Source organism: Trichomycterus rosablanca, chromosome 10 (genome assembly GCF_030014385.1).
Source record: "Trichomycterus rosablanca isolate fTriRos1 chromosome 10, fTriRos1.hap1, whole genome shotgun sequence".
Lineage (NCBI taxonomy): Eukaryota > Metazoa > Chordata > Actinopteri > Siluriformes > Trichomycteridae > Trichomycterus > Trichomycterus rosablanca.
Window position 1 is genome coordinate 36,445,502 of NC_085997.1, and position 71,283 is coordinate 36,516,784.

Genomic DNA, 71,283 nt, shown 5'->3' on the forward strand with positions numbered 1-71,283 from the left:
CAGGGGCAGGGGACTAGGGGTAAGCCGGACCAGGGGCAGAGGATCAGAAGCAAGCTGAACCAGGGGTAAGGAACCAGGGCCAAGCTGAAACAGGGACAAGCTGGACCAGGGGTAGGGGACCAGAGGCAAGCTAGACCAGGGGCAGGAAACCAGGGGCAGGAAACCAGGGGCAAGCTGCAGCCTAGTGGTTACAGTACTGGACTAGTAATCCGAAGGTTGCTGGTTGAAGCCCCACCACTGCCAGGCTGCTGTTGGGCCCTTGAGCAAGGCCCTAAACCCTCAATTGCTCAGACTGTATACTGTAACTGTACTGTAAGTCACTTTGAATAAAGGCGTCTGCTAAATGCCTTCAATATAAATGTAAATCTGGAGTTGCTGGTGTGGCACCGTCTGGCCTCTAGCTGTTTCAGCACCCACGCAGCCTTGAAATCCTTTTAAAAAGTAAATAAACGTCAGAACACGTTTGTACACCAGGATGAGAAATGAACACACAACCGGGAAAACACAGGAAAAGTCAAGATTTTTAATATCAATGCCTACAAGGGTTGTTTAAATCATAATAAAAAAAGATAAATTATATAATGCGCTAACGATGATGAAGGCTCGAGTGAAACATGCACGTTAAATCCAGCAGGCACTCGAGCGTCACAATCTTACTGTTCAACACAAGAGCCCATTACATTCTGTCTGATGCAACACTATCAACACTAAAGTCTCTACACTCGTGGATGAGACTGGTGTCATGAGCTTTACAGAAAACGTGCTCGAGACGGTGTGTGTGTGTGTGTGTGTGTGGAACTGAGAGTCAGCAGGGTGGAGATGAACATCAGTCCAGAGTTAATAATGAAATAAGGTAAGCTATAGTATATTAACGGTATGTATTTGTGGGTGTGCTGAGGAGCGGGTCCGGTTTTGTCCCATTTTTTTGGTTTCTTTAAACCCCTAAACCTCATCTGAGTGCTCAGTCTGGGTTCCATTCGTCTCTCCTAATGGAACTGAAGATCTCTCCTCCTCCGTTCGTGTTCTTCGTGCGTTTATTGCACCGACTGCTCGTTGGTCGTGCTGCCCGAATCCTGAGGCTTCATCACATCGGGAAGTTCGGGAGGATTCGAGAACGCCTCCACATGCAAAGGCTCGAATGCGTCGTCTGTGGGAAACAAACAACACACACACACACACACACACACAAAACAGAGAGAATACAAAGTATAAAAATGCAGCAATTTTAAAATCTTGGTTAAATAATATAAAACACACATGGAAAGAAGGTTCCAGAAAAGATCTCAAGACAAAGGCTGCATCCGAAATCGCATACATCGGGACAGGAAACCAGAGGCAATGGACCAGGGGCAAGCTAGGCCAGGGGCAGGGGACCAGGGGCAAGATGGACAAGGGGCAGGGGACCAGAAGCAAGCTAGACCAGGGGCAAGGGGACCAGGGGCAAGGGGACCAGGGGCAAGATAGACCAGGGGCAAGGGGACCAGGGAACCAGGGGCAAGTTGGACCAAGGGCAGGGGACCAGAAGCAAGCTGGACCAGGGGCAGGGGACCACGGGCAAGATAGACCAGGAGCAAGACCAGGGGCAAGGGGACCAGGGGCAAGATAGACCAGGGGCAAGGGGACCAGGGAACCAGGGGCAAGTTGGACCAGGGGCAGGGTACCAGAAGCAAGCTGGACCAGGGGCAGGGGACTAGGGGCAAGATAGACCAGGAGCAAGACCAGGGGCAAGCTAGACCAGGGGCAAGCTAGACCAGGGGCAAGCTAGACCAGGGGCAAGCTAGACCAGGGGCAGGTAACAAGGGGCAAGGAACCAGGGGCAAGGAACCAGGGGCAGGGAACAAGGGGCAAAGAACCAGGGGCAAGCTGGACCAGGGGCAGGGGACAAGGGGTAAGCCGGACCAGGGGCAGGGGATGGGGGGCCAGGGGCAAGCTGGACCAGGGGCAGGGGACAAGGGGTAAGCCGGACCAGGGGCAGGGGATGGGGGGCCAGGGGCAAGCTGTAGCCTAGTGGTTACAGTACTGGACTGGTAATCCGAAGCTTGCTGGTTGTAGCCCCACCACTGCCAGGCTGCTAAAAATGCAGCGATTTTAAAATCTTGGTTAAATAATATAAAACAAGAAGGTTCCAGAAAAGATCTCAACACAAAGGCTGCGTCCGAAATCGCATACTTAAACAGCACGCACTAGATTCGAGGCAGTGCGCACTGCTCGGTCGGTAAAGCAGTGCGCTCTTTCAGTACGCAAACCTGTCTGTGAGGAGTTTGGCATGTTATTTTCCAGTCTGCATGGGTACTCGGGGGTTTCTTCCTACCTTTTAAAAACATTTGGCGGAACATTGGCGGAAGGATCTAATTATCCTGCTCACAAATTATGTAAAATGAGCTTTTTTCGCTGCAATGAGATGCTGCTCCCACCTGGGGGTGATATGAAACAACACCACCCAAAATACACTGCCTGGCCAAAAAAAAAAAAGGTCACACACACTGTTATATTTGGTTGTAGCGCCTTTAGCTTTGATTACGGCACGCATTCGCTGAGGCATCGTTTCCACGAGCTTCTGCAACGTCACAACATTTATTTCTGTCCAGAGTTGCATTAATTTCTCCCCCAAGATCTTGTATTGATGATGGGAGATTTGGACCACTGTGCAAAGTCTTCTCCAGCACATCCCAAAGATTCTCAATGGGGTTCAGGTCTGGACTCTGCGGTGGCCAATCCATGTGTGAAAATGATGCCTCACGCTCCCTGAACCTCTTTCACAATCTGAGCCTGATGAATCCTGGCATTGTCATCTTGGAATATGCCCGTGCCATCAGGGAAGAAAAAATCCATCGATGGAATAACCTGGTGGTTCAGTATATTCAGGTGGTCAGCTGACCTCATTCTTTGGGCACATAACGTTGCTGAACCTAGACCCTGACCGACTGCAGCGACCCCAGATCATGGCACCGCCTCCACAGGCTTGTACGGTAGGCACTAGGCATGATGGGTGCATCACTTCAGCCGCCTCTCTTCTTACCCTGATGCGCCCATCGCTCTGGAACAGGGTAAATCTGGACTCATCAGACCACATGACCTTCTTCCATTGCTCCAGAGTCCAATCTTTATGCTCCCTAGCAAGTTGAAGCCGTTTTTGCCGGTTAGCCTCACTGACAAGTGGTTTTCTTAAGGCTACACAGCTGTTTAGTCCCAATCCCTTGAGTTCCCTTCACATTGTGCGTGTGGAAATGCTCTTACTGTCACTATTAAACATCCCTGAGTTCTACTGGAGTTTTTCTATGATTTGATTTCACCAAACGTTTAAGTGATCGCCGATCACCATCATTCAAGATTTGTTTCCGACCACATTCCTTCCTGGAAGATGATGCAAACCCCCCCCCGTTGGACAGTTCTTAACCCCATATTAGTAGTTTCAGCTTCTCCTTAGATGTTTTCTCTGCTTGATGCCAATAATTTTATCCTTCTGAAACAGATGAACATCTTTTCCACGACCACTGGACGTGTCTTTCCACATGGTTGTTTAACAAATGAGAAGCTACTCACTGCATCAGTTAGGGTTAAATAACTTGTTGCCAGCTGAAACAATCCCCCATGCAGTAATTATCCAATGGGAGGCTCTTACCTATTTGTGTAGTTAAATCCAGGTGGTGACCTTTTTTTTGGCCAGGCAGTGTATAAGCACTGAAAACTGCTTTTCTTGCGACCTCTAATTATTTATTCTTTTTGTGCGGCCTGGTGATAAATGACCCACGGACCGGTGGTTGGGGACCACTGTTCTAAATGCTGAAACCCAAAATGGGACAAATAAAAATAATATATACATTTTAAGGGACCAATTTAGAAGGCGGCAATTTTATTTTTTACTCCAATTCAATCTTAGACAACAGACTGGAAGAAAAAGTTTACAGGTCATGAATAAAAGCTTAAACACAATGTTGGTCAGCGCTGTATTAGGTAAAATTGTAAAAATAAGAGCTATTTGTGAGCACAGCTTTAATGGTGACGTACCACTAAGTCTGAAGGCGAGGCCGACTGTACCGGGAGCCTGCGGTCTGGCTGTCTGATTGGTGAAGCCACAGTCACCCAGTGTTTTCCCATCGTCTAGCAGCTGATCATCCTGAAACAAAACACACACCAGCTACAATTTAACTCACACTTAAACACCAAGCCCAGAAGTGAGATAGCAAGATATCATGCCTGCAACCAGGGCCGGCGCTAGGGGGGGGGCTGAGGGGGGCATTGCCCCCCCAAATTGTGTCTTTGCCCCCCCAAGCACAATGCAAGCAACGGCTATTTTTAAAATTATCTCTGAACCAATCACAAAAATGCATTTTGTTTTACAGTGTGAAGATATTTCCTTGCTTATTCCTGATTGGCTCTTTGAGTCATATAAAAATCGGCAGACTGCCCCAAACAGTTCAGTTCGGCAGTATATGTTCTGTTAGTGTGAGCGAGAGGCAGGTATACTGGTAAACACTTTTTTTTTACAGAATTAGTATTCTTTTGTTTTCTTTATATTTTAATTTCCCAATAATATAAATATTCTCACTCATTCCTATTTCCACGTTTGAATATTCTCAGTCTGTGTGTAGGTACATTTGTCAGCTTTGACTTAAATTTGTATTAAAGCCTTTCAAGAAATAGAGTTGTTCTATTAGTAATGGCAATTTAATTAAGGGGGCGTATTAAAATGAAATACAATTAGATAATCTTTTTTCTCCATTTACATAATCAACATGTATTTTTTAATCATTGGGTTTTAAGTTTAAGTTCGAAAACATGCATTTTTATTTCTTTACCTCATACATCACTTTAAGCCAGTATCAATAGCTTGGCTGTCATCATTCATGCACAAATCAAGCCTTGAATATATTTCTGGCTTCAAAAACATGACTATCAACATGCCCCCTCATTAGGTTTTACTGCCCCCCCAAGCAAAGCAGTCCAGAACCGGGGCTGCCTTACATCAATCCAAAAATTCAGTGGGGCTAAACAAACAGCTGACTAAATAAGCCTAAATAAGAAACAGCTGACCTTGTAAAGCCTCTGATCTTCAGGTGGTCTCTTCAGAATGCCCTCGACGATACGCTTCAGCTCATAAACCGTCGTGGACTCCTTGGCGTCGGTGAAGATGGTCGTCTTGTGACGCCGGATCATTAAAAACACGTCCTGGGGATAAAAAAAATTATAAATAATAAAACATTTGTGTGTTTGTCATTATATGGTCAAAATAAATGTGGACACACACCCCCCTTCCTGGCAGCTATAAGAGCCTCTAATCTTCTGGGAAGACTTTTTACAGGAACAAGCACTCATGGTCAGTGGGGTTGAGATCAGGGCTTTGTGAAGAGTACTGGAATTCCTTAACACCAGATTTGCTCAAGTGGAAAATAAGAGGGCCTATCACAAACTGTTCCTGTAAAGCTGGAAGCATGTTGTTTATTGTAGAGAATGGCTTTTATACACACATTAGGATGGATGTCCACATACAGTGGATTCAGAAAACATTCAGACCCCTTGACTTTTTGCACACTTTATTTTTACCATTAACCTACACTTAACCACTCAGAATTATAAGAAAAACACAAAAGTATACTTGCATACTTTCAAACTGCGGGTCTGTTTGCTTTAATCGTTCTTAAGATGTGACTGTAATTTAATTGGAGGCACCTGCTGTAATCTGAATAGTTTGGAGATACTTTGGAAAGGGACACCTGGGACTATAAGAGCCCACAATTACATTTTGTGTGGATCTCTGCGATCAAATTGTGGCGAGGCAGAAATTAGGGCATGGTACAACCTCAAACCTTCCTAGAATTGGCTGTAAATTGTGCATCTAGGCAGGAAGGACTTTGGTCAGGGAGGTAAGAAATAGAAACAACCCAACTGTCACTCTGAAAGAGCTTGATGGACAACCATCTCTGCAGTCTTCACAAATCAGGCCTTTATTACATTATGGCAAGAGAGAATGTAATAAAAGGAATATGCTGCTAAGCGGCATGTGAAAGCCTCTGGGAACATGTTCTGTTTTGTTGAGAAATAAAACAGTTTATTTGTCTGTTTATTAGGATTTTAACGTCATGTTTTACACTTTGGTTATATTCATGACAGGAACGGTAGTTACTCATTACACAAGGTTCATCAGTTCACAAGGTTATATCGAACAGTCATGGACAATTTAGTGTCTCCAGTTCACCTCAATTGCACGTCTTTGGACTGTGGGAGGAAACCGGAGCTCCCGGAGAAAACCCACGCAGACATGGGGAGAACATGCACACTCCACACAGAAAGGACCCGGACCGCTACCTGGGGATCGAACCCAAAACCTTCTTGCTGTGAGGTGACAGTGCTACCCACTTAGCCACCCTGCCGCCCAAATAAAAGACAGAAAGCACTACATCTGGTCAAAAGTAGGCACTGCAGATCACCCGGCTAAACCATCCTATGGTGTGCTTCTCAAGGACAAGGAGGCTAGTAAGAATCAAGGGTCGGATGAATGCAGCCAAATGTAGAAAACGTCTTAAAGAAAACCTCCCAACTCATGACTGGGGCAACTGTTTAACATGACATTGACCTGAAGCATACAGCCAAAACAACATTGAAGTTGCTTTGGGGCAATTCTTTGCATTTCCCTCCCAATTTTTCCTCCCAATCTAGTCGTATCCGATCACCCGTTTGCATTACGCTTCCTCTCTACTGATGCTGATCCCCACTGCTGATTGAGGAGAGCGAGACTGACACACGGCCCCTCCGACACGTGCGCAGTAGCCGACTACATCTCGTCACCTGCACAAGGCAAGTTCATATGCGGATCAGCTTTGTGTACGGAGAGCCACACACTGATCAGCGGATTATTCCTCGACTCTGTGCAGGCGCCATCAACCAGCCAGCAGAGGTCATAATCGCATCAGTTATGAGGTCCCTATACGGCTCCCCACCCTGTATGAACAACAGCCAATCGTTGTTCATGTAGCCCCCCAGCCCAGACGGACATGTGTGGAAAGACCTGAAGATGACAGTTTACAGACGCTCCACCAGTCTAACCAAGCTTAAGAGGATCTGCCATGAAAAATGGGATAAACTGCACAAATCCACATGCAGCTGCAATTACTAATAAAGAACACAAATTCAAGGGGTCTAAGAACATTCTAAATTCACTGTAAATGTCTGAGGGATGGAAAAAAAAAAAACACTAATGTTGTTGTATTTTGTCATTTGTTGTGTCTTAATACCCTCTTCTTATGAATGTTTATGCTTTTAAATAGATAATAGATTGTTTTTCGTATTTATTAGGACTAAAAAATACATTACGCGTATAAATTTAGACTGGACCATATTACATGACCTATAATGAATAATAAAGTGTACTTTATATAATAAACCTCCTGACTTAATGTGGTGGATGGAAACTTGACCACTCTTAGCTTGATGCTAAAACAGCTCCTGCAGTGCGGTCATTTCATTTTCAAGACACAAAACGAGATAACAAAAATACAAAACAACACAAAATAAACTAAATATAGTTCTAGTGAAACATGTCAGATGTTGGAACACGTTCTGATGAGAAAAAGAAACCAAAACTAAACAGCTTTGTAGCAGAACATCTGCTGCTAAAGCTTTTAGCCTGTGAGCTAAGCGTATATGTGAGCTGTATCCCAAATACGTTTAAAGTACTTGCAAATTGCACTAAGTAGGCTGCAAACAAGCCCACTGTAGTGCACCTATATAGTGAGTAAGGACGCTATTTGGGACAAAGCCTATGCAGTAATATGCAGAAACGGCTATTCTTACGCGTGAGACAACATTATACAAGAGATTCTCCTGAAAAACGTACACAAAAGTCTAATCGCGAGAAATAAAGCATTTAAATGTCAATGTTGACGTTTTAAAAATGAATACGCATTCTTTCATTGACGTTTACTCACCATGTCTAAAGTTGTGTTGCACCATTCACCGCCCCACTCCTCCGTTATCCCACAATGCACTGCGCGCAAATCGCGTCATTTGCGCCCAGCCGGGTGGTTACGACATTCTGTTGTCCAAACAATCTTCCATCATTAGTTTCCTCTTCTGCGCGATCAGGGTCGCTGTGGGTACCTGGACACACTGGGTGCTAATCCTCAACAGGGCAACACACATTCACATCCAGGGGTGATTTAGAGTGGCCAATCCACCTACAGGCATGTCTTCGACAATAGATGAAACATGACAACTACTCAGAGACAAAACAACCTAAAAGTTTAGTTAGTTTGTTTATTAGGATATTAACGTCATGTTGTTGGTTACATTCATGACAGGAACGGTAGTTACTCGTTACACAAGATTCATCAGTTCACAAGTTTATATCGGACACAGTCATGGACAATTTTGTATCTCCAATTCACCTCACTTGCACGTCTTTGGACTGTGGGAGGAAACCGGAGCACCCGGAGGAAACCCACACAGGCACACATGCAAACTCCACACAGAAAAGGACCCGGACCGCCCCACCTGGGATCAAACCCGGGACCTTCTTGCTGTCAGGCGACAGTGCTACCCACTCTAAACGTACGATATGAAGCGGGTTTCCAGGACCCGCACTACCAGCTGCGCCTCCTTATTGCAGCAATACCAGCCTCCTCTTTTCTCCGATTTCCACTAGATTTTGGAACACAACTGCAGAGATTCACCTCCCTTCAGCCACAAGAGTTTTTCAAATCAAGGTTTATTTGTCACATACATAGTCATACACAGTACAACTGGCAGTGAAATGCTTTTGTGACTGCTCGAACACATTAGTAATTACAAAATAGACAAAAATATATATGTAAAATTCAAAAAGTTAGAACATTTTTAATTGAAATTGAAAATACAAAATGAACAAAATATAATAAAAAAATAGAAGCAATTTAAAATGAATTAAGTGTGCAAGAAGTGAACATAATACTGAACATATTGTGCAACACAATGCTATGAGAGTTGTGATTATTATATACAAATACATTATACATATACACTGATCAGCCATAACATTAAAACCACCTCCTTGTTTCTACACTCACTGTTCATTTTATCAGCTCCACTTACCATATAGAAGCACTTTGTAGTTCTACAATTACTGACTGTAGTCCATCTGTTTCTCTACATGCTTTGTTAGCCTGCTTTCACCCTGTTCTTCAATGGTCAGGACCACCACAGAACCACCACAGAGCAGATATTATTTAGGTGGTGGATCATTCTCAGCACTGCAGTGACAATGACATGGTGGTGGTGTGTTAGTGTGTGTTGTGCTGGTATGAGTGGATCAGCCACAGCAGCACTGCTGGAGTTTTTAAACACCTCACTGTCACTGCTGGACTGAGAATAGTCCACCAACCAAAAATATCCAGCCAACAGCGCCCCGTGGGCAGCATCCTGTGACCACTGATGAAGGTCTAGAAGATGACCGACTCAAACAGCAGCAATAGATGAGCGATCGTCTCTGACTTTACATCTACAAGGTGGACCAACTAGGTAGGAGTGTCTAATAGAGTGGACAGTGAGTGGACACGGTATTTAAAAACTCCAGCAGCGCTGCTGTGTCTGATCCACTCATACCAGCACAACACACACTAACACACCACCACCATGTCAGTGTCACTGCAGTGCTGAGAATGATCCGCCACCTAAATAATACCTGCTCTGTGGGGGTGCTGATCATTGAAGAACAGGGTGAAAGCAGGCTAAAAAGGTATGTAGAGAAATAAATGGACTACAGTCAGTAATTGTAGAACTACAAAGTGCTTCGATGAGATTTGGCTGGGACAATCAAGAACATTCTCTCACTGACAAACCACCCTTTTCCTTGCACTGACTCTACATCTCATACTACACACATATGTATATATTTATATATAGTGTAGATTGTGTTTTTTATACACCGATCAGGCATAACATTATGACATAATATTGTGTTGGTCCCCCTTTTGCTGCCAAAACAGCCCTGCAACTGTGATGCTCTGTGTATTCTGACACCTTTCTATCACAACCAGCATGAACTTCTTCAGCAGTTTGAGCTACAGCAGCTCGTCTGTTGGATCGGACCACACGAACCAGCCTTCCCTCACCATGTGCATCAGTGAGCCTTGGCCGCCCATGACCCGGTCGCCGGTTTACCACTGTTTCTTTCCTTGGACCACTTTTGACACACTTTTTGGACACACTCCACAAGAGCTGCAGTTTTGGAGATGCTCTGACCCCTCGTCAAACTCGATCAAATCCTCAGGCTCGCCCATTTTTCCTGCTTCTAACATCAACTTTGAGGATCAAATGTTCACCTGCTGCCTAATATAATATATCCCCCCCCCCCCCCCCACTAACAGGTGCCGTGATAAAGAGATAATCAGTGTTATTCACTTCACCTGATAGTGGTCATAATGTTATGCCTCGTCGGCTTATAGTTGTATTTGTCATACTGCTGTATAATAGTAAATGCATTTAATAGACAATATTTTATTCTCTATTTTTTTGTATCTCTATTTACTGTACGTACACTGTACTAGAGTTCGTGTGCACTCAGGAGAAGGTTTTCTTTAAACATGTATTAAAATATTTGGCTGCATTAATCTGACCCTTCTCATTCTTATATTAATTGTTATCTGCATCCCTGTCTCCACCACTGAGAAGTTTCATTGTTTGTTTATTAGAATTTTAATGCCATGTTTTACACTTTGGTTCCATTCATGACAGGACAGGAAGTTACTGGTTACATATTATTTATCAGTTCAAGTTTAATATCAAACACAGTCATGGCAAATTCTGTATCCTATTCACCTCACTTGCATGTCTTTAGACTGTGGGATGAAAACGGAGCTCCCGGAGGAAACCCAAGCAGACACGGGGAGAACGTGCAAACTCTACACAGAAAGGACCCGGACTGATCCATCTGTGAATCGAACCCAGGACCTTTACAAGCTCATTAGCAAACTCCAAGTGGGGAGACTGCAGACATAGTTCGTCCAACTATCGTCGATTTTTGATGCCCTTTTAGCGTGCCGTTTGGTTCCTTCTTACCCCCAGAACCAAGGCCCTTCCTGCCCTGGATGCTAAATGTACCTGGACGGCCAACATGCGCGTTGGTTAAGAGAAAAATCTGTGCGTAAAAATGTGGGTTAATTGTAAATCTGGCAACAACCCCTCCGGGCTCTGCTTACGTCATCAGCTGTTTTGGCGCGTGGGAGAGAGTTTTGAATCTTGTTAGCGGCGCGAGCGGAGAGGAACCGGTGAGTTTAACCGTTATAACGGTGTTAGTTCATAATAAACTCATTAACTCTCATTTATAACGTTATTAATATTCGTATATGATCATTTACTCTGTAAATAATGTCATATAGACGGTTTACTGGTGTGAGGACACGGTGTAGGGTGTCAGTAACGTACTTTGTTGACAGCAGCTGTGTGTGTGTGTGTGCGCGTTTATACATATTTGTGTGTGTGTGTGTGTGTGTGTGTGTGTGTGTGTGTGTGTTTACGTTTACATATTGGTGTGTGTGTGTGTGTTTACATATTGGTGTGTGTGTGTGTGTGTGTGTGTGTGTGTGTGTGTGTGTGTGTGTTTATACATATTGGTGTGTATGTGTGTGTGTGTGTGTGTGTGTGTATGTGTTTGTTTATACATATTGGTGTGTGTGTGTGTGTGTTTACATATTGGTGTGTGTGTGTGTGTGTGTTTATACATATTGGTGTGTGTGTGTGTGTGTGTGTGTGTATGTGTTTGTTTATACATATTGGTGTGTGTGTGTGTGTGTGTGTGTGTTTGTTTATACATATTGGTGTGTGTGTGTGTGTGTGTGTGTGTGTGTTTGTTTATACATATTGGTGTGTGTGTGTGTATGTGTGTGTGTTTACATATTGGTGTGTGTGTGTGTGTGTGTGTTTGTTTATACATATTGGTGTGTGTGTGTGTGTTTGTTTATACATATTGGTGTGTGTGTGTGTGTGTGTGTTTACATATTGGTGTGTGTGTGTGTGTTTATACATATTGGTGTGTATGTGTGTGTGTGTGTATGTGTTTGTTTATACATATGTGTGTGTGTGTGTGTGTGTGTGTGTGTGTTTACATATTGGTGTGTGTGTGATAGCTGATAGGGCCAGTGATAGCTCAATGGTTAAGGTACTGGACTAGTAAACAGAAGGTTGCCGGTTCAAGCCCCGCCACCACCAAGTTGCCACTGTTGGGTCCCTGAGCAAGGCCCTTAACCCTCAATTGCTCATTGTGTTCCACTCACTGTGTAAGTCGCTTTGGATAAAAAAGCGTCTGCTAAATGCTGAAAATGTAAATGTAAATGTGTGTGTTTATACATATTGGTGTGTATGTGTGTGTGTGTGTATGTGTTGGTAGTGTATGTGTACATATTAGTAGTGTTAGTAGGTGTGAATGGGAGTGTGTGTTAGTGTACATTTGTTTGTTCATATTGGTGTGTGTGTGTGTGTGTGTGTGTAGGTAGTGTATGTGTATGTGTACATATTAGTTACATATGTTTGTGTGTGTTAGTGTACATTTGTGTGTTTATACATATTGGTGTGTGTGTGTATGAGTAAGTGTTAGTGTATGTGTACATATTAGTGTGAGTTAGTAGGTGTAGATGGGAGTGTGTGTTAGTGTACATTTATGTGTTTATACATGTTGGTGTGTGTTCATGTATGTGTTGGTATGAGTAAGTGTTAGTGTGTGTGTACATATTAGTGTGAGTTAGTAGGTGTGGGTGGGAGTGTGTGTTAGTGTACATGTTTGAACGTGTATATTGGTGTACTTGTGTGTTTGTGTACACGAATGATTTGTACATATGAGTGTTTGTGTGTGTGTTTATGATTGCCTGTTAGTGTACATAGTTGAATTTGTACATATTTGTATCTGTGTGTGTATGTGTAGTGTTTGTGTGTATCTCTCTGTGTGTGTATGTGTAGTGTTTGTGTGTATCTCTCTGTGTGTGTATGTGTAGTGTTTGTGTGTATCTCTCTGTGTGTGTGTGTGTATGTTTGATTGTTAGTGTACAAAGATGAATTTGTACATATTTGTGTGTATGTGTAGTGTTTGTGTGTGTATGTGTAGTGTTTGTGTGTATGTGTAGTGTTTGTGTGTATCTGTGTGTGTATGTGTAGTGTTTGTGTGTATCTGTGTGTGTATGTGTAGTGTTTGTGTGTATCTGTGTGTGTATGTGTAGTGTTTGTGTGTATCTGTGTGTGTATGTGTAGTGTTTGTGTGTATCTGTGTGTGTGTGTGTATGTTTGTGATTGTGTTAGTGTACATAGGTGAATTTGTACGTGTGTATGTGTAGTGTACGTGTGTATGTGTAGTGTGTGTGTTTGTAATTGTGTGTTAGTGTACATAGGTGAATCTGTACATCTTGGTGAGTGTGTGTGTAGTGTTTGTATGTATCTGTGTGTGTGTGTATGTTTGTGATTGTGTTAGTGTACATAGGTGAATTTGTACGTGTGTATGTGTAGTGTACGTGTGTATGTGTAGTGTGTGTGTTTGTAATTGTGTGTTAGTGTACATAGGTGAATCTGTACATCTTGGTGAGTGTGTTTGTGTGTATCTGTGTGTGTGTGTGTATGTTTGTGATTGTGTTAGTGTACATAGGTGAATTTGTACGTGTGTATGTGTAGTGTACGTGTGTATGTGTAGTGTGTGTGTTTGTAATTGTGTGTTCGTGTACATAGGTGAATCTGTACATCTTGGTGTGTGTATGTGTAGTGTTTGTGTGTATCTGTGTGTGTATGTGTAGTGTTTGTGTGTATCTGTGTGTGTGTGTGTATGTTTGTGATTGTGTTAGTGTACATAGGTGAATTTGTACGTGTGTATGTGTAGTGTACGTGTGTATGTGTAGTGTGTGTGTTTGTAATTGTGTGTTCGTGTACATAGGTGAATCTGTACATCTTGGTGAGTGTGTGTGTAGTGTTTGTATGTATCTGTGTGTGTGTGTGTGTGTGTGTGTATGTTTGTGATTGTGTTAGTGTACATAGGTGAATTTGTACGTGTGTATGTGTAGTGTGTGTGTGTGCTTGTAATTGGTGAATCTGTACATCTTGGTGAGTGTGTGTGTAGTGTTTGTATGTGTGTGTGTGTGTGTTTGTAATTGTGTGTTAGTGTACATAGCTGAATCTGTACATCTTGGTGAGTGTGTGTGTAGTGTTTGTATGTATGTATCTGTGTGTGTGTGTGTGTGTGTGTGTGTGTTTGTAATTGTGTGTTAGTGTACATAGCTGAATCTGTACATCTTGGTGAGTGTGTGTGTGTGTAGTGTTTGTATGTATGTATCTGTGTGTGTGTGTGTGTGTGTGTGTGTGTTTGTAATTGTGTGTTAGTGTACATAGCTGAATCTGTACATCTTGGTGAGTGTGTGTGTGTAGTGTTTGTATGTATCTGTGTGTGATTGTGTGTAATGTTAGTCGTGTTCCTAGAATACCGAGCTTTGGATTCATCTATAACAAAACTGAACCAATTAGAAGACACGGTTTGTGGTTGAAATAAATACTCAACCCGTGTAAAAATGACTATAAAATGTTAAAATGAAGATCAGCATCGAACATCAGGAGCTTACAGCACTTCATGGAACGTTGTGAACTGTGACACCATTGTATGGAACCAAAAGTTAAAAAAAGTAAGAATCTGGAACAAGGACGCAGTGTTCTTTTTTTTTATAATTTTACGTAGTTCTTGTGGTTCCACAAACTCACACAGGATCTGGACCAAAGGTCTCCTTGGCTGGGAGAAGGATTGAGCTTACGTTTTCAAGTGTTTCAGTCCCGTCAGCTGTGTTTGATGTCTGAGAGGCAACGGTGCATTTTGTGCTATTCTTGTGTTTCCTCTAAGTTTTATTTCACTTGTTTGCATTAGTAGTTTTGCACAGTGTTTAAGCTATTAAATTATAAAAAAAAAAAAATTGTTTTTTATTGAAATGACACAAAATGTTGTAGTGTCTAAATGTAAGCAACCAACAATGTGCTGTATTTTATTGTCAGGGGTAAATTTGACCCCTTTCCTCCCAATCGAATCGTTTCCAATTCCCGATTGATTGTTTTAAGGTGCAAATATGCATAGCAGCAGTCATTGGATATACAGTTGTAAATTAAACTTCATAATACAATGCACAACTGTATATCCAATGACTGCTGCTATGCATATTTGCACCTTAAAACAACTTAAACAACTTAAAAGTTACTTAAAATAACTTAAAATGCTGCTATATTCTTAAACATTGCACATTTTTTCTGCACCTTAAACAATTGCTGCTATGTGCCTTTTTTACTACCTTAGTTTACTTTTATTTCTATTTTTACTCATTGGTTATAAAAGTTTTCATAGTTTAGGTTTATATTTAAAAAGTTTTTATACTAAGTTTTTTATTGTGTTAGTTTAATTTTAGTTTTTATGTGTAATACTTTGACGTTTGGAGGATGAACAAAGTAAGAATTTCATTGTACAGTGTAACTGCTGGTTTTTCTGTGCACATGACAATAAAACTCTTGAATCTTGAATCTACTTTCCAACCCGGTGCTGACAGGGGAGAGCCATGGACTAGTAGGTGCAGTTACTGGCCTTTTTTTTCACCTGTTAGTGGTGGACACTTGTGTAAAGTGCCTTGACCAAACAGAAGGAGTTGCAATTGTAAAGGCAATGGGCAGTGGTAGCACAGTGGTTAAGGTACAGGACTAGTAATCAGAAGGTTGCTGGTTCGAGCCCCGCATCAACCAGGTTGCCACTGTTGGGCCCTTGAGCAAGGCCCTTAACCCTTAATTGCTTATGATGTATACTGTCTCAATTGTAAGTCGCTTTGAATAAATTAAAATGTAAATGCAGTGAGAAAACCCCCCCCTTCAGGCACAGCCAGTTGTGATAATCAGCACCAGTGAGATTTGAACTCGAGCTTTTGCCCCAGCAACATCATTTAATTAATCTAAACATAAAAAATACTTATATATTATGTTCACTTCCCTGCTAGTGCACAGTACATAAAATAGAACACAAAGGTGCTTTTTATTTAGATAATGGTCTATAAATCACAACTTGTTTCATTTCAGATCTTGCGTCCATGTCTGTGGTTGGGGAAACCAAAACAGTGGGCACTCCCCTTCCTCTTCCTGTCCACTTCTCCCACGCCGAGCAGTCCTTCTCTCTGAAGAAGAGGCGTCTCCCGTTCTCGTCCTCCTCGCACTCCTCGTCTCACTCTCCTCCACGGCTGCTGTCCCGTTCCCTTCCTCCTCGACCGCAGTCTAAAGGCTGCCCACCTCTGAGCCGCGTCTTTTCACACCGCCGTTCCCCTTGGACGCCGCTGTCACAGGCGCTGATCGAAAGCCCACCGCCGAATTCCATCTATGACCCCGATAAGCCGGAGTCCTTCTTCAGCCAGTGCTTCACCAACCTTGGGCTCATCGGGCGGGGCTCCTTTGGAGAAGTGTTCAAGGTGAGCATTTCATCAGCTGCTTTTAAGATAATCTCATATCTGTGTTTAAACGTTGTGTCATGTGTGAGGTCCATATATACTATATGGCCAAAAGTATGTGAACCCCTCCTCAAATATTAAGTTTAGGTGTTTTAGCTAGTCTGGCATGCTCGTGGTCAGGTGTTCACAAACGTTCGGCCGTACGGTTTGGTCATGAATCGGTAAGAGAAATCAGATGTACAGTGTATCACAAAAGTGAGTACACCCCTCACATTTCTGCAGATATTTAAGTATATCTTTTCATGGGACAACACTGACAAAATGACACTTTGACACAATGAAAAGTAGTCTGTGTGCAGCTTATATAACAGTGTAAATTTATTCTTCCCTCAAAATAACTCAATATACAGCCATTAATGTCTAAACCACCGGCAACAAAAGTGAGTACACCCCTAAGAGACTACACCCCTAAATGTCCAAATTGAGCACTGCTTGTCATTTTCCCTCCAAAATGTCATGTGATTTGTTAGTGTTACTACATCTCAGGTGTGCATAGGGAGCAGGTGTGTTCAATTTAGTAGTACAGCTCTCACACTCTCTCATACTGGTCATTGAAAGTTCCAACATGGCACCTCATGGCAAAGAACTCTCTGAGGATCCTAAAAGACGAATTGTTGCGCTACATGAAGATGGCCAAGGCTACAAGAAGATTGCCAACACCCTGAAACTGGGCTGCAGCACAGTGGTTAAGATCATCCAGCGTTTTAAAAGAGCAGGGTCCACTCAGAACAGACCTCGAGTTGGTCGTCCAAAGAAGCTGAGTGCACGTGCTCAGCGTCACATCCAACTGCTGTCTTTGAAAGATAGGCGCAGGAGTGCTGTCAGCATTGCTGCAGAGATTGAAAAGGTGGGGGGTCAGCCTGTCAGTGCTCAGACCATACGCCGCACACTACATCAAATTGGTCTGCATGGCTGTCACCCCAGAAGGAAGCCTCTTCTGAAGTCTCTACACAAGAAAGCCCGCAAACAGTTTGCTGAAGACATGTCAACAAAGGACATGGATTACTGGAACCATGTCCTATGGTCTGATGAGACCAAGATTAATTTGTTTGGTTCAGATGGTCTCAAGCATGTGTGGCGGCAATCAGGTGAGGAGTACAAAGATAAGTGTGTCATGCCTACAGTCAAGCATGGTGGTGGGAATGCCATGGTCTGGGGCTGCATGAGTGCAGCAGGTGTTGGGGAGTTACATTTTATTGAGGGACACATGAACTCCAATATGTACTGTGAAATACTGAAGCAGAGCATGATCCCCTCCCTCCGGAAACTGGGTCGCAGGGCAGTGTTCCAGCATGATAATGACCCCAAACACACCTCTAAGACGACCACTGCTTTATTGAAGAGGCTGAGGGTAAAGGTGATGGACTGGCCAAGCATGTCTCCAGACCTAAACCCAATAGAACATCTTTGGGGCATCCTCAAGCGGAAGGTGGAGGAGCGCAAAGTCTCGAATATCCGCCAGCTCCGTGATGTCGTCATGGAGGAGTGGAAAAGCATTCCAGTGGCAACCTGTGAAGCTCTGGTAAACTCAATGCCCAGGAGAGTTAAGGCAGTTCTGGGAAATAATGATGGCCACACAAAATATTGACACTTCAGGAACTTTCACTAAGGGGTGTACTCACTTTTGTTGCCGGTGGTTTAGACATTAATGGCTGTATATTGAGTTATTTTGAGGGAAGAATAAATTTACACTGTTATATAAGCTGCACACAGACTACTTTTCATTGTGTCAAAGTGTCATTTTGTCAGTGTTGTCCCATGAAAAGATATACTTAAATATCTGCAGAAATGTGAGGGGTGTACTCACTTTTGTGATACACTGTAAGTACTCCCTTGTTTCTTGTTCCCCGCTCCAGGTGCGTAGTCTCCTGGATGGGCGCGTGTACGCCGTGAAGCGTTCGGTTCAGCGTTTCCGTGGCGATGCAGAGCGAGCACGCTGCGTCCGCGAGCCTCTGAATCACGAGCGTCTGCACCCTCACCCCTACGTACTGGGCTTCTGCGCCGCGTGGGAGGAGGCCGAGCGGCTCTACATCCAGACAGAGCTGTGCTGCACGAGCCTGCTGCTGCACGCCGAGAGCCAGCCAGCTGCTCTAGGTGGAACACTGCTTACTTCCACACCTCACTTATTTACTCAATTCACTGGTAGAACAATGGTTCTCAACATCTGGTCCTACAGTACCTCATTCCTGCGCAGGTGGTTGTTTATTTAAAGATAAAATGCCTTATTTTAAATTGTTAGGTGGTTGTTGGGTGTGGTGTAAAATGCAAAGGTCCAGGGTTGTGGAGCAGCAGTCTTACACTCTAGTTCTGACCTGGTTGGAGGTTGAACAGACCTAATTTTTCATGTCTGAGGATTGAGGAAGTGCTGGAGGTTGCTGCTGCTGCTTCAAGTGCTCCTGCACGAGCAGCAGAGGAATACAGAGGGCATAGTGGTCCTCCATATATGTGTTAGGACTGTTTTTAAGAATTCACTGCTGGTCGGTGTAAAGAAGCAGCTCCACACACGTTAGAAACTCTCTTTAGCCAACAAGGATGTTGTGAAGGCAGCAGAGGTCACCCTAGGCATTGGCATGGGTGGCAGAGGAATACAGAGGGCATAGTGTGGTCCTCCATATGTGTTAGGACCAAGGAGGTTTTGCAGGCAGCAGGGTCGCCCTAGGAAACAATGTATAGGATTTGGATATATCCAAATTGGGTCAATGTAATATGAAAGAATGCAAGTTGCCAATTCCAAAATATAAAGTATTATAATGTTCAATCTTCCTATAATTCCCTCTGTATATCTATATATCATTGTGATTTTCATGTTTTACCACTGCTTTATTCTGGTCAGGGTTGCGGTGCATCTAGCTAATTGAATGAACTAATCCATATCAGACATTTATATATGAAATGATACATTATTATTATTATAATTATTATTGTTAATATATTTGCTGGTTTCTTTAGGTGAGCAGTGTGCGTGGGATTACCTGTGCGACCTTTTGTCTGCTCTGAGCCACCTGCATTCGCGAGGCTTCGCCCACCTCGACCTCAAACCAGCCAACGTGTTCCTCACTCGCTCCGGTCGCCTGAAACTCGGGGACTTCGGCCTGCTCCTCGAACTGGACCGAGGAACCGTTGGGGAACAGGGAACGGACAGGGTGAAGAGGGTGAACAGCGAGGCACAGGAGGGAGACCCGCGCTATATGGCTCCCGAACTGCTCAGGGGAGAATATGGAGCTGCAGCAGACATCTTCAGGTCTCTTGTCAATTGAAATATTATAATTATTAGTTCATTTTAGTAATGATATTGTTAAAGCGTGTTCAAAAAGTGAAACAAACTACAATTGAAAGGAAAGAAGCACCTTGAAATGGACAATTTAGAATAGTGTGAGTTAGTGTAGTGATGGAGAACAAAGGTAAATAAAGGTCCTGGTATGGAAAAGGCATTGCTTTATTGGCTGCGTGTACTGTATATCAATGCATTGTCCTGGTTTGGTTGCTTAATCTGATAAAGGGCATCGACGGGTCCTGAGATTTTTTCTTCAGACTTATACTGTAGCATCCAGTCCATTATTCATGATCAGCAGCTGACAGGATCATTACTTCTCTTTAAAAATCAGCTACTTGATACAGATAGGGTGAAAAGCATGTGCTGTTATCAGATCTGGTATTCCAGTGCAGTTCAACAGCTTGAGGTAGAATTTAATTTTTTTAAACTTACAAGATTGTGTTTGCCCTCGCAAGCATAGCATCACAAAGTGTCAGCCGTTTAGCACAGGATTCTGCCATGTTTTTATTTTTAATCAGTAAACATCATGGTGAAGGAAAGGGCTTTTGTCTAGACAAGAAGGAGGAATGCAAAAACACACCAATCTAGAACTGTGTTTTGATTTGACCACTTTTTTTTCTTCCCTCGCTAGCTTGGGGGTGTCCATTCTGGAGCTGGCGTGCAACATGGAGGTTCCTAAAGGAGGGGAGGGCTGGCAGCAGCTCAGAAGAGGCTGCTTACCCTCAGAGTTCACAAATGGTACCTACATCTCTCCATTCAAAGTATAATGACTTTAATTAAACAAGCTTTATTTTCCGGTGAGCATTTGGGCTGATTGACAGGTTTCCATCATGCTAGCGTCTGAGCTAAGGCTGGGCGATTTTTACGATTAATTCGGTTAATTCGAACGAACGTTTTCACCCGATGTTAGAAATGTGACAATCGCGATTGTTTACATACTTTATATTTTAATTAAAATACCAACACGTCATGAGGCAGAAACTGAGCAGACGCTCGCGGAATATAAATCAGGGAAAGTTTCATATCAAAAAGGCAAAAACAGTGTACGAAACCAGCGAAAACTAAAACAGTAAACGGAAAACAACAAGAGTCATACACGGTAACGGTTAGATTCAGTAATAAGAACCGCAAACACGATCGGCAAAACGAGACACACGAACGGAAGAGTTTAATTAAGATTCACTGAATCGAACACAGCCGAACTGAATCAAAACTCCAGAGCCGATGAGCGCGATCAGGATCGGCTGACCGGGGACATGTGATAGTCACGTGACAGTCCGTGGGAGCATGGGAATTGTAGTCCATATTGTTAGACGCAGATCTTAAGACCTCCCAGTCACAAGAGGACAAAATCAAAGCTGAGCTGAGTGCTTACTTGATGACCCCCCCCCCCCCCCCCCCCCAGTGTAGATACTGATACAGACTCACTCAGTGGTTGAAACAGTAAACAGGCTCGTGTTCCTTTTAAGAAACCTGTAAAGAACTTATATGGTTTTGCACTTTTCTTAATGTAAGGAGGTTTTGCTGCACATTATTTAAAGTGAGTTGTTTGTGAGTTATTCTTATAAAGGATATAGCTAATTAAGATTCCTATTTTGTTTTAATTATTGTTAATTATTGTTATATAGTTATTGTTATAAAGTTTGAGTTCCTTTTCATTATCGGTGGTGCTGTTACTATTTTTGCACTTCTGCAGTCTTTTAAATTAAAATGTAAAAAAAAAAAAAAATTTAAGTCTTTTTTCAATTGCATTATACAAGAACAAATCGTAATCGACAATCGGTAATAATTTAGGAATAATCGCCCAGCCCTAGTCTGAGCTACTGTTTTAAAATAAACTGTGATTGTACTATGCCAGTAAAATATTCAGCTTTCCAATAATTGCCGTGGTAGCTCAGGAGTTAAGGTACTGGACTAGTAATTAGAAGGTTTCCGGTTCAAGCTCCATCACTGCTAAGTTGCCACTGTTGATTCCCTGAGCAAAGCCCTTAACCTTAACCCCTAGTTGCTCAAGTGTTCAGTCATAATTGTAAGTAGCTTTGGATAAAAGCTTCTGCTAAATAATGTAAATGTTAATAAATAACCCTTTGTTCAGACTAGCAGACGACAAGTCACTGATATTGCTTCTGGTTTGTCTAGGTTAAGTACGGAAAAAGCTGCTGCTGTTGTCACTTAGCGGCAGATACTGACCCTAAAAAGTATACGGTCTATAGTATGACGATGTATAATGTTTATGTATCATATTTAAAATGCATTTTAAATCAAAAGTAATATTAATGTCCAAATAAAACCCAAAAGTGCTCTGGAATTGGCACTAGAGCACTTCAGCAACTCCTACTGTTCGGTCAAGGCACCACTGCACGTGGTGGAGGGATAGAGACATTGCGTGTCCCTCCATATGTGATAGGATTTCTGTATGAACCCCCACAGGCTGGTGTGAAATCGTGATTGCTGGCTTTATACGCATCTGTGTTCAAATGCCAGTGGTGCCACCAGGCCTGGCTGGCACTTAGCAGATACAGCTGGACCGATACGGATTCATTTCCTTGCCACTGCAACAGTGACTCCTAGTGTCTGGTTGTTTTGCCGTACAGGAGCTGAACTGACGTCAGACACCGACACGTATAAATGTGCTATACATGTTGGTTGCCTGTCACTTTGTCGATGTAGTGCTGAAGTGAAATGCTTAAACCTTAACAGATGTTGATGTACGTATGTGTCTGTGTATTAAAGCACTTTCTCCAGAGCTTCAGCGAGTCCTGAGGTTGATGTTAGCTCCAGCACCCAGAGACAGAGCTACAGTAGAGCAGCTTCTGTCTCTGCCCTCTGTCCAAAAACACAGGTGGAGACGCCAACTCTTCCTTCACCTCAGAGAGAGCTGGCTGTCTGTACTTGGCGTCGGCCAGGTAAACCAGTCCTCTGTCTGTCTGTCTGTGTGTGGTGTGAATTTATGTGAATTTAAACTGTGATAAATGCACACATGGCCAAAAGTATGTAGACACCTCTCCTAATTATTGAGCACACATGTACAGCCACGTCCATCCACATCCAGCTGTATAAATCTAATTACATCAAAGTCAAAGTGAACTTTATTGTCATTCAGACTATACAGCTAGGAGTGCACAGCTGAACGAGACTGCGTTTCTCAAGCTCCAATGTGCAGAATATGAAAAAAGGAGCATATACAAGACAAAATATATATTAAGTTTAAAAAAAGATATACATTAAGTAAAAAAATATATATATTGCACAGACATTGTAGACAGACATAAAATACACGTTAAATAAAGTAAAAAATATTTACACACTAAGTACGAAATATTGCACATAATGACATTTATTTATTTATTTATTTATTTTTTTACCCCTTTTTCTCCCCTTTTAGCGCATCCAATTGTTCAATTAGCATCGTGCTTCCTCTCTGTCTATGCCGAACCCTGCCCTGACAGAGGTGATTGAAGCTAACCCGTATCCCCTCCGAAACACGAGCAGCAGCCAGATGCATCTTTGCCACCCACACATCGACGAGTTTGGCGCCACCTAGCGTTGCATGCGGAGAGACACACCCTAAGGGCACCCTCTCCCATCTCTGTGTAAGCGCCTCCAATCAGCCGGCAGAGAACGCATTCGCATTCTGACAGAGAGAGACCCACATCCGGTTCCTTGTCCCACCCCCCACATGAGCAACCGGCCAATCGTTGCTCATATAGCCACTCGGCTTCGAACCGGTAAAGCAAGGCTGGATTCGATACCACGCTCTCAGAATCCAGCCCTGGTTGCAGCGCGTTTCTTTTTACCGCTGCGCCACCTGAGCGGCCTCATAATGACATTTATGTCTTATATGACATAATGTCTTTATATGAACTAATTTGTATGCTTTTAACTTTGGGGCATTAGTTTGAGGAAGGCCCTTTCCTGTTTCAGTATGATTGTGCCCTTGTGCTCAAAGCAAGCTCCATAAAGACATGTTTTGACCAGAATTCCAGTGGCCTGCAAACAGCCCTGAGATGAATTGGGGACCTTCTCATCAAGCATCATTGAGCTGACCTTACAAATGGGCACACATTCCCACAGACAATAAATCCTAGTGTAAGGCCTCATGTTCAGGTGTTCATACACAGTTGTACCATCGTTGTCATGTATCATCACATATAGATACGACTGTACATTTTTCTTTCACTGTGTTACATGTGCTGCCTTGTTTTTTCAGTCTGTCCTGTCTGCAGTCTGGACCTTTCTCTCCTTCTTGAACATTCCCTTCGTTCCCCGTTACACCCCCCCCGCACTTGGCACCGGCACCCCTCCCAGGGAGCTGTGTGAGATGGATGGTGACCTCAGTTTCCTGCAGCACAGTAGCATTCTGTCCGATTCGGCCAGTGATGACCCGGTGTTTCTGCAAGCACCACTGGGTCTGGAAAACTCACCTACATTTACACACAGGTAGCACGAACAAACGTACCTTTTTTATTATATAGATATACTCTATACAGTGGGGCCAAAAAGTATTTAGTCAGCCACTGATTGTGCAGGTTCTCCTACTTAGAAAGATGAGAGAGGTCTGTAATTTTCATCATAGCTACACTTCAACTATGAGAGACAAAATGAGAATCCAGGAAATCACATTGTAGGATTTTTAAAGAATTTATTTGTAAATTATGGTGGAAAATAAGTATTTGGTCAATAACAAAAGTTCAACTCAATACTTTGTAACATAACCTTTGTTGGCAATGACAGAGGTCAGAATCAGAATCAGAATCGGGCTTTATTGGCCAAGTATGCTCACACATACAAGGAATTTGCTTTTGGTTACACAGATGCTTGCAGTGCACGAAAAATACAATACAGACAATCTTATTCACACAGCTCACTCTCTCTAACACACACATTCATACCTGTAAACATAGAAAACATTGTAAACATTTAGCATGTGCAATTTACATTGTAATTTTAAAAAGGTGCAGTTTTGTGCAATATAAAAACTATAGAAAATATAAAAATATATAAATATGAAATGCAAGTAAAGGTGAAAATCCTGTGTATGCCATTACATAAATGAAATAGGTAGTTTTTGATGTGCAAGTGTCCCGAGTATTAACAGTACAGTAGTGTTCAATTGTTCATGAGCGTAATGGAGTTTGGATAAAAGCTTCTCTGTAGCCTGGTCGTTGGGGTCTTCATGTGGCTGAAGCGTCGGCCTGATGGAAGGCACCGAAACAGGTGATGACCAGGGTGAGACGGGTCAGTGATGATTTTCTCTGCACGCTTCCTGGTTCTGGAGGCATGCAGGTCCAGCAGTGTGGGCAGCTTTACACCGATGGTCCTCTCTGCAGACTTGATGATGCGCTGCAGTCTCTTGGTGTCATGTTTTGTGACAGCGCTGCCCCACACTGTGATGGATGTGGTGACGATGGACTCTATGATGGCTGTGTAGAACTGCACCATCAGCTCTTGGGGTAGGTTGAACTTCCTCAGCTGGTACAGAAAGTACATCCTCTGTTGAGCCCTCTTGATGATGGAGTTGATGTTGCTGTCCCACTTCAGGTCCTTGGAGATCGTTGTGCCCAGGAACTTGTAGGACTCCACAGCCATCACAGTCCTGTCTAGGATGGTGAGTGCTGGCAGGGTTGGGGGTCTCCTCCTGAAGTCCACGGTCATCTCCACTGTTTTTGCTGTGTTCAGCTCCAGATTGTTCTGACTGCTCCAGAGGACAACCTGATCAACCACCCGTCTATAAGCAGACTCATTACTGTCACTGATGAGACCAATGACTGTAGTGTCATCTGCAAACTTCAGGATTTTAACAGAGGAGTCCATGGAGGTACAGTCATTTGTGTACAGCGAGAAGAGCAGTGGGGAGAGTACACAACCCTGTGGGGCACCTGTGCTGATGGTGAAACGTTTCCTGTAAGTCTTCACCAGGTTTGCACACACTGTAGCTGGTATTTTGGCCCATTCCTCCATGCAGATCTCCTCTAGAGCAGTGATGTTTTGGGGCTGTCGCTGGGCAACACGGACTCCACAAATTTTCTATGGGGTTGAGGTCTGGAGACTGGCTAGGCCACTCCAGGACCTTGAAATGCTTTTTACGGAGCCACTCCTTCGTTGCCCGAGCGGTGTGTTTGGGATCATTGTCATGCTGGAAGACCCAGCCACGTTCCATCTTCAATGCTCTCACTGATGGAAGGAGGTTTTGGCTTAAAATCTCACGATACATGGCCCCGTTCATTCTTCCCTTAACACGGATCAGTCGTCCTGTCCCCTTTGCAGAAAAACAGCCCCAAAGCATGATGTTTCCACCCCCATGCTTCACAGTAGGTATGGTGTTCTTGGGTTTTTCTTCTTCCTCCAAACACGACGAGTTGAGTTTTTACCAAAAAGTTCCATTTTGGTTTCATCTGACCACATGATATTCTCCCAATCCTCTTCTGGATCATCCATATGCTCTCTGGCAAACTTCAGACGGGCCTGGACATGTACTGGCTTAAGCAGGGGGACACGCCTGGCACTGCAGGATTTGAGTCCCTCTCGGCGTAGTGTGTTACTGATGGTAGCCTTTGTTACTTTGGTCCCAGCTCTCTGCAGGTCATTCATCAGGTCCCTCCGTGTAGTTCTGGGATTTTTGCTCACCGTTCTCATGATCATTTTGACCCCACGGGATGAGATCTTGCGTGGGGCCCCAGATCGAGGGAGATTATCAATGGTCTTGTACGTCTTCCATTTTCTTACAATTGCTCCCACAGTTGATTTATTCACACCAACCTGCTTGCCTATTGTAGATTCACTCTTCCCAGCCTGGTGCAGGTCTACAATTTTCTTCCTGGTGTCCTTCGACAGCTCTTTGGTCTTGGCCATGGTTGAGTTTGGAGTCTGACTGTTCGAGGCTGTGGACAGGTGTCTTTTATACAGATAACGAGGTCAAACAGGTGCCATTAATACAGGTAACGAGTGGAGGACAGAAGAGCTTCTTAAAGAAGAAGTTACAGGTCTGTGAGAGCCAGAAATCTTGCTTGTTTGTTATTGACCAAATACTTATTTTCCACCATAATTTACAAATAAATTCTTTAAAAATCCTACAATGTGATTTCCTGGATTTTTTTTCCTGATTTTGTCTCTCATAGTTGAAGTGTAGCTATGATGAAAATTACAGACCTCTCTCATCTTTCTAAGTAGGAGAACCTGCACAATCAGTGGCTGACTAAATACTTTTTGGCCCCACTGTATATACACAATGACCCACAGTAACCCTGCTCAGGATGAAGTGGCTAAAATACAGTAGTAAGATGTTCATGGCACTCTTTTTATCTCCACAGAATCCAGGCTAGATTATCAGTGGGAAGCACTTCCACGCCGCTCCCGAACTACAACCAGAGTCCAACTCGCACCCCTACACATACACACAGCCACATACACACTCCGTCACACACTAACACACACTCGCCCCGGCTCAGCCCTATTCCCCTGGGCTCTCCGAAACACTGCGAACGAGGCCTCGAGCCAAAGAACCTGCTCACGCTCTTCGACGATGCCTCGTTAGAGAGTGAACCGTGACGTCTGGCATGTTTATTACTTTATATAACGTGAAACTACTGGGTAAACAAAAGACTGTTGGGTTCAGTGGTTTAGTTTCTTTGAACATTCAGAAAAATGTTGTAAAGACTATGGTTTTTTTTTTTTTGGTTTTTTTTACATTTTACTTTGTGTAGATGGGATTTGCTCCGCATTTTAAAAAGAATTCGGTGTTCATATATTGAATTTGGGTTTTGTATGGTATGTCTGAATGACGCATCACAGTGCATGTCTGTAGATGTGTGCGAGCTTTTTATGTGTGTAAACGCTTGCATGTATTGCTTTTAAATGCACTCTGTTGACCACAGTACAAATTTGCACTGTTTTTTATTATTTGTAATCGATTGTCAGTCCTGCCATGCAGACTGCTCCTGTTTAATTACCGTAGGAGCTGCTTCTCATGGGATCTAAAGCTGTAACCCAATAATTAATATAGAACATTTCAAAGCAACATGAAGCAGCTAAGAGTTCCTCAGAGCTCCAATAATGAGTTGAAGTTCATCGATTACAGGACTGTATTTTAATGTAGGGCATTCATGGGAGTGAATCTCAAGCGAGGCCAAACAGCATCAGCTGACGTAGGTTGGCTCTTCAGGGTCGTTACTAAATACCCAAAAGCACCACGGTCACAAAAAATACCCACAAAATGTAATCCAGTCTAAACAAAACTGTATGTCATGAGCTTCACAAAGCTAGATGTGTGAAACAGTCTGGACCCCTGAGCAAGTAAAAAAGATAATTTAATGAATTAACATTCACTAGATTTTCTACACCTGCTCGACCTTCCCTTCCAATACAGTCCCTGACCATGAAGAGCACAAATTCACACAGACACACTTCAAAATCCTGTGGAAAACCTTTTTAATCTGTTATAACTACAATTATTTTATTTTTAGATTATTCTTTATTATTATTGTTATTTCCAAATCAATTTTGTCCATCATATGAGCTCCACTTACCATATAGAAGCACTTTGTAGTTCTACAATTACTGACTGTAGTCCATCTGTTTCTCTGCATGCTTTGTTACCCCCCTTTCATGCTGCTCTTCAATGGTCAGGACCACCACAGAGCAGGTATTATTTAGGTGGTGGATCATTCTCAGCACTGCAGTGACACTGACATGGTGGTGGTGTGTTAGTGTGTGTTGTGCTGGTATGAGTGGATCAGACACAGCAGCGCTGCTGGAGTTTTTAAATACTGTGTCCACTCTAGTAGACACTCCTACCTAGTTGGTCCACCTTGTAGATGTAAAGTCAGAGACGATCGATCTATTGCTGCTGTTTGAGTCGGTCATCTTCTAGACTTTCATCAGTGGTCACAGAACGCTGCCCACGGGGCGCTGTTGGCTGGATATTTTTGGTCGGTGGACTATTCTCAGTCCAGCAGTGACAGTGAGGTGTTTAAAAACTCCAGAAGCGCTGCTGTGTCTGATCCACTCATACCAGCACAACACACACTAACGCACCACCACCATGTCAGTGTCACTGCAGTGCTGAGAATGATCCAACACCTAAATAATACCTGACCATTGAAGAACAGGGTGAAAGCAAGCTAAAAAGGTATGTAGAGAAACAGATGGACTACAGTCAGTAATTGTAGAACTAAAAGCATTTCACAAAAGCATTTCACTGCTAGTTGTACTGTGTATGACTATGTATGTGACAAATAAACCTTGATTTGATTTGAATTGAAATACAAAGTGCTTCTATATGGTAAGTGGAGCTGATAAAATGGACAGTGAGTGTAGAAACAAGGAGGTGGTCATAATCGGTATTATACTTATTTGGCAACCCGTGCCTTTGCTTCCTCTGGAGTCATCAAACTGATAATAAGACGTTTACATTTCTTTATATTAATTGCCAGTATATGAGGAGTATGGAATATGTATCTGGCAACCCACCCCGGCAGTCCAACGGCAAGCGCGTTGAGCTGTGTCTCAAATCGCTCCTTATTTCCTATGTATGGGCACTTTTTAGGGTGTACAATAACGTCTTGTGCTCCCTCATATGTAGTGCACTATTTATTCATTTGGAGTTCGGCCACATTTGTTTGACCGTAGCTAGTCATGTTCTCATTCGTAGAGAATTGAAGAAAAGCTGTGGTTAACTAAAATTACAGTCGTTTTGAAGATAAATTATCATATTAAGGAAGTCAGAGGCGTGATATTTTATTTTGCTTAAACAAATACAAATGCGGTAAATTTATTTTTGATATAAATATTATGATATAACGTTAGCCATCTACGCTAGGCTAGGATTTAATAATACCAAGCTGTTCGCTTAATGTCTGTTCAGGCTTTGTTCTAAAATGCAATTTGTCATGTTAAGGAATAATGTTGTAATGTGTATAATAAGCGTAATTATACATATTTAATACAGCTTTACCAATTTAGCTTTGTGTAAATGCAAAGCTGTCGGTTTTCTGGGGTGTATTCACTGTAACCGCACATTTCTGTCATTTGGAGTTTAGGAATAATGTATTGATAATATCACTGTGGCTTTAGAAACTAGTTGACTAGAAATGTTATAATTAACTACTAAGGTCTGGTTGATCAGCGATACTGCAGATCATCGACGATACCTTTAGTATTGTAAATTACCGTTATCGGTCAGTGAATCGGCTTTATCAAGCGCTATGTCGAAGGTGGAGCGTCTGAACGCTCGGGTCAGTAAGCTGCTGGAGGCGGCGGTACAGGAGGTTCTGGAGGTGGTAAGGGAGACCGTGTCCGAATTTCAGGAGAAAACCGCTCGGACGCAGAGAGAGAACGAGAGACTGCGGCGGAGATTACAGGAGCTACAAAACAAATCCTGCAGGAATGGTAAGGATGGACACCAAAGACCATAATGTGGATTGTAGCCTAGTGGTTAAGGTCTTCTTTCGGCTTTTCCCTTTTCAGGGGTTGCCACAGCGAGTCATCCTTCTCCATCTCACTCTGTCCACTGCGTCCTCTTTCCTCACCATAACTACTTCCATGTCCTCTCTTATTGCATCCATATATCTCCTCTTTGGTCTTCCTCTTTGTCTTTTTCCTGGCAGCTGCATATCTAACATCCTTCTACCAATATACCCACTGTCCCTCCTCTGGACATGTCCAAACCATCTCAGCCTGGCCTCTCTAACTTTATCTCCTAGTTGTTTAACTTGTGCTGTACCTCTGATTATCTCATTCCTAACCTTATCCATCCTTGTCACTCTGGACTAACCAAAAGGTCACAGGTTCAAGGTTGCCACTGTTGGGCCCTTGAGCAAGGCCCTTAACCCTTAGTTGCTTAGACAATATACTGTCACAGTACTCTTATTTACTTTGGATAAAAGCCTCAGCTAAGTACTGCAAAATGTAAATGTCCTTACTTACTGTAAACATTAGAATTATGTTTATTGTTTGTAAACATGTGGCAAGGTTCTAATAAGCTGTCTTATTCCAAGTTCACTCTACACGACTTTCCAAGTGGTCAGGTCTCTGTACAGTTCACACTACACGACTGGATCTCTTGTAATCGAGAGTCTTAAGTGGGTGTGTATTTCACACTACACAACTGATCGGTGATAGGGGGTCACACACTACACCATCTATCACCAACTGAAATCGCAGGCGAGCTTCTCTGGACTCCCAAACTACGTTTTGTCACGAAAACACACGTGAGAAGTGACGAGGGGTTTAATGATACCACGTCCAAAAATGCACGTCAGCAAGAAGCGAGTGATCAAAGTGTTTGTGCGCTGATGTGCAGCGTAAAAGCAAAGAGGTAAAATAAATAAGGTTTGGTAAAGGTTTGGGTTTGGCTACGTGGCCAGCAGGGATCGTCTGTTCTGCAGAGAGAGTTGGAAGTCAAATAAATATTTTTTGCAGTGCAAAGTTGATATTATGGTTTGGCGTGGACGATAATGTCACAAATACTGTAATGCTTGTGTGTGCTGATGTATTCTGATATAAACTATATTATGCTCCTGTTCCACATACTTGCACTCCTCCCCATGGGTTTCCTTCCTGTATTTTGCATTCATAACAATCACAACACCTTTCACACTACATCATTTTGAGTCGGCGACAGGTCCAGACATTTAACATGCTTGATATTTTTCTTGAGGCTGCGAGCGATTGGCGAGCCGCTCGGATCGAGTCGTCGAACAGTTCACACATAGTGATCGAGATCTGATTCTCCCCCGAGCTGCCACATCTAGCAGCTACCAGTCGGCGAGCGAAACTCAGGGCAAAAATCGTGTAGTGTGAACCAGGCATTAGCGGACACATCCCTTAAATGTATGGATCTTAACTTTAAACGAACATCATTGTGTGTTCCGACCCCTATTTGGGAATAACTTCTGCAACTGTTCTTTTTCTATGACTGTCTGACTGAAATATTTTCTTCTTTGTTTAGAAAAAGTTGCTGTTTATTGCAGGTTTTCTACAAATATGACAAAATCGTCCATGTTAAAAATATACATACAAGTTTGTCATTTACCTTTGTGGTATGTTCCTCATTAGAGATGATGATTATAGCTCCAAACCTCCCTGTACCCATTAAACTAAGCAACAGGCATTACAATGGAAAAATCTTAGAGCTTTGTATAGAATAATTAAAAAGCTTGACTTGACATAGAGTTGGTTGCATATCACATGGACACTGAAAAATGAGGACACCTTCATGAGGACTGTTTTGGTCAGATAAAGCAAAGATGGAGGCATTTAAACCCTTGTAAAGGCTGTGAAGCATGGTGGTAGTAGGTTTATATTCTGGGGCTTTTCTGTTGCAAGTGGGCATACAAAATGAACTATACCCAGAAGAGGGGGGACCAAGTAGCCCTCACACGATGCAAGATAGGACATTCAAGACTTGCACACGGACAAGGAGAACAGGCCCCAAAATGCCTTCATTGCTCAACTACCCTATCAATGAAACATATTCTATGTGAATGTGAAGTTTTTACCCAGGACAGAAATCTGTACCTGATGGGATCGGACATAAATGACATTTTTAGGAAAACTGCTTCTGAAAAGCATACAATTGAAACATTTGTTGTAATTTTAACCTCTACAGTTTTGATGCACATGTAAACAACATATATCTCTGTATCCTAAAACTCCTTTCATGGTTTTAACACCTTTTTTTTAATAAGAATGTTTTAAAACATACAAATGGCACGCCATAGAGATGGCTCTAAATACAGAGCTTATAATGGCGATAAAACCCAACCAACCAACTGTTGCAGGTGGAACTGGTGCATTGCAGAACGTGGGCACAATAATGAAGAAAGATTACCTTAAAATTCTTAAATCGTGGATGAAGTTGGGTCCGTTATCTAACTATCCAACCTGTGGTTTTTGGAATGGCCTTCTAATATGGGAACTGTACTAATGAGTCAGGTTAGTGCCAGAAAACCAACAAATGTGGCAGGAGCAATTGTCTGAGCTAAAAAGCACCAATTAATTTTTTCAGGAATCATTTATTCCTGTAATCAAACACATCAGTAAATTTCTAACTGTAAATAACAACAGTTTTGTGGTGTTTTGCAGAAGCAGAACGGGCCGTCAACACGAGCAACTATGAGGAGAAAATAACTCAGACTGATTCAGTAATCACTACGCAGGACACAGAATTAAAGCAGGATTTGGAAAGTGACCGTAATATCAGGTCTCGAAACGGCACAGACGGACTCTATCCACAAATAAGCGCTGTTGTTTCTCACTCCCTGCTCTCCTCTCAACCTCAAGCCGAACATTTAGATCCAAAAGTGGAACCCACAGCGCCAGGATTCATCGTCACAGCGGGGGATTCAGGACGTGAGTGCAAGGTATCGGACTACGTTTCCCACAAGGCACCATCTCCAAGACGGACAGACTGTGTGGTTACAAATGCAGCTTCAGACCTAAAGAATGTAAATGTTTTAAGATTAAATCCACCCAGTTTTACTGCTAATGCCATCAAAACAGAAACAGAAATCGATGAGTTTGGTGAATACGTATCGCAGGAAGTCATGTCCAGTCATGCTGCGACGGGATTGAACCAAACCGAGCCGATGCTAGCGCAACCCATGCAGGCCATCTGTGCGATTCTTCCCTTTGATGTAAACGTGCCATTAGAGAGACTCGCCTCAGAGGACGCGGCCAGAATCGGGGCAGTTCTGGACGGAGCGGCGCAGAGACACGATTCTCTGAACGGTTTAACATACCAGAGACGATTACGAGGAGAAAAACGCTTCTGCTGCACGTTCTGCGACCGCAAGTTCAGCCACTCGGGCGACTTTAAAAAGCACCGGCGTGTTCACACCGGAGAGAAGCCGTATTTTTGTACGTTATGCGGCAAGCGCTTCAGCCAGTCTGGGTACCTGAAGATCCATCAGCGGCATCACACGGGCGAGAAGCCGTACGCTTGTGGTGCGTGCGGAAAACGCTTCAGCCATTCCAGCAACTTTAGAAAACACCAGCAGACTCATTTTACCTTTTAAAAATGAACAGAGTGTGAGACATGACACACACTCCACTGTGGAGCATGATCACGTCTCCCCCGAGACCCTCCACACATCTGACAAGGCGAAGCTGACTACCCCCCAGGCTCCTTATTGCAGAAGGTCCTCAAGAAGCTTGAAATTGATGGAACTTTCCTGTTTACAATGTAAAGTTCATCAAGTACTAAAATAAAGGTGTTTTAATGAGTTCTATGAGTTTATAGTTTCAAAATGAAATGTAAACAACATCTTCCTCACCCAGTAAATATTTGATTAGTTTACAAATGTTCAGTGTCTAAAATAATTACATTTACATCCAGTTTTTTTTCCGTTTTATTTCTGCATTTTCTCCCAATTTATTGTAGTCAGTTTGTCTTCCGCTGCTGGTGGATCCCTGATTGCGGTCAAGGTGGGTATATTACTGCTCACACCTCTTCTGACCCGTGTACAGCCCTTAGCGGAACCCTGTTTTATCCATGCATTCTGCACAAGCGCCTCTCTATCTGCCAATCAGGGTTCTTACACAGCGTTTGAAGATCCCTTCCACATAGTCCGGTAATTTCGCCCTAGCAGAAACGTGTCTGCTGCAGGCACTGCCAATTATGCCCGCTAGATGGCGCCTAGCCGACCGGTGGCAACACCAAGTTTCGAACCGAGGAGTTCAGAATCTCGGCGCTGGTGTGCTAGTGGAATGTTTACAATGTAAAGTTCATCAAGTACTAAAATAAAGGTGTTTTAATGAGTTCTATGAGTTTATAGTTTCAAAATGAAATGTAAACAACATCTTCCTCACCCAGTAAATATTTGATTAGTTTACAAATGTTCAGTGTCTAAAATAATTACATTTACATCCAGTTTTTTTTCTATTTTATTTAGCGTAGTCAATTTGTCTTGTTTTGTTTTAAGTTCTCCAGCATCATTTAGTCATTTATGGCTATGAGTTTTTCAAACCCTGGGTCACGACCCACCCAAAGCCAAATAAAAGGGTTGCAGAGAAAAATAATAATAATTAAATGATCAACAAAATGAACTTGAACATTTTGTAAACCACAGTGAGACCAGATTGCCATCATTTTTATTAATTAAGTTTATTTCGTCTTCTGTTTTGTTTTAATTCGTTGTTTGTGTTGCCTGGGTCTCTGTAAAAATCGTAGACAAAATTTCGGTCACTTAAAAACGTTTGGAAAACCGCTGGTTTATAGTATTGCATTTTAATTCTTCATTAGTACCTATAAATGACTACAGCTGGTAATGTCTCTGTGCTCATATGACTAGGGCTAGTTTGACATCACTTTTCCAAACAGTGGTCAGAATTGTCCAGACTATGGTCTTTTCTGTGGTTCTTTATGGATGTGACCGCTGGATAATAAAAAAGCATGACAGATAAAATATTAATGCTTTTGAACTTTGGTGCTGGTAAAGTCTTCGGACAGACCTTGGATGCCAAAAAGACAGGCAAATTGATTCTAGCTAATAATCAAGCCCAGATAACCAAGCTAAAAAAGGTAAAGGAGGAAGAGGATGGCCAGCAACAAGGTGGATGGATTCCTTATGAACGAGCAGTTAAGAAGCCTAAAGAGCCGAATAGAGGACAGAATATCCTGGAGAAACGTGTGGTCACTAAAGGTTGCCAGGAGAATTTGTACACTAATAATATAAATTACAAAGCACATGGAACATCAGCCTATTGCCAGCGTAAGAAAATAAAAGATATTTGTCTGGATGGTCAGACGTCCAAGAAACATGTCAGGAATTAGAAGATCCTGAAACTCAGGTAACACTGTTTACAGTCAAGCAAGCTGTGCTCACACAAAGCACTGTCGCACAAAGAAAGCAGCTCATGTTTCTAAATTCCCATAATGCAGCAGCAGCTTATTTTTGGCAGGTCTGTAAGGTTCGCAAACCTTATAATTAAATGCATTCTGAGTTCTCATATCTGCAGGTATATGCAGCTCTGATCAGACTTAATTCTAGTTCTAGTTTGTGTTGCACATAAGAAGTTTTTTAGTTTAATAAAATTCGTTTAATCATTGAATTTGTCATTTTTGTTCTACATCACATTGTGTGAATAGACAATCTCTGTTAATCTTTGTTACTGGCAGGACAGGTTTTATGTATCACATTATTCATTTATTTTTATTACTAGCTGTAGATGGCTGCATTCATGTGAATTTCTTCTAAAAATATAATTTTATTTTATTTTAGTTATTTTATTTTAATTTAATTGCCAACAGTGCCAACCTGGCAGAGGTGAAACTACAACCATCAGCCTGCTGAATACTAGGTCAGTACCATAACAGCTGAGTTGCACTGCTCTGTTTCTAGTTTCTGTTCAAAATTTAATTTATTATTTGTTTACTTAAATGTAGTTTTGTTGGTTTTGTAAACTGTAATAACCCTCACCAGCTGTTTTAAAACTAAGAGTCAACTACCTCATTAGTAATCTGGGGGGAAAAATATAAATCAGTAAGCAAATGGATAAACCAGGAGGGGCATGGGCAAAAGAAAAAATTAACTAATGTGCACCTACTTTTGGAATACCCAGCAACCACCTAGCAACCCTTATTGGAATCCCATAGCCATCAACTTGCAAACATCTATCCACTCATAGATGATGAACCCCTGTATGTAGTTCCATCAGGGAATACACATACTAGTTTAATTCTGATCCACATTTATTAGCTGCATAATAACTGATTAAAAATACACAGGTAGTATTAAAACCACATACTAATGTATTAAATAATGAAGGATTTATAGTGGATTCAAAATGCATTAAGCCCAGATTTTAACCCTATCGAACATCTCTAGAACGACCTAAAGATTGCTGTTCACAGAGGCTAAGTATTAAATCTGACAGGGCTTGAGAGACCACGAATAATGGGATAAACTGCCCAAATTCATGTGCGTAAAACTTGTAAAGACGTATCCAAGAAGACTTGCAGCTGTATTAGCTGGCAAAGGGTTGTCTACAAAGTATGAATAATATAATATGGATAAACAGAAGCAAATGGATAAACAAAAATAAGGACATAGGCAAAAGAAGAAATTTACTAATGTCTGACTATTGACTAATTACTGTTTGAATACCCTATGATTGACCCCCTTTATTATTTTTTTAGCACCGTGCAGGCGCTATGTAGTTCCGTCAAGGAAAACACAGACTAGTTTAATTCTGATCCACATTTATTAGCTGTGTAATATTTGATTTAAAGAAAATGTATTTACTTATAGGAAGTACAAGTACTATTAGAATCACTCACTAATGTACTAAATAATGAAGGATTTATAGTCGATTCAAAATGTATTAAGCCCAGATTTGAACCCTATTGAACATCTCTGGAAGGACCTGAAGATTGCAGTTCACATAAGAGACAGAAACCATGAATAATGGGATAAACCGCCCAAATCCATGTGTATAAAACTTGTAGAGATGTATCCAAGAAGACTCGTAGCTGTATTTGCTGCCAAAGGGGTATCTATAAAGTATGAATAATATAATATGGATAAACAAAAGCAAATGGATAAACAAAAAATAAGGGCATAGGCAAAAGAAGAAATTGATTAATGTGGATCTACTCTTGGAATACCCTATCAACCACCTAGCAACCCCTATTGGAATTTCATGGCCATCAACTAGCAAACACCTATCCACTCAGGGATGATTGACCCCCTTTTTCTTTTTGCAGCACCATGCAGGCACTATGTAGTTCCGTCAGGGAACACACAGACGAGTTTAATTCTGATCCACATTTATTAGCTCCGTAATATCTGATTTAATGAAAGAGTATTTACTTATAAGTAGTACAAGTACTATTAGAATCACTTACTAATGTACTAAACATTGAAGGATTTATAGTAGATTCAAAATGTATTAAGCCCAGATTTGAACCCTATCGATCTCTGGAAGGACCTGAAGATTGCAGTTCACATAGGCTCAGTATCTACACTGACAGGTCCTGGGTTCAATCCCCAGGTGGGGCGGTCCGGGTCCTTTCTGTGTGGAGTTTGCATGTTCTCCCCGTGTCCGTGTGGGTTTTCCTTGGGTGCTCCGGTTTCCTCCCACAGTCCAAAGACGTGCAAGTGAGGTGAATTAGAGACACTAAATTGTCCATGACTGTGTTTGATATTAAATACTTGTGAACTGATCAATCTGGTGTAATGAGTAACTACCGTTCCTGTCATGAATGTAACCAAAGTGTAAAACATGACGTTAAAATCCAAATAAACAAACAAGACAGGGCTTGAGAGACCATGAATAATGGGGTAAACTGCCCAAATCCATGTATGTAAAACTTGTAGAGACGTATCCAAGAAGACTTGCAGCTGTATTTGCTGTTAAAGGGGCTTCTACAAAGTGTGAATAATATATTATATTAATATGTATTAACCCTCCTGTTGTGTTCGTTTCTCAGGAACAGCAATGATGTTCCCGGGTCAATTTGACCAGGGACATGTTTAATTATCCAAAAGATTCAGAAAACAAAAAATCACAATAATCATTGTTCTCATTATTAACTCCATTACTAACTATTTCAATCAATATTTAGTGCAATTTTATTCTTTAGCTCTCACAAATCATGGTTCAATAAGGACAATTCTTTTGTTTTTAATAAAAAATGCATTAAAATGCATGTTAAAACTTTTTAAATGTAAATTTGAAAGACCTTCATTTTAAATACAATAGTTTAACATGTCATTGATATATTTTAAATATTATTTTACATTTGGAAATATGTGAAATGAACCATTTTTATTTTATATGTTGATTTCACTAATTAAGCCAAGCAGAAGAAGTTTCATCCCGAAAAAATAAATACTTTTAACTATATTTTTTAAAATATTTTTAAACCTTAAGACGGGTCAATTCGACCCATAACCTAACAGGAGGGTTAATAATATTAATAAAATATCTATCTATTGTTAAAATTAATTTGTAAATAAAAGATTTTCGTTTTTAATTTTTCAGATCAACTTTAAGAGTGTGTTTACATTTTATGTCACAATAAAATGTAAAAAAAATACAGGGGGTCTGAATAATTCCTGAAATCACTTTTTATTAGTTTAATAACTGATTTAGTTGGATAAAACGCAAACTAATGGAGATGAGTGGAATTCTCGTCGCTCAGAAATCTCGCGAGAACTTGGTGGACTGTACCATTACAAGCCAGAATAGGTGTATTTCAATTCCTATAGCTTTAAATTATTATATTTCTACTTTGTTATACGACACACTGAATAATTTGTTGTATCATAAGAATATGATTTATAAGTATGGATGATATTTGAAGTGTAAGGATCTTAAATCGTTGGTCTACATTAGATTAAAGCTGTGGGAAGTGCGCATGTGTCTGTATATTGGTAGGCTCCGGTCTCCTCGGTCCTTCCTTTCTCTGTAAGATCCGCAGCCATGAGGTAAGAGCGTGAGCTCCGCTCCGTCTTCAAATATTCACAAAAATACAGAAAACTTCACGTTTACTCGCTGATTTTACACTCATGTCAACTTTATATCTAATAAAGACCCAAACGGAGCCGAAAAGCTCGTGATCGTCGTGTGAAAATCCGTTAAAATTCAAACGTGTCGTGCACGCGCAGGCCTCGCGCACCGATCATAGGAATGACGGCATTAATGCTCATATCAAGTTACTAATTTATATCCTTATTTAACACTGAGTTCATATTTAAAATGTTATTTGTTTAGTATTTATAATTTTGAACCTTATTCTGGGTTATAATATTTTACAGCGTCCTGTTTTCCCCCATGTTGACGTGTTGTAGTTATTAGCACGTTAGCTCGTCACTGCTCGCGACGTTTTCAGGTTAGCATTGTGCTAACAGATTTTAACAGCTTATAACGATATAAATATTACTTACTAGGTTTAGAATTCAGCTATCTTTTCAATGTGGGTTTGTTTTCCAAACTGAAGGCTAAATTAGTTTTCGCTGTCAGTAATGTCTGCTGCACATGAAGTATACAGATGCAGATCGCGTTTGGATTTATGTGTTTAACAGTCAAACTTATGCAATTTTGTAAAGATTCACTTAGTACTCAATATTTTCGCGTTAGAATTTCCTCTGATTACATAATTCCAATTCGTACATGGTCAATTCTTCTATTAGATTATTTTTCCCCCCTCTTAAAGCTTTGTATTTTAATACTGTTAATAGTCAACGTGTAATTTTATGCCAGGTTAGATGTCAAATAACCTTTAAATATCTCATAGTTTATTTATAATGTTATATTCCTAAAATATTAAGCCAAACTGTGCAGGACATAAACCCTAATTCAGCTGGTTTAGCACCAGTTTGCAGTTTTTGATGTATCATAATAACGTGCATCATTGTGGAACTCTCTAAAGCTGTAAATAGAAAGTAAATGGGACAGTGTTCGAATCCCAGCTCTGCTATTTAGTCATAGTTGGGTCCTTGAGCAAGGCCATTAACCCTCTCTGATCCAGTGGTGTCCACAATGGCTGACCCTGCGGTCTGACCCCAGCTTCCAAACAAACTGAGATATGCGAAGAAGTAATTTTGATGTACTCAGCGCACGTATATGTGTCAAGTAAAGGTGTTCTGTTCTCTAAGGTGTAATGACATTCAGACTTGCCCAAGGGAATTTGTTAGTCTCATTATTATTGTTATTGGATGATCTTTCTGCTCGGGTGACGCACAGATCAAGATCACTGCCTCGATTTAAGGTCATTGGGCGACTCAACAAACTATTGGCTGTGTCTAAAGGAGCAAACTAGATAACATTTTAGGAGTATACCTTGTACCTGCTACTAATTGATTGTGGCACCTACGTGAGGAGTGAGTAGTGTGATCCTCCATGTATGCTTGATGTAAGAATCCGCTGCTGACCTGTGAAGCTCCGAATGTTGACAAGACTGCAAATGAAAAATATATAACAAATTATGAATTAATTACCTGTTCTTATTAAAGTATTTTGTCTTTTAGAAAATCTCCGAAATGTCTGCTTTGTTCTTGTGTGTTGTAGCATGCTCAGGCTCCAGAAGCGCTTGGCCTCAAGCGTCCTGCGCTGTGGCAAAAAGAAGGTCTGGCTCGATCCCAATGAAACCAACGAGATTGCCAATGCCAACTCCCGTAAGATATTTTTATTCTGTACTGTACGTGTACGTGTTAACTAACGTGTCTTAGGTTGGTGTAGCTCTTGGGTACGGGCATCCTTTGATAGTCTGAGATGCCTAAAATCTAGCTAATGCGGTTGTCTGGGTGTGTAAAAGCAGTGGTCGTTGCATTACGTACGGACTGGTGATTAGATGTTCGTGAGGATTGTTTGATAATGTTTTGCTTTTATCGCCCTCCCAGGCCAGCAGATCCGCAAACTGGTGAAAGATGGTCTGATCATCAAGAAGCCAGTCACGGTGCACTCTCGCGCCCGCTGCCGCAAGAATACGCTGGCACGCCGCAAGGGTCGCCACATGGGCATCGGTGAGTATATCGGGACGTTTAGTTTTAATGGTGTGAAGTGTGATTTATGTATTTTGACTTGAAGGTTAATGTGGAAATGCAGCATTTGACAAATTTAGGAAATCAAATCTTCGAATTTTGATTTTACCTAATGAATATAGCAAAACTGACCTTTTCTACAACCGTTCCCGCCTTGAACTTGGGCAGCCATGGTGTTAAACTAAGCTCTTACTTTAAAATAAAAGCCACAAAGTTAGTTTTTAATAAACGTGTTTCATCCGTTTAGCTTTATTACCACAGTGAATGGAATCTGGTTTACATTCCCAACATCAGGGATTCACAAATGATGCCTAGTGATTCCATAATTCTAATAAATTCCATAAGTTCTGTGTAATCCTCTTCCGAGTTGCTGATTCCATGATATTTAAGGTCTCTCAGTTCTGACATAATTATTGAGGGCGGCACGGTGGCTCACTGGGTAGCGCTGTCACCCCAGAGCGAAGGTCGGAGTGTACTGGGTCCTTGCTGTGTGGAGTTTGCATGTTCTCCCCATGTCCATGTGGGTTTCCTCTGGGAGCTCCACTAGGGACAGATGTGGCCTAGTGGTTAAGGTATTGGACTAGTAAGCCAAAGGTTGCTGGTTCAAGCCCCACCACTGCCAGGCTGACACTGTTGGGCCCCTGCGCAAGGCCCTCAATTGCTTAGACAGTATACTGTCACAGTACTGTAAGTCGCTTAGGATAAAAAGCTGTAAATGCTGTAAATGTAAAGCTCCAGTTGCCTCCCACAGTCAAAAAAACAGGCAAGTGAGGTGAATTGGAGATGCAAAATTGTCCATGAATCTTGTGTAACCTGCCCTGTCATGAATGGAACCAAAGTGTTCAAAACGTGTTAAGTTTAATAATCAAATCATGATTATTGATCATCTTGATGCCCATTTCCACTCGCTAGGTAAGAGGAAGGGTACTGCGAACGCTCGTATGCCCGAGAAGCTGTGCTGGATGCGTCGCATGCGTATCCTGCGCCGTCTGCTGCGTCGCTACAGGGAGTCCAAGAAGATCGACAGGCACATGTAGGTCCCACGACTTCCCTCTAAAGTCTAGATGTGATGTGATGTGATGAACACAAAGTGCTCAATACTAACGCTGCACGACTCTCGCGTGTTTAGGTACCACAGCCTGTACCTGAGAGCCAAGGGTAACGTGTTCAAGAACAAGCGCATCCTCATGGAGCACATCCACAAGCTGAAGGCCGACCGCGCCCGCAAGAAGCTCCTCTCGTAAGTTACGGTCGACAACTGGTTTCACTGTGACCGGTGGGTCAGTGGTTATGATGCTGGACTGTTCACTGAGCGGTTCAGAGCTTAAACTTGTACCAATACAGAACGGACCTTATTGGACCTCTAGCAGAGCTGAGCGTGCTTCTGAGTCCCAGCATTTGATCTCTGATTAGATGCTTGATTTTGTTCGGCGACACACACGCCTGGCATTTCCAGTTCCACAGATGCACCTCAGAGCTCAGACTTTCATTTATTTTAAGACGTATCAAACATCTTTAGAGGTTTTCGGATGTTACGGTCCTGTCTGAAAGCTGTTTATAGGAGTTTTTAAATCATATCTGTTATAGATCCTTAAAATCACCTTTGAAGACTAGATTAGTGGTTCATTTACCGGATAGTTATTAACGTCTCTTCTCCGTCTGCAGTGACCAGGCTGAAGCTCGCCGCTCCAAGACCCGCGAGGCACGCAAGCGCCGCGAAGAGCGACTGCAGGCCAAGAAGGAAGAGATCATCAAGAATCTCTCCAAGGAAGAAGAGAGCAAAAAATAAACCTTTAAATGTCATCGGTTCTAATAAAACACCCACAAAACCAAAAGCTTGTTCTTTGTTCATGCACGTTTCGCTTTATTTGTTTGAATCGAACCTTTTTCGGCCAGATTTCCATCAGATGCTCATCATTTTTTAGCAAACACGTGAGGAGCAGCACAAATTTCCTTTATATCACATTTACAGTTTAAACCAGTTCTCAGACTGGTACAACTTGCAAAAATTATGGTATCAGTCAGTTTGTGAAACATCTTACTAAAGGGGAAGTTGTAACCTAGTGGTTAAGGCACTGGACTTGTAATTAAAAGGTCGCTGGTTCAAGCCCCACCACTGCCAGGTTGCCACTGTTGGGCCCTTAACCCTCAATTGCTTAGAAAATATGCTGTCATGGTACTTGGGCCCATATGGGTTTTTTCTGGGAGCTCTGGTTTCCTCCCACAGTCCAAAGACGTGCAAGTGAGGTTGAATCGGAGATCCAAAATTGTCCATGACTGTTTGACATTAAAAACTTTAACGGATGAATCATGAGTAACATGTTCTGTCATGAATGTAATCAAAGTGTTAAACAAGGCCCCTAACCCTCAATTGCTTAGAAAATATGCTGTCATGGTACTGTAAATTGTTCTGGATAAAAGTGCTGAAAATGTATGTAAAATATTAGGTTATTGGATTAGTAATCTAAGGGTTACTGGGCTCTTGAACGAGGCTCTTAATTCTTGACGGCTCGGATCGTTTGGTCACAATTGGAAGAAAATTGGGTGAACATGGGAAGCTGTAGCCTAGTGGTTAGGGTACAGGATTGGTAATCAGAAGGTTGCCCTTAACCCTCAATTGCTTAGATCGCTTACTGTCACAACTGTAAGTCGCTTTGGATAAAAGCGTCCCCTAAATGCTGTAAATGAGTGTGGTGGTTCTATATCCACATTTCTTGGTTGTATCCAGGAAACCGTGTCACTGGCTCGATACGCAACTACTAAATGTGATGCAGCATTGTTGGTGTCACTAGATGATAAATGCTTTACAAAACTGCCTTACAAATAAGCAACCATGTACATTTGTTAAAACTATTAACTATGAATAATATTAATTGCATTTCACTCTACTGTACATTCACTGAGTTAATTATATTTAACATGAACATAAAAGGAGCTCACTTAGGTATGGGTGCATTGTGATTTACCGTAGCCTAGTGGTCAAGGTACTGAACTAGTAATCAGAAGGTCACTGGTTCAAGCCCCACTACTGCCAGGTTGCTGCTATTGGGCCCTTAACCCTCAATTGCTCAGACTGTATACTGTAACTGTACTGTAAGTCGCTTTTGGATAAAGGCATCTGCTAAAATGCCAAAAATGTCAAATTAAATGTGATTTGGAATATGGGAATATTGTGGAAGATTGCATCACAGGATGTGTGTGGTCCTCCAAAATCACCGTTTAATTGTTACACGTCCATGCTGACACGGTGGCTAAGTGGGTCGCACTGTTGCCTCACAGCAAGAAGGTCCTGGGTTTGATCCCCAGGTGGTCATTTCTGCGTTCTCCCCATGTCAGCGTGGGTTTCCTCTGGGTGCGCCGGTTTCCTTCCACAGTCCAAAGACGTGCAGTAAGGTAATGAACGTAACCAAAGTGTAAAATATGACTAAACAAACAAACAAATTGACAAATGTTTTACAAAACTGGCTTACAAATAATCAACCATGTACGTTTGTTAAAACCAAAAAGATTTAATTATAGTTTTAATTATATTTAACTCTGCTGAGTTGGATGAACATGGAATGGGTTCGTTGTCATCTGGAATATAGAAATATATTGAAAGATGGCATTACCAGGGGTCTTTGTGGTCCTTAAAAATCACTTCATACATGTTGGCTGTTATACGACCATGCAAAGCAAATGGCATCCAATGGATCCATAGTGGGAAATCTGGTCAAAATACATTTTCTTTTAGACACTTGATTTGTTATTGTACAACGTACCATGAAATACTGTGCGGTACTTCTCAACACAAACACATACATGCATTACTCAGGGCTCTACATTTGTCTTCCTTACACAAGTTACAAGATGCACATTGGCCTACAAAGTCCAAAATCCAAATTCTACAGCCATGATGTTATGATTTAACGCTTTATGTCTGTTAGGACTAGTTGTAGGACAGAGCGACCCTGACCATGCAATAGATGTTAGCGAAAATAAATGAATAAACGAATATTAATGTAATGCAATGTCAGTGTCACACAGCAACTCTGGTTCTGGGTACCTGGGTTTGACCTTTGTTCTCCTCATGTCAGAGTTTGTTTCCCCAAAACACGCAAGTTGTAGTCTAGTGGTTAAAGTGCTGGACTAGTAATGAAAAGGTTGTTGGTTCAAGCCCCACTGCTGCCAGGTTGCCACTGTTGGGCCCTTGAGCAAGGCCCTTAACCTTCAATGGCTTGAACAACATAATGTCACAGTACTGTAAGTTGCTTTGAATAAAAGCATGTGCTAAATACTGAAAATGAAATGAAATGCAGTAGGTGGATTGGCTGCCTAAACTGTCCTGAGGTGTGTATGAATGAATGTCGCATTTTCTTTCATCATATTTAAATTATATTTATATATTTTTTATTTTGACTTTTACTAATCATTTTATTCATAGTATGTCTGAAAAAATAATAATATTATAATTAAACTTTTGGGTGAGTCTTTTTGTACTGTCATGGTTGCGTTTCAAATGACTTACTAGTGCACTACTTAGTGTGCTACATTCGCTCCCTGCTCAGACTGATCTTCCACATTTGAAACTACTATATAGTGTAGTAGGATACAGTTTAGGACACAGCCTTAGGATTACCATGACAACGGCTGTTGCGGCGTCTGGTTTACAACAGCTAAACTGTGATCATTTAAACGATTTTAAATCATTTCGGATGTTTTATTTGGACGATTTGAATAAATTAGACACACATGAGTATAAAAACGAGTTAGCTAGCTGAGTAGTTCTGTTTGAGTGTTTACAAACTGTATTCCAACGTGTTGGGGCTATGCTAGCTAGCGTGTTTGCTTGCTCGTTAGCTTTGTTGTTTACATGAATAAAACAGCATTAAAGTATCAGTGCTGATAAACATGGTGATTTCAGGAGCCAGACTTCAGCTCTTTATGGTTCTAACTGTTATTTTACCCCTTAATTTACGTTCCCAGAGCGTTTTACCTCCTACTGATGTTAGCAATTCTGCTCCCACTCATAAATATAATGTAACAGTAGCTGAAGAGTCTCTCAATGATTCAGTGGATTTGAATGGAACTGATTTGGAGGACTTGTCCACTCGAGGGATTCGATCTAATACCTCTACTGAAGCTCCAGCACCGCTGATTACTGCTCTGCCTACAGTCTACAGTCGAGTACAGACAACAGAGGGTAACTTATAGAAGAATCTGTACACTGTACGTGTGTGTGTGTGTGTGTGTGTGTGTGTGTGTGTGTGTGTGTGTGTTTTACATACAGAATAAAAGAAATAAGAACATGAAAACCTAAAAGAAAATAGAAAGTATTTGGTGATTTAAAATAAAGATGTAAAGTGCAGTAAATAATAATAAAGTGCAAAATTTAGAGCTCAATCACAGGCAGATGAAAAGAGAAAAGTTTTAAACCTGGATTTAAACATTTCTACATTTGAGGCACATCTAACATCTCCTGACGGTCTGTTCCAGCTCTATGCAGCGTAGCAGCTAAATGCTGCTTCACCATGTTTAGTTTGGACTCTGCTGACTAGTTGACCAGAGTCCATGGACCTAAGAGATCTACTAGGTGTAGGTGAACGTTTGGATTTGCTTTTTAACATTGGTAAAAAGACCATTGTTTCATATACTCATACTTGTATAAAACTTCTCTGTGCAACTGCTGTTTCTGCTGCTTTCAGATTGTCCTGTTGCTGTTCAGAAACAATTTGTAGTTCCAATAACTTTCTATTTGCAGATGATAGATAGAGATATATATATACACTATACTGCCAAAAGTATTCACTCAACCATCCAGATAATTGAATTCAGGTGTTAGCCACGTAAAATGACAGAGCGGGTCAGCGTCAACTTTCTGCAGAGTCAATCGCTACAGACCTCCAAACTTCATGTGGCCTTCAGATGAGCTCAAGAACAGTGTGTAGAGCTTCATGGAATGGGTTTCCATGGCCGAGCAGCTGCATCCAAGCCTTACATCACCAAGCGCAATGCAAAGCGTCGGATGCAGTGGTGTAAAGCACAACGCAACTGGACTCTAGAGCAGTGGAGACGTGTTCTCTGTAGTGACGAATCACGCTTCTCCGTGTGGCGATCTGATGGACGAGTCTGGGTTTGGTGGTTGCCAGGAGAACGGTACCTGTCTGACCGCATTGTGCTGAGTGTAAAGTTTGGTGGAGGGGGGATTATGGTGTGGGGGTGTTTTTCAGGAGTCGGGCTCGGCCCCTTAGTTACAGTGAAAGGAACTCTTAATGCTTCAGCATACCAAGAGATTTTGGACAATTTCATGCCCCCAACTTTGTGGGAACAGTTTGGGGATGGCCCCTTCCTGTTCCAACATGACTGCGCACCAGTGCACAAAGCACAAGGTCCATAAAGACGTGGACGAGCCAGTTTGGTGTGGAAGAACTCGACTGGCCTGCACAGAGTCCTGACCTCAACCCGATAGATAGAACACCTTTGGGATGAATTAGAGCGGAGACTGTGAGCCGGGCCTTCTCGTCCAACATCAGTGTCTGACCTCACAAATGCGCTTCTGGAAGAATAATCAAAAATTCCCATAAACACACTCCTAAACCTTGTGGAAAGCCTTCCCAGAAGAGTTGAAGCTGTTATAGCTGTAAGGGTGGCGGCATCATATTAAACCCTATGGATTAAGAATGGGAGTCACTCAAGTTCATATGCGTGTGAAGGCAGACGAGCGAATACTTTTGGCAATATAGTGTATATACTTTATTGATCTTGAAGAAAATTAAAGTCCCAGTAGCATTATACCACAATGACACACTATAAAAATAATAAAAACAACATGAATTCAAAAAAACAGCACAAACATAACAACCAAGACTAAAAGTAACCTGAGTTTTACATACAGTATATCACATAACTACAGTGCAGTTATTAATGGTGAGGAAGGATTTGAGAGAAAAATGAATGAATGAAAGTAAAAGTGCAGGGAGGTGCAGTTCCAAGTATACAGAGTATAGTACAAATTACATATAGATTAAATATTAAATAGTAAAGTGATAGAGTTGCGAGTATTGCAATATCCAATATAGCCATATCTATATATACAGTGTATCACAAAAGTGAGTACACCCCTCACATTTCTGCAAATATTTTATTATATCTTTTCATGGGACAACACTATAGACATGAAACTTGGATATAAGTTAGAGTAGTCAGTGTACAGCTTGTATAGCAGTGTAGATTTACTGTCTTCTGAAAATAACTCAACACACAGCCATTAATGTCTAAATAGCTGGCAACATAAGTGAGTACACCCCACAGTAAACATGTCCAAATTGTGCCCAAATGTGTCGTTGTCCCTCCCTGGTGTCATGTGTCAAGGTCCCAGGTGTAAATGGGGAGCAGGGCTGTTAAATTTGGTGTTTTGGGTACAATTCTCTCATACTGGCCACTGGATATTCAACATGGCACCTCATGGCAAAGAACTCTCTGAGGATGTGAGAAATATAATTGTTGCTCTCCACAAAGATGGCCTGGGCTATAAGAAGATTGCTAACACCCTGAAACTGAGCTACAGCATGGTGGCCAAGGTCATACAGCGGTTTTCCAGGACCGGTTCCACTCGGAACAGGCTTCGCCAGGGTCGACCAAAGAAGTTGAGTCCACGTGTTCGGCGTCATATCCAGAGGTTGGCTTTAAAAAATAGACACATGAGTGCTGCCAGCATTGCTGCAGAGGTTGAAGACGTGGGAGGTCAGCCTGTCAGTGCTCAGACCATACGCCGCACACTGCATCAACTCGGTCTGCATGGTCGTCATCCCAGAAGGAAGCTGACGCACAAGAAAGCCCGCAAACAGTTTGCTGAAGACAAGCAGTCCAAGAACATGGATTACTGGAATGCCCTGTGGTCTGACGAGACCAAGATAAACTTGTTTGGCTCAGATGGTGTCCAGCATGTGTGGCGGCGCCCTGGTGAGAAGTACCAAGACAACTGTATCTTGCCTACAGTCAAGCATGGTGGTGGTAGCATCATGGTCTTGGGCTGCATGAGTGTTGCTGGCACTGGGGAGCTGCAGTTCATTGAGGGAAACATGAATTCCAACATGTACTGTGACATTCTGAAACAGAGCATGATCCCCTCCCTTCGAAAACTGGGCCTCATGGCAGTTTTCCAACAGGATAACGACCCCAAACACAACCTCCAAGATGACAACTGCCTTGCTGAGGAAGCTGAAGGTAAAGGTGATGGACTAAACCCAATTGAGCACCTGTGGCGCATCCTCAAGTGGAAGGTGGAGGAGTTCAAGGTGTCTAACATCCACCAGCTCCGTGATGTCATCATGGAGGAGTGGAAGAGGATTCCAGTAGCAACCTGTGCAGCTCTGGTGAATTCCATGCCCAGGAGGGTTAAGGCAGTGCTGGATAATAATGGTGGTCACACAAAATATTGACACATTTGGGCACAATTTGGACATGTTCACTGTGGGGTGTACTCACTTATGTTGCCAGCTATTTAGACATTAATGGCTGTGTGTTGAGTTATTTTCAGAAGACAGTAAATCTACACTGCTATACAAGTTGTACACTGACTACTCTAAGTTATATCCAAGTTTTATTTCTATAGTGTTGTCCCATGAAAAGATATAATAAAATATTTGCAGAAATGTGAGGGGTGTACTCACTTTTGTGATACACTGTACATCAACATACATACGCATGTGTATGGATATACTTAAGTACACATATATAGATGCACTGGACCAGTTGTACTGACAGGACTTTAGGAAGCTCCGTCACCGACCTGAGTACAAAAAATAATCTGTTAGTACAAAATACATGGAACAGCTGATAGTAATGTAAAGCCTGCTTGCCTGTAAACAGTGTGTCAGCCTTTTTCTAGCAGGTTGTAATTCATGGCAGACTTTTTTTGTGGTTCTTGGATTGCATTTTACCACTCAGACAAATGTCTTCATGTCTGTGGTCAGAGTTAGGATTTTCTCTACAATCTTTGCAAAAAAAAGACCACTGTTATAACGGGTCCAGCCATCTATAGCTATTTTATAGCAATATGTATAGGGGCACAGAGAAACCAATAGTCACAGTATCTGTACTGTAGTTTATCATCATAACAAGTCTTTCTCTCTTTTCAGATTGCCAGTGTGACATCACGTCAGATTTCTGTGATATCGGCTGCTGCTGTGACTTTGTGGACTGCGGCACGGCCGACCTGAGCTCCGTGTTCAACGGCTGTAAACAGGAAACACAGTAAAAATCTTTGCTAAATTTGGCAGTGATGCTGAACCAAGTCTTCAACCGTTTTCAGTACAAACGTCCACTTAATATTTACACTCAGAATGTCGTTTAACTTTGTACCTATAAATCAAACAAAACGTTTTTTCTGGTGTTTTCTTTATTAATGTGAGTCAGCAGAAAAGCAGCCCCATATCATGATGCTCCTAAAACTATACTTTTCAGAGGGATCATGTGGATGATTCCGTTTTTGTTCGACTCATTGAAACGTGTCACAATTATTTGCGCAGATGGAAATTCTTATAAACAAACTGTACCAGATGCTTGTTCACTCTTAAGGTATCATCCATGACTTCATGTTTTACTGGGGTATAAATAAGGCGACATAGAGGCCAAATTTTAACTCTCATTCAACAACATGGAACAATAATGCACGGATACAAGATACGGAAAGTAACTGAGACAAAGTGTTTTGATCTATAAACAGCTTTCTTTATGCACTTTCTCCCCTTTTACTCCCTTTTAGGGCGTCCAATTGCGTCATGCCATCCCCGCTCTGATTGAGGAGAACGAAGCTAACCCACGCCCCCTCCGACACGTGGGCAGCAGCCGTATGCATCTTATCACCTACACTTTGATGAGTGCAGTGCAGCTCAGCGTTGTGTACAGAGACACACCCTGACAGCACTCTTTTTGTCATCTCTGTGCAGGCGCCATCAATCAGCCAGCAGAGGTCGTAATTGCATTAGTCATGAGAGAGAGACCCCATCCGGCTTAGTCCCGCCCATATCTGAACAACAGGCCAATCGTTGTTCATGTGGCCGCTCAGCCTCAACCGGCAGGCAGAGCTGAGATTCGATACGATGTATTTGAGATCCCAGTTCTGGTTCCAGCGTGTGTTTTTACCGCTGTGCCACCTGAGCGGCCGTAACCAATGTTTAATAATGAACCACTTGACTGTAAGTTTATGGTGGTTTTTGGCAAATTCGTGAATGTTCTATGTGGAAAAATATCACTGAGACTGAAAACCCAAAATCAGAAGCATTTCCTGATTTACAGCTACAAGCTTCACAATCATGAGCCAACAACAACCAATATTTAGGTTATTAGATAGTACAATATTCCTCTGAGACTCCTGAGCTTTCTGTCTGTGACTAAAGCTACATTAACCCTAATCCCTGGCCTGTTATCTGCGAGCATGAATATGGAATAGTTTGGCTAGAAGTTAGAATACCATTTCCATGTTAAAGTCCTGCTGTGAACTCTGAGCTGGATTAGTAATGAATGTGGTGTTTGTATTTGAAGGGATGGAGTTTGCATCGAGAACTGGCTGATGTTTCGAGCTAACGTGGATCCAGAGTTGGTGACGGTCACAGATTCACTCTTCTGTGTTCGGAAAGGAAACGGTAACGATTCTTTTCAATCCATGTCATATTTTAACTCATCTGAAGTCGCATAAACCATTTGTGACAGAAAATAAATTATTTGTATAGAGAACGTATGAGAAAATTCTATCTATGATTAGAAAAGTCTCATTTGTAGTAGAAGAACTAGAAGATGCTGGATCTTGTGTCAGACTATCCATAGTCGAACAAGCTGTATTTCAACCTTTGGCTTGGAAAGTGCTGGGCAAGAAAGAGGCGCAAACTTTGGACCAGCTTTAAGGTGCCAATTTTAAAACAGTGGTCTCTTTTATGCGTAACAGCCTCTAAGCCTATTGCGAAGCTTGCTTGATTGCGGACAGTGTCACTATAAGGGTCAAGCAAATTTCCTTTTAGCACCAGGTAAGAGTTTGAGTTCTTCTCCCAGATTATGCCTGGTTCACACTACACGATTTTGCCCAGATTTTCGCTCGGCGCTAGATTTGCCGGCTCGGGAGCAACTCAGCGTTCGCTCGGCGATCGAAACCCGGTTTCGTGTGAACTACTCAACAACTCGATCCGAGCGGCTCCCAAAGCGAGATTTCTAGCATGTCAGATATCTGGATCCGAGTTGCCCGACTGGCAGTGAGTGCTATGTCGAACAGCCAATGAGAACGCAAGATACGGTGTGAGGGGAAACGCAGGGGAGGAGTGTAAAAAGGTGGGACAGGGGTGTAATATAATTTATATCAGAATATATCAGCACACACACAAGTTTTACAGTATTTCTGACCTTATCGTTCTCTACAAAATACCCACGCTGCATTGCAATAATATTTATTAACCTCCAACTCACTATAGAACAAACAATCCCTGCTGTTCATGTTGCCAAATCCACTCAGATTCATTTATTTTTTCTTCTTGATTCCTTGATCAGCGCACAAACTTTGATCGCTCGCTACTTGCTGACGTGCATCTCGTGGACGTGATATCATTAAACCCCTCATCACTTCTCGTGTTTGTTTTTTTGACAGAACGTAGTTTGGGAGACCAGAGAAGCTCGCCTGCGATTCCAGTTGGTGATAGATGGTGTAGTGTGAAAACCCAATCAGTCGTGTAGTGTGAAATACACACCGACTTGAAAGATTCCCGATTACAAGAGATCCAGTCGTGTAGTGTGAACTGTACAGCGACCTGACCGCTTGGAGAGTCGTGTAGTGTGAACTTGGCATAAGATGACTGTATATATCTGGTGAATCCTCCCAGTTTTGTGTTTTTTGTAATGGGAGCAGTTAAGCTAGCTCTATTTATATGGGCACTGAGTAGTCACCAGCTATATTCAGTCATCAATAATAGGAATCAGGAGAAGTTAAATTGTATCACAGAACTTTCTACACCACCAAATATAAATCATCTAAGCTGCAGTCTGGATTCGATGTTTGACCCAGCAAATTTGTAGAACATTTCTGCGTGTGTATGTAAACTTTTGACTCTCTGTGTTACCCAGTGTATTGAGCTGATGGTTGTTTTGATTCCGAACTGACTGCAGCTTGTGTTCTTTATTCTAGGTTCAGATATTACAGCACAGACTCCTTTTGTCGCCCCTGAAGGTCCGACGTCCATCTCCTCTCCTCACTTCTCACTGCAGGAACCTTCGTCCAGCCTCGCTCAGAACTCAGACTTTTACAAGGTTTGCTGCTTTTGTTGTTTTAATAAAAATGTCTTTCGTGTAGAGTTTCGTTTATTTGACGGAGCACAGTGGTGGACAAAATAATGGAAACACCACATTGAAAGCAGCTTGGCTTTGAAGCGACTAAATCACAGCAATAACAGTGAGTTTTATAATACTGTTTACAATTAACGGCATCAATCAACATATATCAGACTTCAGAGTAGCATAAGGCAACTAACAGAGTTCCAGAAAGGGCAAAGAATGGGTGCTAGATTTGCAGGTGCATCTGTGAACAAAAAAGAGCCATATGATTTAATCAGTCATGGACAAATCAAATGGTACAGCAAAGTGGAACAGTGGGTGCAAGTGGAAACACCCCAAAACTACCAACTACCAACTAGCTTTGGGCTGTTATTTAAACCTTGGTATAAAGAGCACCAAACATGGACCTGTGAGCAATATAAAAAAGTAATATTGTTTGCCAAGGCAACTTCACATTTCCTACATCTGGAAAGATTTATGTTTATTTATGTTTGAATGTTTTCAACCTCCAACATCTGCTGCCAACTGCTCAGTATGATGCAGGATTCACCAGCTGTTACAGGGCCAGGTGCACCCTATGGTGCTAATACTTATTCCCCAGCGTTTACTCAGCATTTACTCCTTAAGGGTTTATAGAAAGTGCAGCCAGATCTTCACCTCCTGTATCCCTCGGAGAACTGAAACTGGAAGATTCTCTTCCTGAGGAATCCCACAACCACCTGTACAGGACTCGTATCAAAGCCTTTCAAGAAGATTCTAAACTCATCAAATAGAATAGAAACTTTATTCTATTGTATTCTATTCTATTCTATTCTATCATATCCTATCCTATTCGATTGTATCCTATTCTATTCTATCCTATTCTATTCTATTCTATTCTATTTTATTGTATTGTATTCTATTCTATTTTATTGTATTCTATTCTATTTTATTCTATTGTATTGTAGCCTATCCTATCCTATCCTATCGTATCCTATTCTATTCTATCCTATTTTATTGTATTCTATTCTATCCTATTTTATTGTATTCTATTCTATTCTATCCTATCCTATTCTATTCTATTGTAGCCTATTCTATTCTATTCTATTCTATTCTATCCTATCCTATTCTATTGTAGCCTATTCTATTCTATTTTATTCTATTGTAGCCTATTCTATTCTATTTTATTGTATTCTATTCTATCCTATTCTATTTTATTGTATTCTATTCTATCCTATTTTATTGTATTCTATTCTATCCTATCCTATTTTATTCTATTCTATTGTAGCCTATTCTATTCTATTCTATTCTATTCTATCCTATCCTATTCTATTGTAGCCTATTCTATTCTATTTTATTCTATTGTAGCCTATTCTATTCTATTTTATTGTATTCTATTCTATCCTATTTTATTGTATTCTATTCTATCCTATTCTATTCTATTGTAGCCTATTCTATTTTATTGTATTCTATTCTATCCTATTTTATTGTATTCTATTCTATCCTATTCTATTCTATTGTAGCCTATTCTATTTTATTCTATTGTAGCCTATTCTATTCTATTTTATTCTATTGTAGCCTATTCTATTTTACTGTATCCTATTCTATTTTATGATATCCTATTCTATCCTATTTTATTCTATTCTATTGTATCCTATTTTATTCTATTATATCCAACTCTATTTTATTCTATTTTATCATATTTTATTCTATTGTATTGTATTCTATTTTATTCTGTTATATCCAACTCTATTTTTTTGTATTCTATTCTAGAGTTTAGAATGCTCTTGCATTATGTCCCTGATAGAAATATTGTAGTTATGAATTTGATCAGTGTTATGTTCACTGTCCTGCAGTGACGTGGGAAGTAAAAATCAAACTGAATTAAAACGTCTTTCTTACCCAGGTTGACGACGTCATTCTGACCTATTACACCAACACGTCTGTAGTGAGCGCGCTCAGACAGCCGTCTGCAGGATCAGCTTCTTCTTCCTGTCTCGATCGCAATCCAGCAAGTACGGATGAGTCTCAGTTTTTTTTAGATCACTTTCCAGGAGTGTCAGAACCCCCCCCCCCCCCCCCCCCAACACATTTCCAATCTGCAGCCACTTCTCATCACACGCCGTCCACATATTTCTTTATAATAAAATCAAAAGAAATGGGACGCTTTTCAAAAATGTGTCCAATTCCTACAGATGATTAATGTAATTATTTTTACAGATAATAAATGTTACATTTAACTATGGGTCAGAATGTAAATAAACAAGCTGCTCAGGTTGTTAAATACACCAGGTTAAAAGGGTGTTTACACATGCATGCAGTTGGCCCTCTACTATAGAACGGGCCAGGTGCTCAACAGACACATTGGGCGTGACTGAGGAGGGTAGGGTCCTATAGGGTTTCTACTCATCGCAGATACAACAGCAAATCATGCGGTGTTGGGGTGGCAGCACAAGTAGTGAGGAAACACAGAGCATAGTGTGACTGTATGTACTATGCAGCTCTAAGAATCCACTGCTGGTTGATGAGGGGTTGGAGGGGGTGGATGCTGATCTACACCTCTTCCTGGCCAGTGTGTTTGTAGTGCAGTCGACAGAGGAATTGTGAAAGGGAATTAGAAACGACTTCATTGGGAGAAAAGTTGAGGAGGATGCAAGAAATTAATCCAATTTTTTCTCATTCTCTCTCCCAGAGTTCCTGCGTTCTGGATCGTTCTGGTGTTCCCGTGTTGTTAGTGCTCAGTCATGTAGAGCAGAGGGAGACGGAGGTCTGAGTGTTTTCTCTTATTTCACTGGTTTCAGCCTCCTTAAGGTAAAATGTCTCCACATTTACAGTCTCCTCATCGGGAAAGGTCAAGGAAATCACAAATAATTCAGTGGACGTGTTTCAATTTGCAGGTTCCACGTTTATCAGAAGTAAACAGTCCAAACCTGATGGTAATTTATAGCAGTTAAATAATTAATGCTAATGCTACATTCACAGATTGATCAGGTAACCATGTCGTATGTACTTTCTACAATTTTAGATCCCAGTTGTTCCAGTGGTGATCCTGCCTGGACCTGGGGAGCACAATGGATCCTGTTTGAACGTGGTCTCCAAGGTCAGTGCGAGGATTCCTGGGAAATGTAGTAAACAGGGGTGTTTGAATTGACATGTTAGATTTAGCCTCACACTGTATGACCAAAAGTATGTGGACACCTCTAAATTATCGAGTTGTTTCAAATGATATGCTTTCAACTTTGTGGAAACAGGGTGTCTGTCTGAAATCCTAGTGAGCTGCCTTGCTGCCTACTGCCTACCTGATCAGCTGCCTCAGTAGAGAGGATTCTAATAAGACATCACACTCATATGGCAGGTTATTTAGATGCACTACCGACAGGCTGAGGCGACACAACCCGCTAACACGCCAGCTAACGTCTCCCTCTGTGTACCAAAAGCAGTTAAACCGTCCCTGATGAGCCCGAATTTACAAATAATCAACACTTGTGCACCTTTATACAGATTAAACATTTGCAAATTTTGACTGTATGGGCCACCTTTAAAAATCTGGTGCAAAGTCTTTTGGGCAGCACGGTGGCTCGGTGGGTAGCACTGTCGCCTCACAGCAAGAAGGTCCTGGGTTCGATCCCCAGGTGGGCCGGTCCGGGTCCTTTCTGTGTGGAGTTTGCGTGTTCTCCCCGTGTCTACGTGGGTTTACTCCGGGTGCTCCGGTTTCCTCCCACAGTCCACAGACGTGCAAGTGAGGTGAATTGGAGATACTGAATTGTCCATGACTGTGTTTGACAATAAACTTGTGAACTGATGAACCTTGTGTAATGAATAACTACCGTTCCTGTCATGAATGTAAGTTAAAATCCTAATAAACAAACAAACAAGCAAAGTCTTTAATAAAAATGATGGGGCTCTAATTAATGCTTTAGTTTTAGAATAGGGTGTCTAACAAGCTCACGGTCTGGTGTACACATCATTTTGGTGATATAATCTACCTTTTTTAGAGCCCTCAGAGAGCTGACGCGACCGTCTGTCTGTTTCAGGTGGAGTATGTGATCACGTACACCAGCGCAGGAGAAATTACAGAAGCCGCCATAAGAGCAGAACTGACCAATGCTAGATTTGGGACACAGCTACTGCAACAACATGCCATACAATTTCAGGTTCTGTACCTTTTATTATGTAGTTACTGTCTCAGTTTAGTCATGTCCATTTCTCAAATAAGATTTCTCCACCGCATGCACCTGTGTTGCCCAGAATGAATGTAGGTGGCACACGCCTCCTCTGACACGTGGTAGCCTAGTGGGTTGAGCTTTGGGCTATCAACCGGAAGATTGGCGGTTCAAATCCAGGCTCTGCTATGCAGCCACTGTTGGGTCCTTGAGCAAGGCCCTTAACCCTGTCTGCTCCAGGGGCGCTGTACGATGGCTGACCCTGCGCTCTGACCCCAGCTTCCAAACGAGCTGGGATATGCGAAGAAAGAATTTCATTGTACTGTACACATGTATATACAGTGTATCACAAAAGTGAGTACACCCCTCACATTTCTGCAGATATTTAAGTATATCTTTTCATGGGACAACACTGACAAAATGACACTTTGACACAATGAAAAGTAGTCTGTGTGCAGCTTATATAACAGTGTAAATTTATTCTTCCCTCAAAATAACTCAATATACAGCCATTAATGTCTAAACCACCGGCAACAAAAGTGAGTACACCCCTAAGAGACTACACCCCCAAATGTCCAAATTGAGCACTGCTTGTCATTTTCCCTCCAAAATGTCATGTGATTTGTTTGTGTTACTAGGTCTCAGGTGTGCATAGGGAGCAGGTGTGTTCAATTTAGTAGTACAGCTCTCACACTCTCTCATACTGGTCACTGAAAGTTCCAACATGGCACCTCATGGCAAAGAACTCTCTGAGGATCTTAAAAGACGAATTGTTGCGCTACATGAAGATGGCCAAGGCTACAAGAAGATTGCCAACACCCTGAAACTGAGCTGCAGCACAGTGGCCAAGATCATCCAGCGTTTTAAAAGAGCAGGGTCCACTCAGAACAGACCTCGCGTTGGTCGTCCAAAGAAGCTGAGTGCACGTGCTCAGCGTCACATCCAACTGCTGTCTTTGAAAGATAGGCGCAGGAGTGCTGTCAGCATTGCTGCAGAGATTGAAAAGGTGGGGGGTCAGCCTGTCAGTGCTCAGACCATACGCCGCACACTACATCAAATTGGTCTGCATGGCTGTCACCCCAGAAGGAAGCCTCTTCTGAAGTCTCTACACAAGAAAGCCCACAAACAGTTTGCTGAAGACATGTCAACAAAGGACATGGATTACTGGAACCATATCCTATGGTCTGATGAGACCAAAATTAATTTGTTTGGTTCAGATGGTCTCAAGCATGTGTGGCGGCAATCAGGTGAGGAGTACAAAGATAAGTGTGTCATGCCTACAGTCAAGCATGGTGGTGGGAATGCCATGGTCTGGGGCTGCATGAGTGCAGCAGGTGTTGGGGAGTTACATTTCATTGAGGGACACATGAACTCCAATATGTACTGTGAAATACTGAAGCAGAGCATGATCCCCTCCCTCTGGAAACTGGGTCCCATGGCAGTGTTCCAGCATGATAATGACCCCAAACACACCTCTAAGACGACCACTGCTTTATTGAAGAGGCTGAGGGTAAAGGTGATGGACTGGCCAAGCATGTCTCCAGACCTAAACCCAATAGAACATCTTTGGGGCATCCTCAAGCGGAAGGTGGAGGAGCGAAAAGTCTCGAATATCCGCCAGCTCCGTGATGTCGTCATGGAGGAGTGGAAAAGCATTCCAGTGGCAACCTGTGAAGCTCTGGTAAACTCCATGCCCAGGAGAGTTAAGGCAGTTCTGGGAAATAATGGTGGCCACACAAAATATTGACACTTCAGGAACTTTCACTAAGGGGTGTACTCACTTTTGTTGCCGGTGGTTTAGACATTAATGGCTGTATATTGAGTTATTTTGAGGGAAGAATAAATTTACACTGTTATATAAGCTGCACACAGACTACTTTTCATTGTGTCAAAGTGTCATTTTGTCAGTGTTGTCCCATGAAAAGATATACTTAAATATCTGCAGAAATGTGAGGGGTGTACTCACTTTTGTGATACACTGTATGTATATATGAGAAATAAAGTATATCTATCTATCTATGTATGTACAGCCACTAGGCTCTGCTTTTCACCAGGCATTGGTAGATTCCTCAGTAGAACTGGAGCTCATACAGTGGAACATGCTAGTCTAAAGTATTTCTCCATCACTCATGCAGCAGCAGGGAGGTGATTCCCCATCCGGCCTTCACGACTAAATGTGTCTTTTTAGCTCCCAACCAATCCAGTGGCGCTGCTGAGATTCAAACCCACGTCATGCAGTGATGGGGTAGCACATTAGACTGCTGCACCACCCACACGCCCCTACTATTGTTATTCCTTAAATAGTACTAATGTGCTACAGTAATAATATATAATCATTAATGAATTGATAAGATTTAATAATTAAATAATTGTTTTTTACAGCTGGCTGCACCTTCACCGTCTCTTCCTAAATCACCATCGGGGGGCTTGTTGTTTGGAACGCCACTGATTGGCTGGTTTGGTGGAGAATCCGGACCTGTATCCTTTTTGCATTCATAATAAAAATGCACTGATCAGGGAAGCTGGGTCAGAAATATACACACACCCACTTTCAGTATAGAACGTTCTAGCATTAATATTTGCCATTACTTTGTGACATTGTCATTCTATGATCAGCTGGTAACTTCTCTGTGCCCATTTAAATAGGGTTAGTTTGAACGGCTTAACTTAATCACTGGTTATACCACCTTTAGAGGCAACTGAACTCCTCCTATAATGTCATTTTAATCCACTCTTGCTTTAAATCTAACGTTAGATGACCTGCTCCTCTCAGGTTTCACCACTAACCCACCTTAAAATGTTTAATTCTTTGGTCCTTTCCTGCTACAAAACACAATTACACCTCAGCTTCATCTTATGGACACATGATCTGACAATCAGCAAGCAGTTTAGGTCCTAAAAGCACTCAGTTCTGTTCACCGACCCATTCCGGTGAAGCTGGATACACTCGTCTCACACACACGTAAATCGAAACATCGGAAATGTAAAGAAATAGCGCTCCCGTCCAAATAAAAACAATCCTGATATAAAGCATGTGTGATGTACATTTATTTACGTCTGATTTTTAATTGCCACTGACCTCATCGGGCCGGTCGGGGATGGCCCGCGGGCCGTACAATGCCCAGGTCTGGTGTACATTATTTATTTTTACTGTGCGGCCCGGTAATAAATGACCCACGGACCTCTCGACCTCTGGCCTAGTGGATAGAGCTTTGGCCTATCCACTGGAAGATTGTGGGTTTGAATCCCAGCTCTGCCATACAGCCATTCTTGGGTCCTTAAGCAAGACCCTTAACCCTGTCTGCTCCAGGGATGCCATACAATGACTGACCCTGCGCTCTGACCCCAGCTTCCAAAACAAGCTGTGATATGTGGGAAAAGAATTTCATTAAACTGTACACATGTTTATAGGGCAGTTGTAGCCTAGCGGTTAAGGTACTGGACTAGTAAGAAGAAGGTCGCTGGTTCAAACCCCACCACTGCCAGGTTGCCATTGTTGGGCTCTGAGCGAGGCCCTTAACTTTCAATTGCTTAGACTGTAAGTCACTTTGGATAAAAGCATCTGCTACATGCAGAAAATGTAAATGCTTGATTTTTTTTGTTGCAAATGTCAAACAAGCGCTGAGATTGTTTTTTTCCTTCTCTACCCTCTTACAAATCCTTTTTAATAACCTGAGCAGAGGTTAGAAACATCTGTTTGTTTGTTTATTATGAATTTATCGTCACGTTTTACACTTTGGTTACATTCATGACAGGAACGGTAGTTACTCATTACACAAGACTCATCAGTTCACAAGGTTAATATCGAACACAGTCATGGACAATTCAGTATCTCCAGTTTACCTCACTTGCACGTCTTTGGACTGTGGGAGGAAACCCGGGGAGCACCCGGAGGAAACCCACGCAGACACGGGGAGAACATGCAAACTCCACACAGAAAGGACCCAGACCACCCCACCTGGGAATCGAACCCAGGACCTTCTTGCTGTGAGGTGACAGTGCTACCCACTTAGCCACCAAGCCGCCCTAGAAACATCTGCTTAGCCCTTGAAGAACAAAATCTGCAGCACAACCAGTCTTAGTTGGACTTACAACCATTGCAAGGCTTTCTCACTGTGGTTCAGTGGAGTCCTTAACCCTTAGAAATGGCTCTGTACATCTTTCCTGACTGATCATTTTAACATCGTAGCCAAGTAGCCATTATCTTTTCACAAGTGTGATATGCTTTTAGCAATGCTGAGATATATTGAATAACTGATTATCAGCACATGCCTGTTTGTGCCTTGTGATTGGCTGATTACCGGCCTGTGAACCTTGACTCTGATGAAGTTGACGATCCAGGGTCTTTCCTCAGGAGGCGAGTGTGCTGCAGAGCTTCCCCGAACTCCCATTCTGTTCAACCACAACACCATGACCGGCTGCACCTTCAGGTAATTACTGTTATTCAGGCATCATATAGTAGAGGTCAAAAGTTTACTTATACCTGTAAGGCATGGATGTCATAGCACACTATTCTTTTTCTGTGACTATATGATTTTTATGAGCTTTTATATACAGACAGCAGATTTATTTTTGGTTTTATTTTTCTTATATTTCTCTTAGTTTGATCGGCCACTTTTTAATTTACATCTTCGGCATTTAGCAGGCGCTCTTATCCAGAGAAACTTACAGAAAAACTTCCATGGTGAACATTACCTTACTCCAGTTTAAGTAAACGACAGTCCAAGAACACAAATCTGCTAAAACCAGGTGCAAGAAATAAATTAGTATTAGTGAGTGTTAGTGAGTGAGTACAGGTCAGCTTAAGTGCTTAGTGAAGAGGTGATGAAGGTTTTTAATCGTTTTTTAAAGACAGCAAGAGACTCGGATGTTTGGACAGACAGAGGAAGTTCGTTCCACCACTTGGTTGCTGGTACAGAGAAGAACCTCGATGCTTGTCTTCCTCTTGTCCTGGGTGGAGGATCAAGTCAGGCGAGACTAGTGGCTCGGAGGTTGCGTGGTACAGAGCGGGGTTTTATTAGACCACGAAGGTAGCTCGGGGCTGGTCCATTTTTGGCTTTTAATAGTCATTAAGCTTCTGGTAGAACTCTAGTTGGATCTTTGGCCGCTATGCATGGCAGAACTGGTGGATTTTATCCAGATGTGCTGGTTTTCTGGCACTTGATTTGATTTTTCATTGGGACATGAAAAATGACATTGGGAATGGGTACTAAAAACAGCCCCAGATTATAATACTACCACCACCAGGCTTAACAGTAGGTACCGTGTTGTTGGGTTGGTGATTTGTAACCAAATTACTAATCATTGTTACATCTGGAGTTTTCTTTCTCCTCATCATCAGTACCAGCTGATGATATAAAACAAGCATGACTGTGGACAGTGACTCTTGTATTGCAGCAGCTTTGAATTCATACTAAGCCTATATTTTGAGTTTTTGATTACATAGAAGCATCTGGACACATTTCCTCTCAGCAGAATCTAACAGTGTGGGCTTTTATTCCCAACCTTGGATCTTTTACATTTTATTATGGGCTGCTGTTTGTTCAGATGATCTTAAAACCTGTTGTTGCTTAGAAGTGGCTCCAAGTCTGAGATCTGTACCGAGCTTCCTAGATTTTCTTATTGATGCCCATGACTTACATGACCCTGTGTGTAAGACTGTTAAACATTAATAAGATTTCTAATTTTTTTATGTTTAGATCTACGATACAGGACTGCGCATCGCTAAGGGACCAGATCTACAGAGTCCTACGTGGGGCCACAAGCCCTGCTACAGTCGCCATGACAGCAGGATCAGAACCACCAAGGAGCAGGGTCGTCGTACAGGGGTGTCCCGAGCCGAGTCCGGTAATTCTAGTAACAATCGTCACGTCATTCACAGTCATCATTCTTCTTCATCTCTTCCCTTTTCAATGAATGATGTTCAGTAATGTGGTTGCTTTAGTCCAAACACCAAGCATTCTTCTTCTAAAAGTGTCTGGACACCTGATCATGTGTTAGTGAATATCCTATTCCAAAAGCATGGGCATTAATATGCAACTATAGCCGCTCAGGTGGTGCAGCGGTAAAAACACACGCTGTTCACCAGAGCTGAGATCTCGAATACATCGTATCGAATCCCGGTTCTGCCTGCCGGCTGAGGCTGAGCGGCCACATGAACAACGATTGGCTTGTTGTTCAGATGGGCGGGACTAAGCCGGATGGGGACTCTCTCTCAGACTAGTACGATTACGATCTCTGCTGGCTGGTTGGTGGCGCCTGCACGGAGATGGGAAAGGAGTGCGGTAGAGGGTGTGGCTCTCCGTACACAGCGCAGTACTGCACTGCACTCAAGTGTAGGTGATAAGATGTTCGATTGCTGTGCACGTGTCGGAGGGGGCGTGGAGCAGCATCGTCCTCCCCAATCAGGAGCAGGGACCAGCATTAGTGAGAGGATGATTGACAGGTAGAAATTGGATGCGCTAAAATGCAACTACAACAGCCTCTACTCCTCTGGAACAGGTTTATAAAGCCACAATATTATAAAGTGTATCTGTGAGAATTTAAGCAACTAAGTTGAAGGGTGTCCAGATACTTTTGGCCATATAGTGTGTGTATATAAATGTGTGTGAAGGATTGATTTCGGACTGTGCAGGATGAAGGGTGTGAGACGAGGTGTCTGCTACCAGTCTCTCTGTCTGTGAGGATCCTTTGGGCTCAGAGAGGAACGTTGGCGCTCCCTCAGAATCACGTCCTCGGGGTCAAGTACATCTTCACCTGTCAGATCCTGAAGGTGAGACAGGTCGTACCTCCTACTGGAAAGGTTCAGTAAATAAATCAAATCTTGATGTAATGTGTAATCAAGCTTTCTTTAATATTCAGAAAGGTTTGGTTTTGTGCTGGAGAAAAAAAGCTCTCAAAGCTACATTATATAATAAATAAGGCCCTAAATTCACCGATTTACAGATTTTTTAAAGAAAAGAGCCACATTTCACTGCAGTCAATAAATGACACTCATTAACTGAATGATATAATAAATGGAAGCTACGATACACAGCACAGCTGCCTTCATAGTTGACTGTAAATCCAGCGACGGTCTAAAAAGAAATACTCGTCCATGTTTTGATCTCCCCCTTTCTGTGTCCACAGAATTGTTTGGAAGTCCAAATTCAGTTACCTGAGCTGGTTTTTAGCTGCTTTACACTTCGACATCTTGGACATTTTGATTAACCGATTGCTAACTGAATTGCCGTAGGATTACTAGGATTACGCGAACGAAAAATGTTAAATCACTAAACACAAACAATAAATCATTTCCATAAACATAATCCATAATAAGGAAGGTCGTCATATCAGACCCACAATACACATTTTCACTGTGCATCAGTCAACAGCATTTCTGGTTGTTGTTGACACTTTGCTTTTATTCTGTATAGTCCTCAGCTTCATGAATCTTTTGATGATATTATGCGCTGTAGAGGGTGAAATACTCAAGATCCTTGTCATCATTTGTTAAGGAACAAAGTACTAAGTCTTCTCTTTATGCTCCATTTGTAGCCTTGTAGCCTAGTGGTTAAGGTACTTGACTAATAATCGAAAGGTCGCTGGTTCAAGCCCCAACACTGCCAGGTTGCCACTGTTGGGCCCTTGAGCAAGGCCCTTAACCCTCAATTGCTTAGACAGTATACTGTCAAGGAACTGTAAGTCGCTCTGGATATAAGCATCAGCTAACGGCTGAAAATGTAAATGTCTTATTTATATTTAAGTGTGATTGCATCACATGTTTAGGACTTTTGTAACATCCTGCAGGCATTACTTTTAAATTGAGCTAACATTTAAATATCTTGTTTTTTATTATTTACATTTCACACTGTGTCTATACTAATCTGGAATTGTTGTTTGTACTACATCAAACTCTACTGCTGGTGTTGTGGCTTTTTCTTGGATCTGCTCTCAACTGAAATATGAATTGTTAGCTGTTTAAAGTTAAATGTTTTTTTTTACCAATAGTTTTGATCAGACTTAAGTCAGGAATCATGTTTTCATTATCACTATTTTAGTTACATGTTGTCATTAGAATAAATGTCCAAACTCTAGTAGAGTTAAACGGATCCACTTTGTCTTGTTGTTCTAGTGTCCCATCATTTCTGCTCTCCCTCTCACCACTGAGGTGATTTTCTCCGATACCAGCATTTACCCAGAACCCCCCAGGGCTGAGCCTCGTCCTGAATGGAAGTTCCCGTTTGGGTTTTTCTCCGGAGGTGCAGATGAACTGGATGTGGAGTAAAGCAGGATTAAATGAACTCTTGTTCTTCTACCTCACTGAGAACAACACCAGAGTACCAGAGTCTCCACGTGTGTGGTTAATCAGCTCCACGTCCTGTTTGTGTGTGTTGGGTTTAAAGCTTTTAATACTGCGCGTTACTCACAGGTCCAATAAAACTCCAAACACGAGATGAAAGTGTTGACATGAGCATGCCAGCCCAGTAGGTGGCGATGATACACAAGATTAATCTCACAGGGTGAAACTGGATAATACAGAATAATAGGAGCTTTAAAATAAGGACTGTGAGGAACCTTCCTGCTAAGCATGACTGAGACACAGAGGAGATCCATAAGAAGTTTACATATAAAAACTAAAATGACCTGTCAGGTACACGTGTGTGTGGGTTCTACCTAAAAACAGCTCCACTGTGTTCCACAACTCCTGTTCCCACTTTACCCAGTAACCAACCACACCACCATCACAGTCACACAACCAAAAACACCTAACGCCTCCACACACCATCACCTCCACTACACTACACATTACACTACACACTACACTACACATTACACTACACACTACACTACATTTACATTTTCAGCATTTAGCAGACGCTCTTATCCAGAGCGACTTACAGAAGTGCTTCTATAGTGAACATTTCATTTCTCAAGTTTAAGTAAACAACAGTCAAAGAACAGAAATCTGCTAAAACCTGTTAGAACCAAAGTGCCTTTTTCTTTTTTTTTCTTTTTTTTTTTTCTTTTAAATGGAAAAGAATGGAACAAAATGTTAGTAAATAAGTACAAGTCAGCTTAAGTGTTTAGTAAAAAGGTGATGAAGGTTTATAATCGTTTTTTAAAGACAGCAAGAGACTCAGATGTTCGGACAGACAGAGGAAGTTCATTCCACCACTTCGGCGCTAGAACAGAGAACAGCCTTGATGCTTGTCTTCCTTTAGTCCTGGAAGCACTACACATATTACACACACTACACCACACACAATACACCCACGCACTCTACACTACACACACAGTACACTACACACACACTACACATTTACACACACTACTCACATATACACTACACAGTACACTACACACACTCTACACTACTACACACGCACTACACACAGCACACTACACTACACACACTACACACACATACACTACACAGTACACTACACACACTCTACGCTACTACACACCCACTACACACATTACACTACTACACACAGTACACTACACACACATACACTACACAGTACACTACACACACTCTACGCTACTACACACCCACTACACACAGTACACTACACACAGTACACTACACAGTACACTACACTACACATACACTCTATGCTACTACACACCCACTACACACAGTACACTACACACACATACACTACACAGTACACTACACTACACACACACTCTACGCTACTACACACCCACTACACACAGTACACTACACACAGTACACTACACAGTACACTACACTACACATACACTCTATGCTACTACACACCCACTACACACAGTACACTACACACACATACACTACACAGTACACTACACACACATACACTACACAGTACACTACACTACACATACACTCTACGCTACTACACACCCACTACAAACAGTACACTACACTACAGACATTACACTACACACACACAGTACACTACACACACACACTACACACACATATACACTACACACTCTTTCTACAGTACTTTACAGTGTGTTTTTAATTTAAAAATGACAATGACGACTCCTAACTGAAAGCCGGATGAACTTTACAAATTTTTTAAAATAAAATACAAACGAAATGAAATACTGTGAATTCACTACCTAACACTTAACATTCCTATTACTATCAGTTTGAAAAAAAAAAAAATATATATATATATATATATATACGGTATATATAAACTATATTGCCAAAAGTATTCGCTCGTCTGGCTTCACACGCATATGAACTTGAGTGACTCCCATTCTTAATCCATAAGGTTTAATATGATGTCGCCACCCTTTGCAGCTATAACAGCTTCAGCTCTTCTGGGAAGGCTTTCCACAAGGTTTAGGAGTGTGTTTATGGGAATTTTTGACCATTCTTCCAGAAGCGCATTTGTGAGGTCAGACACTGATGTTGGATGAGAAGGCCTGGCTCACAGTCTCCGCTCTAATTCATCCCAAAGGTGTTCTATCTATCGGGTTGAGGTCAGGACTCTGTGCAGGCCAGTCGAGTTCTTCCACACCAAACTGGCTCATCCACGTCTTTATGGACCTTGTGCTTTGTGCACTGGTGCGCAGTCATGTTGGAACAGGAAGGGGCCATCCCCAAACTGTTCCCACAAATTTAGGAGCATGAAATTGTCCCAAATCTCTTGGTGTGCTGAAGCATTAAGAGTTCCTTTCACTGGAACTAAGGGGCCGAGCCCAACTCCTGAAAAACACCCCCACACCATGATCCCCCCTCCACCAAACTTTACACTCGGCACAATGCAGTCAGACAGGTACCGTTCTCCTGGCAACCACCAAACCCAGACTCCTCCATCGGATCGCCAGACGGAGAAGCGTGATTCGTCACTCCAGAGATCACGTCTCCACTGTGCTTTACACCACTGAATCCGACGCTTTGCATTGTGCTTGGTGATGTAAGGCTTGGATGCAGCTGGTCGGCCATGGAAACCCATTCCATGAAGCTCTACACTCGAGCTAATCTGAAGGCCACATGAAGTTTGGAGGTCTGTAGCGATTGACTTTAAGTTGGCGACCTCTGCGCACTATGTTCCTCAGCATCCGCTGACCTACTCTGTTATTGTTATATACAGTGTATCACAAAAGTGAGTACACCCCTCACATTTCTGCAAATATTTCATTATATCTTTTCATGGGACAACACTATAGAAATAAAACTTGGATATAACTTAGAGTAGTCAGTGTACAGCTTGTATAGCAGTGTAGATTTACTGTCTTCTGAAAATAACTCAACACACAGCCATTAATGTCTAAATGGCTGGCAACATAAGTGAGTACACCCCACAGTGAACATGTCCAAATTGTGCCCAAAGTGTCAATATTTTGTGTGACCACCATTATTATCCAGCACTGCCTTAACCCTCCTGGGCATGGAATTCACCAGAGCTGCACAGGTTGCTACTGGAATCCTCTTCCACTCCTCCATGATGACATCACGGAGCTGGTGGATGTTAGACACCTTGAACTCCTCTACCTTCCACTTGAGGATGCGCCACAGGTGCTCAATTGGGTTTAGTCCATCACCTTTACCTTCAGCTTCCTCAGCAAGGCAGTTGTCATCTTGGAGGTTGTGTTTGGGGTCGTTATCCTGTTGGAAAACTGCCATGAGGCCCAGTTTTCGAAGGGAGGGGATCATGCTCTGTTTCAGAATGTCACAGTACATGTTGGAATTCATGTTTCCCTCAATGAACTGCAGCTCCCCAGTGCCAGCAACACTCATGCAGCCCAAGACCATGATGCTACCACCACCATGCTTGACTGTAGACAAGATACAGTTGTCTTGGTACTTCTCACCAGGGCGCCGCCAACCATGCTGGACACCATCTGAGCCAAACAAGTTTATCTTGGTCTCGTCAGACCACAGGGCATTCCAGTAATCCATGTTCTTGGACTGCTTGTCTTCAGCAAACTGTTTGCTGGCTTTCTTGTGCGTCAGCTTCCTTCTGGGATGACGACCATGCAGACCGAGTTGATGCAGTGTGCGGCGTATGGTCTGAGCACTGACAGGCTGACCTCCCACGTCTTCAACCTCTGCAGCAATGCTGGCAGCACTCATGTGTCTATTTTTTAAAGCCAACCTCTGGATATGACGGCGAACACGTGGACTCAACTTCTTTGGTCGACCCTGGCGAAGCCTGTTCCGAGTGGAACCTGTCCTGGAAAACCGCTGTATGACCTTGGCCACCATGCTGTAGCTCAGTTTCAGGGTGTTAGCAATCTTCTTATAGCCCAGGCCATCTTTGTGGAGAGCAACAATTCTATTTCTCACATCCTCAGAGAGTTCTTTGCCATGAGGTGCCATGTTAAATATCCAGTGGCCAGTATGAGAGAATTGTACCCAAAACACCAAATTTAACAGCCCTGCTCCCCATTTACACCTGGGACCTTGACACATGACACCAGGGAGGGACAACGACACATTTGGGCACAATTTGGACATGTTCACTGTGGGGTGTACTCACTTATGTTGCCAGCTATTTAGACATTAATGGCTGTGTGTTGAGTTATTTTCAGAAGACAGTAAATCTACACTGCTATACAAGCTGTACACTGACTACTCTAAGTTATATTCAAGTTTCATGTCTATAGTGTTGTCCCATGAAAAGATATAATGAAATATTTGCAGAAATGTGAGGGGTGTACTCACTTTTGTGATACACTGTATGTGGCCATGGAAGTGATTGAAACACCTGAATTCAATTATTTGGATGTCTGAGTGAATACTTTTGCAATACAGTGTATATATATATATACATTATATGGTCAAACGTATATGGAGTTCTGAGCATGAGCTTTTTGCATATCCTGTTTTAAAACCCACTGCATGATATAACCCCCTTTCCCCTCCTCTCACTATATTATTAGACGTTGGAGTGTCTCTGTGGGAATTTGTGCACAGTCAATTTTGTAAGGTCAGACACTAATGCTGGACCAGATAGTCTGGCTAGCACCAGTTTCATGTGCTTTCTCAAACCCTTTCAAAATCATTATCATTCTTTATTATTTGAGTCTGTGTGCACTTCGGTTCCTCAGTGAGTGGTGCTTCAAGTCTGGTGTAAATCATCCTGGTCAATTAAGGTGGACTAGTGAGTTAAAACTTCTCAATTACAATTCCACCTTCATTCTAGGTGTGTCTGATCCACACATCCCGCTGCGCCTCCTCCCCACCTCCTCTTTTTAATTAATTTTATTACATCTGTTTGTTTTGTTCCTCCTCTGAGTCGGAGTTACTGCTGCGATTACAGGACTGAACTTTACAGCCTTCATAAGGAACTCCTCTGGGGAGCCACCGTGTTACTGTGGATCTAAGAAACATCAATAATCCCTGCAACCCTTCATTTTGTGTGGCTATTTAATTGGAACTCATACTGGACACTGCCCGGTCACGCTGTTCACAGTCAAGTAAGCTTTACGTCACCATGAGCTTCATAATCAGCGCCTTAAAGCTGAACTAATCACGTAAACAAAGAGCAGGACCACCAGCAGAGGCTTTTTCCTGCACAACGTCTAAGCCTTTGGGGATTTAAAGCTTGCTTGATTGGGGACAGTCATAACCTCTGCAAGGAGCCCACTGTTCCACAGACTTGCAGTTGCAGAAATTATAAAAAATGGACCAA

At 42.0% G+C, this 71,283-nt stretch overlaps 5 protein-coding genes across 6 annotated transcripts; 4 read left to right on the top strand and 1 right to left on the bottom strand.

Annotated features, from left to right (window-relative positions):
• Window positions 1-509: 509 nt before the first annotated feature.
• On the bottom strand, window positions 510-7,975 carry LOC134321495 (elongin-B-like). The gene is made up of 4 exons (XM_063003271.1): window positions 7,926-7,975; window positions 5,035-5,169; window positions 4,009-4,117; window positions 510-1,147 (listed from the first exon to the last, which is right to left on the bottom strand). The coding sequence occupies exons 1-4, from the start codon at window positions 7,926-7,928 to the stop codon at window positions 1,035-1,037; spliced, it is 360 nt and encodes a 119-aa protein (XP_062859341.1). The 5' UTR covers window positions 7,929-7,975; the 3' UTR covers window positions 510-1,034.
• Window positions 7,976-11,201: 3,226 nt separating this feature from the next.
• Window positions 11,202-27,617, top strand: pkmyt1 (protein kinase, membrane associated tyrosine/threonine 1). 2 transcript variants are annotated; one of them, XM_063003270.1, is made up of 8 exons: window positions 11,202-11,240; window positions 16,042-16,424; window positions 18,320-18,557; window positions 19,413-19,704; window positions 20,369-20,475; window positions 22,471-22,643; window positions 23,948-24,177; window positions 27,048-27,617. In XM_063003270.1, the coding sequence occupies exons 2-8, from the start codon at window positions 16,053-16,055 to the stop codon at window positions 27,283-27,285; spliced, it is 1,650 nt and encodes a 549-aa protein (XP_062859340.1). In that variant the 5' UTR covers window positions 11,202-11,240; window positions 16,042-16,052; the 3' UTR covers window positions 27,286-27,617. The 2 variants fall into 2 exon arrangements, with proteins under 2 accessions (XP_062859340.1, XP_062859339.1); XM_063003269.1 differs by lacking the exon at window positions 11,202-11,240 and adding an exon at window positions 14,532-14,621.
• A 1,921-nt stretch (window positions 27,618-29,538) lies between these two features.
• Window positions 29,539-33,960, top strand: LOC134322014 (zinc finger protein 768-like). Its single transcript, XM_063003884.1, has 2 exons — window positions 29,539-30,123; window positions 32,821-33,960. Exons 1-2 carry the CDS (start codon window positions 29,940-29,942, stop codon window positions 33,750-33,752), a joined length of 1,116 nt encoding a protein of 371 aa, XP_062859954.1. The 5' UTR covers window positions 29,539-29,939; the 3' UTR covers window positions 33,753-33,960.
• A 5,121-nt stretch (window positions 33,961-39,081) lies between these two features.
• rpl19 (ribosomal protein L19) lies at window positions 39,082-43,057 on the top strand. Its single transcript, XM_063003272.1, has 6 exons — window positions 39,082-39,167; window positions 40,750-40,856; window positions 41,082-41,204; window positions 42,135-42,255; window positions 42,352-42,462; window positions 42,888-43,057. Exons 1-6 carry the CDS (start codon window positions 39,163-39,165, stop codon window positions 43,009-43,011), a joined length of 591 nt encoding a protein of 196 aa, XP_062859342.1. The 5' UTR covers window positions 39,082-39,162; the 3' UTR covers window positions 43,012-43,057.
• A 2,917-nt stretch (window positions 43,058-45,974) lies between these two features.
• On the top strand, window positions 45,975-65,954 carry LOC134321498 (tectonic-3-like). The gene is made up of 14 exons (XM_063003273.1): window positions 45,975-46,404; window positions 50,342-50,456; window positions 51,747-51,847; window positions 53,371-53,492; window positions 55,402-55,510; window positions 56,188-56,306; window positions 56,393-56,431; window positions 56,521-56,595; window positions 57,530-57,649; window positions 60,041-60,136; window positions 61,988-62,088; window positions 63,358-63,505; window positions 64,293-64,430; window positions 65,772-65,954. Exons 1-14 carry the CDS (start codon window positions 46,113-46,115, stop codon window positions 65,922-65,924), a joined length of 1,728 nt encoding a protein of 575 aa, XP_062859343.1. The 5' UTR covers window positions 45,975-46,112; the 3' UTR covers window positions 65,925-65,954.
• The last annotated feature ends 5,329 nt before the right edge of the window (window positions 65,955-71,283 follow it).

Excerpts from the sequence above, each read along its gene's own strand:
- LOC134321495 (XM_063003271.1), bottom strand. Across the intron at positions 4,118-5,034 it reads AAGATCAGAGGCTTTACAAG|GATGATCAGCTGCTAGACGA; the intron begins GTCAGCTGTTTC and ends GTTTTGTTTCAG. Across the intron at positions 1,148-4,008 it reads CCTCGCCTTCAGACTTAGTG|ACGACGCATTCGAGCCTTTG; the intron begins GTACGTCACCAT and ends TGTTTCCCACAG.
- pkmyt1 (XM_063003269.1), top strand. The coding sequence starts at position 14,600 with ATGGAACCAAAAGTTAAAAAAA. Across the intron at positions 14,622-16,041 it reads GGAACCAAAAGTTAAAAAAA|ATCTTGCGTCCATGTCTGTG; the intron begins GTAAGAATCTGG and ends GTTTCATTTCAG. Across the intron at positions 22,644-23,947 it reads CTGTACTTGGCGTCGGCCAG|TCTGTCCTGTCTGCAGTCTG; the intron begins GTAAACCAGTCC and ends TTGTTTTTTCAG.
- LOC134322014 (XM_063003884.1), top strand. The coding sequence starts at position 29,940 with ATGTCGAAGGTGGAGCGTCTGAACGCTCGGGTCAGTAAGCTGCTGGAG. Across the intron at positions 30,124-32,820 it reads AAACAAATCCTGCAGGAATG|AAGCAGAACGGGCCGTCAAC; the intron begins GTAAGGATGGAC and ends GGTGTTTTGCAG.
- rpl19 (XM_063003272.1), top strand. Across the intron at positions 40,857-41,081 it reads GATTGCCAATGCCAACTCCC|GCCAGCAGATCCGCAAACTG; the intron begins GTAAGATATTTT and ends TCGCCCTCCCAG. Across the intron at positions 42,463-42,887 it reads GCCCGCAAGAAGCTCCTCTC|TGACCAGGCTGAAGCTCGCC; the intron begins GTAAGTTACGGT and ends CTCCGTCTGCAG.
- LOC134321498 (XM_063003273.1), top strand. The coding sequence starts at position 46,113 with ATGGTGATTTCAGGAGCCAGACTTCAGCTCTTTATGGTTCTAACTGTT. Across the intron at positions 56,596-57,529 it reads GTTTGAACGTGGTCTCCAAG|GTGGAGTATGTGATCACGTA; the intron begins GTCAGTGCGAGG and ends TGTCTGTTTCAG. Across the intron at positions 57,650-60,040 it reads AACATGCCATACAATTTCAG|CTGGCTGCACCTTCACCGTC; the intron begins GTTCTGTACCTT and ends TGTTTTTTACAG.